The 72,089-nt window shown below is 42.6% G+C and overlaps 1 protein-coding gene across 2 annotated transcripts; it reads left to right on the top strand.

The window, feature by feature from the left end:
* The first annotated feature begins 14,668 nt into the window (after positions 1-14,668).
* LOC140740919 (tyrosine-protein phosphatase non-receptor type substrate 1-like) lies at positions 14,669-29,916 on the top strand. Of its 2 annotated transcripts, none has more exons than XM_073070554.1 (5): positions 14,669-14,875; positions 15,119-15,430; positions 16,254-16,559; positions 29,320-29,384; positions 29,635-29,916. In XM_073070554.1, the coding sequence occupies exons 1-5, from the start codon at positions 14,821-14,823 to the stop codon at positions 29,710-29,712; spliced, it is 816 nt and encodes a 271-aa protein (XP_072926655.1). In that variant the 5' UTR covers positions 14,669-14,820; the 3' UTR covers positions 29,713-29,916. The 2 variants fall into 2 exon arrangements, with proteins under 2 accessions (XP_072926655.1, XP_072926654.1); XM_073070553.1 differs by having other exon boundaries at positions 29,320-29,417.
* The last annotated feature ends 42,173 nt before the right edge of the window (positions 29,917-72,089 follow it).

Here is a 72,089-nt window from a genome sequence, read left to right as displayed (position 1 = left end):
GATTGAATTTTATTGAGGATGTGACTAAACGCATTGATGAATGTAGAGCAGTAGATGTAGTGTATATGGAAGGTGTTTGATATGGTACCCCATGCAAGGCTTATTGAGAAAGTAAGGAGGCATGGGATGCAAGGCGACCACGCTTTATGGATCCAGAACTTGCTTGCCCACAGAAGGCAAAGAGTGGTTATAGATGGGTCATATTCTGCATGGAGGTCGGTGACCAGTGGTGTGCCTCAGTGATCTGTTCTCGGACCCCTACTGTTTGTGATTTTTATAAATGACCTGGATGATGAAGTGGAGGGATGGGTTAGTAAGTTTGCTAATGACGCAAAGGTTGGAGGTGTTGTGGATAGTGTGGAGGGCTGTCAGAAGTTACTGCGGGTCAGTGATAGGATACAAAACTGGGCTGAGAACTGGCAGATGGAGTTCAACTGAGATAAGTGTGAAGTAATTTATTTTGGTGGGTCAAATTTGATGGCAGAATATAGTATTAATGGTAAGACTCTTGGCAGTTTGGAGGATCAGAGGGATCTTGGGGGCCGAGTCCAAAGGACTCTCAAAGCTGTTGCACAAGTTGACTCTGTGCTTGAAAGGCATATGGTGCATTGGCCTTCGTCAATCATGGGTTTGAGTCTTAAGAGCCAAGAGGTAATGTTGCAGCTATATAGGACCCTGGTCAAACCCCACTTGGAGTACTGTGCTCAGTTCTGGTCGCCTCACTACAGGAAGGATGTGGAAGCTATAGAAAGGGTGTAGAGGAGATTTACAAGGAAGTTGCCTGGATTGGGGAGTACGCCTTATGAGAATAGGTTGAGTGAACTCGGCCTCTTCTCCATGGAGCGATGGAGGATGAGGGATGACTTGATAGAGGTGTATAAGATGATGAGAGGCATTGATCGTGTGGATAGTCAGTGGCTTTTTCCCAGGGCTGAAATGGTTGCCACAAGAGGACACAGGTTTAAGGTGCTCTGGAGTAGGTACAGAGGAGATGTCAGGGTTAAGTTTTTTACATAGAGAGTTGAGTGTGTGGAATGGGCTGCCAGCGTCGGTGGTGGAGGTAGAATCGATAGTGTCTTTTAAGAGACTCCTGGATAGATGCATGGAACTTAATAAAATAGAGGACTATTGGTAACCCTAGATAATTTCTAAGCTAAGGACATGTTTGGCACAGCATTGTGAGCCGCAGGGCCTGTATTATGCTGTAGGTCTTCTATGTTTCTACATAATGATGGGAGGTAAAGAAATGGAGAACAATCTTGATAATTATTTTGGGTCAGTCTTCCCTGTGGAGTACACCAGCAATGTGTCAGAAATCGAGTATATTAAGGAGCAGAAGTGAGTGTAGTTGCTATGGCCAAAGAGGTGTGCACAGGAAGCTGGAAGATCTGAAGTTAGATAAGTAAACTGCAGCAGATGGACTACACCCCAGTGTTTTGAAAGAGGTACTGAAGAGTTAATCTGACTTCCGTGTTTGGGAAGATGTTGGAATTCATTACCAAACATAAGCTTCTGAAGTAATTGGAGGCAAGTGATGAAATAGTTTGAAGTCAGCATGATTCACTTAAGGGGAAATCTTGTCTGATAAATCTATTAGAATTATATGAGTACATAACAGTCAAGATGAACACATGGAAATCAGTGGATGTTTGCTTGGATTTAGAAGGACTTTGAAATGGTGCCACACATGAGGCTGCTAACAAAAATGGTATCACATTTCAGGGAAGATACTGGTATGAATACAAGGTTGGCTGACTCTCAGAATGCAATGAGCAGGAATAAAGAGGGAATTTTCTGTCTGGTTTCCAATGAGAAGTGATATTAGGCACCGTTCAGCATTGGTATTGCTTCTTTTCACATTATATGTCAATGATTTGTATGTCAGAATTGATGTCTTGGTGGTCAGGTTTTCATACAATACAAAAAATTATTGGTTGGGGCAGGAAGTGTTAAGGGAGCAGGGAGACTGCAGAAGGGGGTGGAATGATTAGGAGAATGGACAAAGAAGTGACAGTATCGTCAGGCACTTTGGTAGAAGATATAAAAGCGAGGACTATTTTCTAAACAGGGAGTGAATTTGGAAATCAGAGGTGCAAAGGGACTTGGCAGTCCTCGTGCAGGATTCCCTAAAGGTTGCTTTGGAGGTTGAGTTGGTGGTAAGGAAGGCAAGTGCGATGTTACCATTCATTTAGAGAGGAGTAGAATATATAAGAAAGGAACTAATGCTGGGGATTTATAAGGCATTGCTCATACGGCACTCACATTACCGTGAGAACACTTGGGCTCTTTGTGTAGGAACCTTGGCTTCTGCATCCTCTGCTGGTATTGGAGAGAGTCCAAAGGAGGTTCATGAAGCTGTTGCCAGAATGAAAGGGTTAACGCACTGTGTATTTGATGGCTGTGGGCCCATATTAACTAGAGTTTACAATAATGGTGGTTGAAAGAGGTGGGGGAGGAATCGCATGGAAACCTGTTGAATATCGAAAGGCCCAGATAGAGTGGACATGGAGAGTATACTTGCAATTGTCAAGGACCAGATGGCACAGCCTCAGAGTCAAGGACCAGATGGCACAGTCTCAGAGTACAGGACCAGACGGCAAGTCTCAGAGTACAGGACCAGACGGCAAGTCTCAGAGTACAGGACCAGATGGCAAGTCTCAGAGTACAGGCGCAGATGGCAAGTCTCAGAGTACAGGACCAGACGGCAAGTCTCAGAGTACAGGACCAGATGGCAAGTCTCAGAGTACAGGACCAGATGGCACAGTCTCAGAGTACAGGACCAGATGGCAAGTCTCAGAGTGCAGGACCAGATGGCACAGTCTAAGAGTACAGGACCAGATGGCAAGTCTCAGAGTGCAGGACCAGATGGCACAGTCTCAGAGTACAGGACCAGATGGCAAGTCTCAGAGTACAGGACCAGATGGCAAGTCTCAGAGTACAGGACCAGATGGCACAGTCTCAGAGTACAGAACCAGATGGCAAGTCTCAGAGTCAAGGACCAGATGGCACAGTCTCAGAGTCAAGGACCAGATGGCAAGTCTCAGAGTACAGGACCAGATGGCAAGTCTCAGAGTACAGGACCAGATGGCACAGTCTCAGAGTACAGGACCAGATGGCAAGTCTCAGAGTACAGGACCAGATGGCAAATCTCAGAGTACACGACCAGATGGCACAGTCTCAGAGTACAGGACCAGATGGCAAGTCTCAGAGTGCAGGACCAGATGGCACAGTCTAAGAGTACAGGACCAGATGGCACAGTCTCAGAGTACACGACCAGATGGCAAGTGCCAGAGTCAAGGACCAGATGGCACAGTCTCAGAGTCAAGGACCAGATGGCAAGTCTCAGAGTACAGAACCAGATGGCAAGTCTCAGAGTACAGGACCAGATGGCACAGTCTCAGAGTCAAGGACCAGATGGCAAGTCTCAGAGTACAGGACCAGATGGCACAGTCTCAGAGTACATGACCAGATGGCACAGTCTCAGAGTAGAGGACCAGATGGCACAGTCTCAGAGTACAGAACCAGATGGCAAGTCTCAGAGTACAGGACCAGATGGCAAGTCTCAGAGTACAGAACCAGATGGCACAGTCTCAGAGTACAGAACCAGATGGCAAGTCTCAGAGTACAGGACCAGATGGCAAGTGTCAGAGTCAAGGACCAGATGGCACAGTCTCAGAGTACACGACCAGATGGCAAGTGTCAGAGTCAAGGACCAGATGGCACAGTCTCAGAGTCAAGGACCAGATGGCAAGTCTCAGAGTACAGAACCAGATGGCAAGTCTCAGAGTACAGGACCAGATGGCACAGTCTCAGAGTCAAGGACCAGATGGCAAGTCTCAGAGTACAGGACCAGATGGCAAGTCTCAGAGTACAGGACCAGATGGCAAGTCTCAGAGTACAGAACCAGATGGCAAGTCTCAGAGTACAGGCGCAGATGGCACAGTCTCAGAGTACAGGACAAGATGGCAAATCTCAGAGTACAGGACCAGATGGCACAGTCTCAGAGTACAGGACCAGATGGCAAGTCTCAGAGTCAAGGACCAGATGGCAAGTCTCAGAGTCAAGGACCAGATGGCACAGTCTCAGAGTACAGAACCAGATGGCAAGTCTCAGAGTACAGAACCAGATGGCAAGTCTCAGAGTACAGGACCAGATGGCAAGTCTCAGAGTACAGAACCAGATGGCACAGTCTCAGAGTACACGACCAGATGGCAAGTGTCAGAGTCAAGGACCAAATGGCACAGTCTCAGAGTACAGGACCAGATGGCAAGTCTCAGAGTACAGGACCAGATGGCAAGTCTCAGAGTACAGGACCAGATGGCAAGTGTCAGAGTCAAGGACCAAATGGCACAGTCTCAGAGTACAGGACCAGATGGCAAGTCTCAGAGTACAGAACCAGATGGCACAGTCTCAGAGTACAGGACCAGATGGCACAGTCTCAGAGTACAGAACCAGATGGCACAGTCTCAGAGTACAGGACCAGATGGCAAGTCTCAGAGTACAGGACCAGATGGCAAGTCTCAGAGTCAAGGACCAGATGGCACAGTCTCAGAGTACAGGACCAGATGGCAAGTCTCAGAGTACAGAACCAGATGGCACAGTCTCAGAGTACAGGACCAGATGGCAAGTCTCAGAGTACAGAACCAGATGGCAAGTCTCAGAGTACAGGACCAGGTGGCAAGTCTCAGAGTACAGGACCAGGTGGCACAGTCTCAGAGTACAGGACCAGATGGCACAGTCTCAGAGTCAAGGACCAGATGGCAAGTCTCAGAGTACAGGACCAGATGGCAAGTCTCAGAGTACAGGACCAGATGGTAAATCTCAGAGTACAGGACCAGATGGCAAGTCTCAGAGTACAGAACCAGATGGCACAGTCTCAGAGTACAGAACCAGATGGCAAGTCTCAGAGTACAGGACCAGATGGCAAGTGTCAGAGTCAAGGACCAGATGGCACAGTCTCAGAGTATAGAACCAGATGGCAAGTCTCAGAGTACAGGACCAGATGGCAAGTCTCAGAGTACAGGACCAGATGGCACAGTCTCAGAGTACAGGACAAGATGGCAAATCTCAGAGTACACGACCAGATGGCACAGTCTCAGAGTACAGGACCAGATGGCAAGTCTCAGAGTACAGAACCAGATGGCACAGTCTCAGAGTCAAGGACCAGATGGCACAGTCTCAGAGTCAAGGACCAGATGGCACAGTCTCAGAGTACAGGACAAGATGGCAAATCTCAGAGTACACGACCAGATGGCACAGTCTCAGAGTACAGGACCAGATGGCAAGTCTCAGAGTACAGAACCAGATGGCACAGTCTCAGAGTACAGGACAAGATGGCAAATCTCAGAGTACACGACCAGATGGCACAGTCTCAGAGTACAGGACCAGATGGCAAGTCTCAGAGTACAGGACCAGATGGCACAGTCTCAGAGTACAGGACCAGATGGCACAGTCTCAGAGTACACGACCAGATGGCACAGTCTCAGAGTACAGGACCAGATGGCAAATCTCAGAGTACAGGACCAGATGGCACAGTCTCAGAGTACAGGACCAGATGGCAAGTCTCAGAGTAGAGGACCAGATGGCACAGTCTCAGAGTACAGGACCAGATGGCACAGTCTCAGAGTACAGGACCAGATGGCAAGTCTCAGAGTACAGGACCAGATGGCAAGTCTCAGAGTACAGGACCAGATGGCACAGTCTCAGAGTACACGACCAGATGGCACAGTCTCAGAGTACAGGACCAGATGGCAAGTCTCAGAGTACAGGACCAGATGGCACAGTCTCAGAGTACAGGACCAGATGGCAAGTCTCAGAGTCAAGGACCAGATGGCACAGTCTCAGAGTCAAGGACCAGATGGCACAGTCTCAGAGTACAGGACCAGATGGCAAGTCTCAGAGTACAGGACCAGATGGCACAGTCTCAGAGTACAGGACCAGATGGCAAGTCTCAGAGTACAGGAATGTTCCTTTAGAACAGATATGAGGAGGAACTTACTTTGCCAGAAGGTGGGGCAACTGTGGAATTCATTGCCACAGTCGGCTTATTTGGTACGTAACACTCTGCTCGATCAACTCACGTCCTTCTAGGGGAACTGCTGTCGGCCCTGCCAAACAGTGTGCTCACGTAGGCATAGATGCTGTGTAATGCACCCTGATACAAGTCCAAGATGTAAAATATCAGACAACACACAAGGTACAATTAAATGATTACACTTTATACTCTTTTTGGTGGTGTGGTTAGTAGAAACAAGTAAACAAAGGCGCCACTCAGTAAATTTATCAGTTTTGTGCACTAACTTAATTCGTTGGAGCTCACGCCTTCCGGGTCCATCCCCAAATGACCTCCAAACCTCCGACAACCTCTGAACCATTGAATACTGGTATCTGCTGCCCTGGAACCGCCAAATGCTCCGGCACTCGCTCTTCCTCGCCACTCACCTCCTTGAAAGCACTGCAAACCCTTTCTCGGTTCCCACCATACAAGATAGCATAACAGTCATCCATTGGTTAGTTCCCCATTATCTGTAATTATAACCCAAACAATGCAGCTACGAAGAACCATTACATCACCAGTTAACATTACAGAGAAGTCATTTCATTATAACACTAAAGAGAAGCCATTTTGTTAGCCTTACAGTTAATATTACTTAGAACCCTACAGGTATATTTAAAGTAGATGTTGATAGGTTTTTGATTATTGAAGGCATCAAATGTTACGGGGAGAACGTGATTGGCGAAGAGAGGAAAATAAATCAGCCATGATGGAAAGGCAGAGCAGACATGATGAGTGTACTGATGGTGATGCTGTATTGAACTGAATCTCTTTTGTCTGCTTATGATCTATATTCCTCCATTTCTTTATTATTCTTATTTCTCTCTAATAAACTTAGCTGCAATATAACTTCCAGTTGTTTATAATTAGTTCCCGACCAGTGATGGTAAACTTGATTAATACTTTCTTTACCAACCTGTCTACCTAATTTAGTGAGCTATGGACTTGGAGCCCAATGCTGTTAGCTGTCCTGTCAATAGCTGTATCCTTTTCCCTTACATTGAACTCGTAAAGTGCAATGCCTTACACCTGCTCAAATTAATGTTCATCTATCATTTCTCTGATTGTACCTGTAAATTAGCTATATTCTACTGTTATGACCTCAGCCCCCTCCTTTGGGAGAATCGCAAGAGAGAGAGAGCCTTACGGTCTGGAATGTGGGCTGGCCGCTCAGCAAGACAAAGCCTTGGACACAGCCATTGTCTTGGGAGGCACCTTTTGTGGAATAAGGACGTGGGCTACGTGCAAACCTTCAGGGCCTTGTGAGATAGGGAATGGGGAAAGATCACCTCACCCCCACCCCCCCCGATTGACATCTACAACCCTGCCAGTCCAGATAAAAAGGTGGGCTGCCGAGGCGGGGCCTCAGACGCACCAAGGAGACACACGAAGAAGACACGATAGTGCTTTCCGTCGGAGCGGGACGCCATTCTGAAGGAAGCCACGTGCGTTAGATTCCGGATCGGGAGTCTGTGGCTGGAATCATGGACAATCGCTTTTAACTAACAACCGGGAAGCCTGCTCTTCTGATTCCACGGCGGTGCTCCGTAAGGACCCGGGCAGGTGAAGCTGTTTAATGACATCTCTCTCTCTCTTTCTAACAAAAGTGCACCAACGCGACACCACAACCGACGGCAGCTGGTGGAACTGCAGTGATCTAAAAGACTTTTAGATATCCAGTAAACAATATATATCTACATTACCCCTAGACAACGATAGAGCTTATTTCTGATTGATTATTACTATACCTGTGCTTTAGATTGAGTTGTGACGACGTATATGATCTGAATGTTTTGTATTAACCATACGTTTGTGCCCCTTTATAAATAAAAACGTTTGAAAATAGTAGTATCAGGCTTCAGCGGACCCATCTATCTTTGCTGATAAGTCACCCGGTTACTGGGGAACGTAACACTACTATGTTATTTAATGGCCCTACAAGTTATATCAACTCTTGCGTTGTCTGCAAATGTACTAACCTATGCATCTACTTTTTCATCCAAATCATGTGCATATCTCAAACATAATAGTGACTCCAACACTGTGGAACACTAATAGTCAAGGACATCCAGACAGAATAACAGCCTTCCAACTACAACCCTCTGCCCGCTGTAGGTGAGTTAAACCTGAATCTAAAAATTAGCCTGCCCCAATTTCACACTTTAACCCCAAGTCCAGTCATATCCTTATTCATAGCTGTAGGTTAACCTTCAGAGTTATGATCACCGTTCCAAAAATATTCTCAAATCGCAACTCTAAGAAAAAGACCCATTTAATGTCTAGTTTGGCCCCTTCCGTTGAGTTATCTGCATGATGTGTCAAGAAACGTGGCTGAATACACCTCACAAACTCTGCTTTCTGCATTCAGAAACGCCCATGTCAAGCCACCTTCCTGATATCTTCTCACAGCCAAAGAAATATTAATTTATGTCCCTAATGAAAGAACCTCATATCAATTGGACATCTAGTTCTCAATCTGCCCTGCTGTAGAACTCACTCACTTGTGGTATCACTGGTCTGGTTGCTGTGATCTTTTTGCCTGAGAAGCTCTAGCTGCAAATGTATCCAAAACGGTGTACTTATTTGAGGTTGACCAGCTACAGAAGTTTCAGACACTACCTGCCTGCCCCAGTTGGTGGGCAATTATCTGTCTGACTTGACCTTTGGTGTAGGCACATCATTGAAACTGCTTTCAATAACACTCTCAGTTTTCTGTCTGGTCCTAAATGACGCCATCTACCGCTACAACCAATCCAAAGGGTCGGAGAAGAACAGCAGCATGCCTCACTTCCGGCACACGTAGTTATCATGGACAGTTGAACGCTTCCTCATCTCCCCCATCTCGCAGAAGTAGTAAACCACTCTACTGACAACCATCATTAACCCTTTTAACTACAGGTAGCCTTATATTTGGAGAAGGAAGTCTGAACATTAGAACAGGAGTGCTGCGGGAGCCATTTTGATTTTTTCTTCTCATTGGGGTTAAGAGAGGTGGGACTGCGCAGGCATGTGACGTCGGGCAGTGAAGCATGGGAGATTTAAAAGGAACACAGCTTTATACAGCAGGCAGCATCGTTTACGGGCAGCGCAGTGAGCCAGGAGCAGAGTGAAGACTTAAGGGCTTTGGCTCAACGAGCTTAGGCAGAAATGGGTGAGGCAAGGTAGGTTTAGTAATTGAGGAAAGGGGGAATTATGAGTGTGAGGGCAGCTTGTTGCTCTCGGTGTCGGATGTGGGAGATCCTGGAGTCTCCTAGCCTCCCGGACGTCCACATCTGCGCCAGGTGTGCTGAGCTGCAGCTCCTAAGGGACCGTGTTAGGAAACTGGAGATGCAGCTCGATGACCTTCATCTGGTCAGGGAGAGTGAGGAGTTGACAAAGAAGAGTTAAAGGCAGTCGGTCACACCAGGGCCACAGGAGCAGACAAGTGGGTCATGGTTAGGAGAGGGAAGGGGAAGAGTCAGGTACTAGAGAGTACCCCCGTGGCTGTACCCCTTGACAATAAATACTCCTGTTTGAGTACTGTTGGGGGGGACAGCCTACCTGGGGGAAGCAACAGTACAGAGCCTGGCCCTATAGCTCAGAGGGGTAGGGAAAGGAAGAGGAAAGCAGTAGTAATAGGGGACTCAATAGTTAAGGAGTCAGATAGGCGATACTATGGATGCAGTTAGGAGACCCGGATGGTAGTTTGCCTCCCTGGTGCCAGGGTCCAGGATGTTTCTGATCGCATCCAAGATATCCTGAAGTGGGAGGGTGAGGAGCTAGATGTCGTGGTACATATAGGTACCAATGACTGAGGTAGGAAAAGGGAAGAGGTCCTGAAAGGAGAATATAGGGAGTTAGAAAGAGAGTTGAGAAGAAGGACCGCAAAGGTAGTAATCTTGAGATTACTGCCTGTGCCACGTGACAGTGAGAGTAGGAATGGAATCAGGTGGAGGATAAATGCATGGCTGAGGGCTTGAAGCAAGGGGCAGGGATTCAAGTTTCTGGATCACTAGGACCTCTTTTGGGGCAGGTGTGGCCTGTACATAAAGGGCGGGTGAATCCTAGCAGGACCAATATCCTGGCGGGGAGATTTGCTAAGGCTACTGAGGAGACTTTAAACGAGAATGGTTGGATGGTGGGAATCAAATTGAAGAGACTAGGAGAGAGGAGGTTACTTCACAAATAGAGAAAGCTTGTAGACAGTGTGTGAGGGAGAAAAGGTAGGTGATAGAAAAGGGGAGCACTCAGACCAAAGATGTAGGGGAGGAGGAAGAAAAAGAAGATAGTAAAGTTGTTTGCACCATTAGGGATAAACAGAGAGTAAGAGGTGGAGAATTTCTTAAATGCATTTATTTTAGTGCTAGGAGCATTGTAAGAAAGGTGGATGAGCTTAAAGCATGGATTGATACCTGGAAATATGATGTTGTAGCTATTAGTGAAACATGTTTGCAGGAGGGGTATGATTGGCAACTAATTATTCCTGGATTTCATTGCTTCAGGTGTGATAGAATCGGAGGAGCAAGAGGAGGAGGTGTTGCATTGCTTGTCAGAGAAAATATTACAGGGGTGTTTTGGCAGGATAGATTAGAGGGCTCATCTAGAGAGGCTATTTGAATGGAATTGAGGAATGGGAAAGGTGTAGAAACACTTATAGGGCTGTATTATAGACCAGCTAATGGGGAGCGAGAATTGAAGGAGCAAATTTGTAAGGAGATAGCAGATATTTGCAGTAAGCACAAGGTTGTGATTGTGGGAGATTTTAATTTTCCACACATTGACTGGGAAGCCAATTCTGTAAAAGGGCTGGATGGTTTGGAGTTTGTAAAATGTGTGCAAGATAGTTTTTTTTGCAGCAATACATAGAGGTACCAACCAGAGAAGGGGCAGTGTTGGATCTCCTGTTAGGGAATGAGATAGGTCAGGTGATGGAGGTATGTGTTGGGGAGCACTTCGGGTCCAGTGATCACAATGCCATTAGTTTCAATATAACTATGGAGAAGGATAGGACTGGACCCAGGGTTGAGGTTTTTGATTGGAGAAAGGCTAACTTTGAGGAGATACAAAAGGATTTAGAAAAAGTGGATTGGGACAATTTGTTTTATGGGAAGGATGTAATAGAGAAATGGAGGTCATTTAAAGGTGAAATTTTGAGGGTACAGAATCTTTATGTTCCTGTTAGGTTGAAAGGAAAGGTTAAAAGTTTGAGAGAGCCATGGTTTTCATGGGTTATTGGAAACTTGGTTCAGAAAAAGAGAGAGATCTACAATAAATATAGGCAGCATGGAGTAAATGAGGTGCTTGAGGAATATAAAGAATGTAAAAAAAGTCTTAAGAAAGATATTAGAAAAGCTAAAAGAAGATATGAGGTTGTTATGGTAAGTGAGGCGAAAATAAATCCAAAGGGTTTCTACAGTTATATTAATAGCAAAAGGATAGTGAGGGATAAAATTGGTCCCTTAGAGAATTAGAGTGGAATGCTATGTATGGAGCCAGAAGAGATGGGGGAGATTTTGAACAATTTCTTCGGTATTCACTAAGGAGAAGGATATTGAATTGTGTAAGGTAAGGGAAACAAGTCGACTGTACTTCCTTAGAAGGTTGGCGTCATTCAATGTCTGCAGTGAGATGCTGAAGATGTTCTATAGGTCAGTTGTTGAGAGCGCCCTCTTCTTTGTGGTGGCGTGTTGGGGAGGAAGCATTAAGAAGAAGGACGCCTCACGTCTTAATAAGCTGATAAGGAAGGCGGGCTCTGTCGTGGGCAAAGTACTGGAGAGTTTAACATCGGTAGCTGAGCGAAGGGCGCTGAGTAGGCTACGGTCAATTATGGAAAACCCTGAACATCCTCTACATAGCACCATCCAGAGACAGAGAAGCAGTTTCAGCGACAGGTTACTGTCGATGCAATGCTCCTCAGACAGGATGAAGAGGTCAATACTCCCCAATGCCATTAGGCTTTACAATTCAACTGCCAGGACTTAAGAACTTTTTTTTAAAGCTATTATTAATGCTTTTTGAGTTAGTGATTTAGATGCATATCATATTATTACTGAGTTAAGTATTGTATGTAATGAGTTTTTGCTACAACAAGTGTATGGGACATTGGAAAAAATGTTGAATTTCCCCATGGGGATGAATAAAGTATCTATCTATCTATCTATCTATCTAAGTAGGGTAGTTATGGAAACTATGATGATTAAAGAAGAGGAAGTACTGTCACTGTTAAAGAATATAAAAGTGGATAAGTCTCCAGATCCTGACAGGATATTCCCTAGGACCTTGAGGGAAGTTAGTGTAGAAACAGCAGGGGCTCTGCAGAAATATTTCAAATGTCATTTAAAACGGGGATGGTGCCAGAGGATTGGCGTATTGCTCCTGTGGTTCCATTGTTTAAAAAGGGTTCTAAGAGTAAACCTAGCAATTATCAGCCTGTAAGTTTGACATCCGTGGTGGGTAAATTAATGGAAAGTTTTCTTAGAGATGGTATATATAATTATCTGGATAGACAGGATCTGATTAAGAACAGTCAACATGGATTTGTGTGTGGAAGGTCATGTTTGACAAAACTTATCGAATTTTTTGAAGAGGTTACTAGGAAAGTTGACGAGGGTAAAGCAATGGATGTAGTCTATATGGACTTCAGTAAGGCCTCTGACAAGGTTCCACATGGAAGGTTAAGTTAGGAAGCTCAATCGTTAGGTATTAATATTGAAGTAGAAAAATGGATTCAACAGTGGATGGATGGGAAATGCCAGAGAGTAGTGGTGGATAACTGTTTGTCAGCTTGGAGGCCGGTGACTAGTGGTGTGCCTCAGGGATCTGTATTGGGTCCAATGTTGTTTGTCATATACATTAATGATCTAGATGATGGGGTGGTAAATTGGATTAGTAAGTATGCAGATGATACTAAGATAGGTGGCGTTGTGGATAATGAAGTAGGTTTTCAAAGTTTGCAGAAAGATTTAGGCCAGTTAGAAGAGTAGGCTGAGCGATGGCAGATGGAATTTAATGCTGATAAGTGTGAGGTGCTACATTTTGGTAGGAATAATATGCAGTAGAGCAGAGTGATCTAGGGATAATGATGCATTGTTCCCTGAAGGTGGAATCTCATATGGATAGGGTGGTGAAGAAAGCTTTTGGTATGCTGGCCTTTATAAATCAGAGCATTGAGTATAGGAGTTGGGATGTAATGTTAAAATTGTACAAGGCATTGGTAAGGCCAAATTTGGAGTATTGTGTACAGTTCTGGTCACCGGATTTTAGGAAAGATGTCAACAAAATAGAGGAAGTACAGAGGAGATTTACAAGAATGTTACCTGGGTTTCAGCACCTAAGTTACAGAGAAAGGTTGAACAAGTTAGGTTTTTATTCTTTGGAGCATAGAAGGTTGAGGGGGGACTTGATAGAGGTAATTAAAATTATGAGAGGCATAGATAGAGTCGATGTGGATAGGCTTTTTCCATTGAGAGTAGGGGAGATTCAAACAAGAAGACATGAGTTGAAAGTTAGGGACCAAAAGTTTAAGGGTAACACGAAGGGGAACTTCTTTACTCAGAGAGTGGTAGCTGTGTGGAACGAACTTCCAGTAGAAGTGGTAGAGACAGGTTCAATATTGTCATTTTTTTAAAAACCGATAGGTATATGGACGGGAAAGAATGGAGGGTTATGGGGTGAGTGCAGGTTGGTGGGACAAGGTGAGAGTAAGCGTTCGGTACGGACTAGAAGGGCCGAGATGACTTGTTTCCGTGCTGTAATGGTTATATGGTTACAATCAGGTTTATTAGAGCTGACTTTTATGGTGTGAAATTGGCTGCCCTGGGGCAGCAGTACAGTGCAAAGACGTAAGGTTACTACAAATCACAAAGTAAATAAATGGCGCAAGTTGAACAATAGATTAGTATTTATCGTTTAATGGTCCGTTCACAATCTGGGAAAAAGCTGTTTCTGGCTCTTCATTTCCTGAGAAGGCATTTTGTTCTGGATGGTGGGGGTCGTAAGTAATTAATGCCACTTTCTTGAGACACTGCCTCTTAAAGATACCCTCGGTGATGGGGCAGCCCGTGAGTGTGATGGCGCTGTCTGTGTGCACAGTCCCGGTGTGTAATGCAACCTGTCGGAATGTTTTCCAACGCGCAAATCTGATATACCAAATCTCCTCAAACTTCAAACGAAGCAGAGACATTTTGGTGATTGTGTTAATTTGCTTCCCCCAAAATGTTGATTCCCAGGAACGTGACACGAGAGAAAGAAAAAGGAAAATATGTCCTTTCCCCCGCCTTACTTGATTTTGCTCGGCATCCTCAGCGAGTTAACTTCGATGTCAAAGCTGCCTTCTCAAATTGCCCGTTTAAAAAATGACGTGCAGCTTCGAGGCAATGGGGCGTAGTCAACAGATATATAAAAAGTGGAGAATAGCAAACAAACGAGATTTCCGGGAAAATCAAAAAAAAGAGTAGAGGCCAATGATCTTGTGAAATCTCAGGAAGCCCATTCACCGAAACCTTTTCCACTTGTTCTGATCTTACTTGTTATTTCCTGTCTCGCCGACAAAAACTGAGAAGTTGTGGAATTTGACCTTCTTGTCTCTTGACACAATGCAGCCCTTTATTTCCTGTCCTTGCTTCCGACCACAGCTAATCGGTCAAACCCTAGATTAAAGCGTATGCATTTCTCGGCAATGTCCTGCGGGCAATTGACGCGGTTAAATGTTAGTGTAATAAGATTATCGAAATGCATTGACGCCTACCCACCAGACCCTCACTTTCTGCTCTGTTGTCGACGCTGATATGTTTCTGAAGCGGTCATTTTGGACCATGTATTTACTTGCCATTGTGAATGCGGGTATACAGTAATTTTATTATTCCTTATTTAAGGTTCTTTACAAGCCCACAAGTGATACTTGTACCGCTCACGATATAGTGTTGATGAGATTGTTTTTTATCCTAGATTTACCAAACCTCAGTGAGGATGGTAAAACGGCCACAGCATAATATTTGAGCTATTCGAATTTTGAGTATTTCGGTCAGTCGTTAAAAAGCAATTGCTACCAATGACTAAATCAGAGTGTGCATCCTTTCTTGACAGCTGCTGTGGACGAGCCGGGCAAGGCGGCTCCGAATGCTGTTCGGAATATAGTGCTCAGCGGTACCAACTTCACTTGCCGATGCTCCTTCCGCTTCGATCTTAATCAGTCAACTATCAAAGTTTACTGGTGGAGAGATGGAAATGCGACTTTTCTAAAGGAAGATAGCAGAAAATTGTTCAGTATTAAGGCAGGAGGCGCCTACCTTCACCTCCTGAATGTCACCGTCTCGGACGCTGGAACATATTATTGCGCCATAAAACAAGCGGAACGAACGATCGAAGAGGGATATGGAGAGAAGCTTGTGGTATATGGTGAGCGGAGTTACAATTATAAACCAGGTCTTTAGTTGTGATCTAGTTTCACAAAGAATGCAGAGTAGAGTTGTGTAACACATTGCAATTTGATTTTGAAGAGCATTTACTCGAAAATGCAGGAGATTAAAACATGTTGTCAGAAGGTAAAATCAGCAACGACATTTAATGTGATATGTGTTACGGATAGCTGCCAATTAAATCGCGCCTTCAATTTGAAAACTGAACAACGAGGATAGGACACGGGTCGCTAAACCCTGTATTTTAAATATTTATACCTAATCCACATTAAAACTCTGTAACTGGCGGAAAAGACAAAACCACCGCCATCGTCAGACACAAACAAGAGAAAATCTGCAATACTAGAAACCAAAGAAGCGCACAAAATGGTGAAGGATCTCAATTGGCCAGGCAGCATCTATGGAAAAGAGATGAACGGTCTCGGCACGACACATCGACTGTCCTCTTTTCCATAGATGCTGTTTGGCCTGCTGAGTTCCTCTAACATTGTGTGTGTGTTGTCCGTTGTCAGTCAATATTTGGAAAACGATGGTGTTGGGACGGAAATATATTCTTGATGTAAAGCCAGTTATGTGCTCGAAAATTGCTGAAAACTGTGATTTGGACGCTTTAGTAATAGCAGAAACAGTCCGCGACTAAAAATACCCGATGGAATTCCATTATTATAATGAAAAACAGCTTTAAATTGGTTCGCAATTTACAATTTATTATAGAACTGTTATGCATCCAACCAATTGCCAATTGATTGGAAAATTTCAAAACGAAAAGGGTTTTGTTTTATTTTAATTTCCCCTTCTTTCAGCTGTCCCCTCTCCTCTGAAGATTGTATCTATGCGATCGGCAAAATCTTCATCTGCTTTCCTGACACTCCAATGCAGAACGGCTGCTTTTTATCCAAAAGAATTTACCCTCACCTGGCATAAAAATGGTACCAAGGTCCAACATGGAATCAAAAACAACCAATCCCTAACTGCAGGGGGTTTATACGAAGTGATCAGCTCTTTGGAAGAGTCACAGCCAGTCAGGGAAGACACAGTTTACACATGTCAAGTTCACCATATTTCGACACCAGTTCCAGCAACTGCCAACTACACTGTTTCTAAAGCAGGTAATGACTTTCTAATTGATGAAAATACGGTAAAATAAATTAAGCATATGTGTCAAAGATCGTGTGAGGCAAAAAAGTATACCTCTTTGGATACTCGAGGAAATCTGCAGATGCTGGAAATTCAAGCAACACACACAAAATGCTGGTGGAACGCAGCAGGCCAGGCAGTATCTATAGGGAGAAGCGCTGTCGACGTTTCGAGCCGAGTCCCATGGTCAACAGTGCTTCTCCCTATAGATGCTGCCTGGCCTGCTGTGTTCCACCGGCATCTTGTGTGTGCTCCTCTTTGGATGCTGCTGGGTTGGGGAGGGTGGACTCATGAGATCACGGCAGCAGCTGCCAGGCTGGTGGCACTGTGGTTCGCTCGACAGGGAAGGGTAAAGTCAGACAGTGCGGTAGTTAAGGCTCGTCTAGACTTCTGCGTAGTAGCCTACGCCGCAGCCTTCGTAAGCGGCCTGCGCTGCTGTGAGCTTTGAGAGCTGTGCGTTGGTGTGTCTGCGCCGCTCTGCAATTCACCGCCAAAACGCCGGCTGGCGGTGGGGTTTCTAATGGCGACTGAGCGCATCATGTTAGAGTTGGAGCTAATCGATGTTGAACGAGGGTTATTTTTATTTAAATTACTGCAACGCAGAAAAGAGAGAAGGCATCGGAGGAGATGGTGTGTACGACCATTGAACGGATTGAGGCAGAAGGAGGGTGAATTTTCTGTGCTTGTCCAGCCACTGAGAGACATAGACAAGGAAGTGCATTTCAAATATTGTCGGATGTCGGCAGGTAGATTTGACGATTTGGTTCATCGTTTCCATCCATTTATTTCGCATCAGTATACGCACAGTACGCCTATAGACTGGAGGAAATGCGATGCTACCAAGCGGACCAATCACAGTTGTCGCCGGGATGCGCAGTTACATTTTTGGAGAGGTGCGCGTCAGGCTGTGGGTGTAGGGTAGGGCGTACGGTGCAGTGTAGGTAACCGGTTACGCCATACCTACGGCGTTCGTTTGACGCAGAAGTATAAAAGAGCCTTCATAGGGGGTTCGATAGTTATGGGGACAGAAAGGAGATTCTTTGGCTGTGAAAAAAAAGCAGGATGCTGCGTTGTCTCCCGGGTGCTGGGGTCCATGATGTATTGGAGTTGGTGCAAGAACAGCCAAATGGCATATGGTGCATATTGGTACCAAAAGCATAGGCAGAAAAGGGAAAGAGGTTCTAGGCAGTGAATATATAGAGTTAGGAAATAGGCTGAAGTGAAGGACCATCGAGATTGTAATCTACGAATTGGAACCTTTTCTGGGGAAGGGGTGACGTGCAAAAGGGACGGGTTTCACTTGAAATGGAAGGGAACCAACATCCTAGCCGGGAGGTTCACTCTTGCTACTCAGATGAGTTTAATCTAGTTCTGTAGAAGGCAGTGAACTGGAGCTCCAGGTCAGTAAGTGAAAGATCGGACCAGAAGGTAGTTGTCAGGGAAAGTATTAAGAGGGGCAAAATCGAAATAACAGGTGTGAATGATCGGACAGTATTTTAACGCTATGAGTATGATGGGTAAGAGTGATGAGCAGAGCTTGGATCAGTGCAACTTAGTTGAGAGAGGGGCAGGGATGGACGATTAATCTGCCAAGTTTTCAAAGTTTTAGAAAAGACATCAGAGGAGGTAAAAGAGGGAGGGCTGTGTTGCACTACTGATCAGGGACAATATCACAACTGCATTCACATGAAGACGTAATAGAGGAATGAGACACTGAATCCATTTGCGTGGAACTCACAGACTGGAAGGGCGCAGTTACACAGGCTGGATTGTACTACCAATCCCATAATAGCCAGCAGGACAAATATGTAATCCGATAAGGAAATGTGCAAAAATAATAGGTTCGTGTCAACTTCCCTAATATAAGCTAGAACCTTCTGAGTGCAACAGGTTTAGATGAGGCTGGATTTGTTAAGTGTATCCAGGAAGATTTCTTTAATCAGTATGTGGACGAAGGAAGGGGAACTACTGAACCTGGTGTTGGGTAATGAGCCTGGTCAGGTGACTGACCTTCCAGTGGGTGAACAGTCAGGAAACAGTGACCTCAACTCCTTAACTTTCAGGATAGCTACAGATAAGTATAGCTATGGTCCTTTTGGGAGAATTTTAAATTGGAGTAGGGAAAATTGTGAGGGCATTAGGCAGGAACTAAAAATCATTAATTGGGAACACCTTTTCTCTGGTAAGTCCACATCAGACACAGATGGAGTTTCAAGATCAATTGTGACAGAGTACAGGAAAGGGATGTTCCTGTTAGAGGGAAGGACAGGGATGGAATGATCTGAGAAACTTGGATGTTCAAAGAGGTGGTGATTTTAGACAATAGGAAAATGGAAAAATATGTAAGTCTTCGGAAGTTAGAATTAAACAAAGAACACGAGCTGTATAAAGAAACTAGAAAAGAACTAAAGAACAGAATTAGGAAAGCCTAGATAAGCCATGAAAGGTTGTGGCAAGTATGATTAAGATGAAGCCCAAATCATTCTATGCATTCATCAAGCCCAAGAGGATGATTAGAGAGAAAGTTGGACCACTCTACGATAAAACAGGGATCACTTGCTTAGATGCAGGGTGTGTGAGTGAGGTACTTAATGAGTACTTTGTTTCAGTATTTACCAAGGAAAAGGATATGCAGGACCAGGAGATCAGTTAGCTGACTGATAAGTTTGGGTGTTTGGTGGTCAAGGAAGAGGGAGTGTTGGGCCTCCTTATGAGCATTAAAGTCTCCTGGGCATAATGGGATTTGTCCCAAGGTTATGGAAGGGGGCAAGAGACAAGATTACTGGGCCCTTGACCAGCATCTTTGTGTCCTCTCTAACTACAAGAGGGGTTCCAGATGACTGGCGAATGGCTAATGTTGTACTTCTTCTGAAGAAGGGAACAAGGAAAAATCATGGAAACTATAGACTGAGTTTCACATCAGATGTAGGGAAATTGCTGGAGAAAATTCTTACGGTTAGACTATGAGCATTTGGAAACCCATGACCTAATTAGGGAGAGGCAGCATGGCTCTGTGCGTGTCAGGTCGTGCCTTACCAATGACTGAGTTTCTTGACAAGGTGATGAGAGAGATTAGTGAGGATAGGACAGATGATGTTGTCTACATGGATTTTGTTAAGATATTTGACAGTTCCAGATGGGAAGCTAAACCCGAAGATTAAGATATATGGGGTTCACAGTGCATTGGTTGTTTGGATTCAGAACAGGCTTTGTGCACAAAAGACAGAGGATGGTGGGTGAAGGGACTTATTTGATCTGAAGGTCTACTTTTAGAGAAATTCCACAGAAATCTGTACTGGGACCACTGATGTTTGTGATGTACTGTATATAAATAACCTGTATATGGATGAACATGTACATGGGTGGGTTAGTAAATTTGTTGATGATACCAAGGTTGCTGGAGCTGTAGCTAGTGTAGAAAACTGGCAAAGAATTCAATACGATTTTTATCAGTGGCAGATATGGGCAGATAACTGGAAGATGGAGTTTAACCCAGATACATGTGAGGTGTTGCACCTCCGTAGGGCAAATGCAAGGAAACAGCACACTGTTAAGGGCAAGATCCTTAAAAGTGCTGCTGAGCAGAGAGATCTTAGGATCAATAAGGTAGTTAGGAAGGCTTATGGAATGAGAAAACATGAGGAAATCTGCAGATGCTGGAAATTCAAACAACACACACAAAATGCTGGTGGAACACAGCAAGTCAGGCAGCATCTATAAGGAGAAGCACTGTCGCAGTTTCGGGCCGAGACCCTTCGTCAGGACTAACTGAAAGGAGAGATACTAAGAGATTTGAAAGTAGTGGGGGGAGGGGGAAATGCGAAATGATGGGAGAAGACCGGAGGGGGTGGGATGAAGCTAAGAGCTGGAAAGGTGATTGGCGAAAGTGATACAGAGCTGGAGAAGGGAAAGGATCATGGAACGGGAGGCCTCGGGAGAAAGAAGGGGGGGGAAACACAAGAGGGAGATGGAGAACAGGCAGAGTGATGGGCAGAGAGAGAGAAAAAAAAACAACTAAATATGTCAGGGATGGGGTAAGAAGGGGAGGAGGGGCATTAACAGAAATTAGAGAAGTCAATGTTCATGCCATCAGGTTGGGTGGCCTCCAACCTGGAGGTACAACATCCTGCTGTCTTCCACCAGCATTCTGTGTGTGAGGCTTATGGAATGCTTGCTTTTATTAGTTGAAGCATTGTGTTCAAGAATCAGGAAGTAACATTGCAGCTTTATAAAACTCTGGTTAGGCCTGTATTTCATACAGTCCAACCATAGGAAGGATGTCGATACTTTGGAGATGACGTATTAGAAGTTTGCCAGAATGCAGCCTCATTTAGAGGGCAAGTGCCATCATGAGAGGCTGGATAAACTTGGGTTTTTTTTTTCTCTAGAGCATCAGAGGCTGAAGGGAAATCTGCCAGAGGTTTACAAGATTATGAGAGGCAAAGATAGAGTGGACAGAGTGTATCTGTTTTCCAGTGATCAAAAGACTAATACCAGAGGGTATGCATTGAACGTGAGAGTGGGTAGATTCAAGGGGCCTGAAGGTATCTTTATTTACTCTGAGAGTGGTAGGTTCCTGGAATGCACCGCCTGGTATGGTGGTAGAGGCAAATACATTAGAGGCTTTTAAGAAGTGATTAGATAGGCACGTGGATATAAGGAAGATGAATGGATAAGGACATTGTGTAGGTAGGAGGGATAAGTGATAGGTTGTTTTGTATTAGCTTTTTATCTGGTTCGGTACAACATTGTGGGCCGAATGGCCTGTCCTGCGTTGTGCTGTTCTATGTTCTATACGGAGGTTTATAAACAGAGACCTTTCATCGGGACTCAACGGGAAGAGGGCATAAGCCAACTTATGAAAATTGACGGGCGGGTGGTGGGGGCCTGTTGTAAGCTGGCAGGTGATAGTTGAGACTAAGTGAGAGCGAAGGTGGGTGGGTAAGAACCTGGGATGTGATAGTTGGAAGAAGCAAAGGGTTGAAGAAGATAGAATCTAACAGGAGTGGACAGTGAACCTTGGAAAAAGGGAAGAGGGTGCTAGAGGGAGATGGTGGGCAGGTAAGGCGAAGGGATGAGAGGGAAACCAAAATGTGGAATAGACGAGGACAAAAGGAAAGAAGGGGGAGAAATTAGCTGGTTTGAAAAATCGATGTTCATACCATCAAGTTGGAGGCTATCTAGATGAAATATGAGGTGTTGCTCCTCCAATGTGACATGCCTTCATCATTGCAGTAAAGGAGGTTCAGAGATGTCAGAATATAAACCAGAAGTCCAATTGAAGTAAGAAGTCAGCAGGAGATCCTACTTTTTGCATTGGACATATTGAAGGTGCTCAACAATTGGTCTCCCAATCTGTGTTGGGTCTCACCACAGGTTAAGTGTTGCCTCACCTGGAAGGTCTGATTTGGGCGTGTAGTGGCAGGTATAGCATTTGTAATGCTTGCGGGAATGGTGTCATGAAAGAAATGAATGGACAGGGAACATCTGCACCACTAACTGCACATCCGCTCACGTCCAATTGCCTTGTCTGTATACTAGGGATATTCTCATTGTCCGTATCTACTGCCCCACAACACTCAGTGTCCAGCACATCATCCTCCATAGCATCTGACTGGAAGGGAACAGAAGCAGGGATGACAGCAGAGCAGCAATTGCTGGAGTATCTAGGAGCAATTTGTAAGAGGCAGGACAGCTACAACCCATCAAAGAAGTATTCTAAAGGCAGGATGACACAATTGAGACTGATAAGAGAGATCAAAGCCAACATAAATGCCAAAGAGAGGGTATATAATACAGCAAAATTTAGTAGAACATTAGAGGATTGGAAAGCTTTTAATTACCAACAGAATGCAACTACAGAAGTAATAAAGAAAGAAAGGATGGTATATGAATGTAAGCTAGCCAACAATATGAAAGCAGATACAAAGGTTTCCTCAGACATAAGTATGTAAATGAGCGGTGAGAGTAGATATTGGACGACTGGAAAATAACCCTGGAGAGGTAGTAATGGGGTCAAGAAAATCATGGGCGATCTAGATAAATATTTTGCATCAGTATTCTCTGGGGAAGACACCAGCAGTGTGCTGGAAGTTTGTTAGGGGCAGACATGAGTGAAGTGAGAAGGTGTTTGTGTAACTGAAAGGTGGGAAGTTAGATAAGTTACCTGGACCAGCTGATGTACACCCCTGCTCTCAGAAAGAGGTGCCCAAGAAGACCGTAGAGGCTTTGCTAATGATATTTCAAGAATCAATAGATTCTGGCATAATTCCGGAGGACTAGAAAATTGCAAATGCCACTCCACACTTCAATAAGGGAAAGAGGCAGAAGAAAAGAAATTATAGGCCATTTAATCTGACCTCAGTGCTGATACGATGCTGGAGTCGATTTTTTAAGGGTGTGCTTCTAGAGTACGTAAATGGAAGCACCTGATAACATTAGCCACAGTCAGCATGGTTCTCTCAAGGGAAAATTTTGCATGACTCATCTATTGGTATTCCTTAAAGAAATAACAAGCAGAATAGACAAAGGAGAATCTTTGCATGTTGTGTACTTGGATTTTCAGAAGGCCTTTGTCAAGGTGCCACACATGAGGCTGATTAACAAATTAGGAACCTACAGAATTACAGGAAAGATACTAGCATGGATAAAGCATTGACTGATTGTCAGGAAGCAAAGAGTGGGAATAAAAGTGGATGAGTCTGTGGCATTATTAGAGATTGGTCAGTATGACGTTGTGGACATTACTGAGTCGTGGCTGAAGGAAGGCCATCGTTGGGAGCTTAGCATCTAAAGATATATTTTGTATCAAAATGACAGGCAGGATGGCATAGACGGTGATGTGGATCTGTTGGTAAGATATGGAATTATATCTTTAGAAAGAGGTGACATAGGGTCAGTGAATATTGGATCTTTGTGGATGTAGTTACGAAATTGCAATGGTAAAAATCGTTATGAGAATCATATATAGCCTCAGAATAGTAGTAAAGATGTGGGGCTGAGATTGTAAAGGGAGCTGAAAAAGGCATGAAACAAGGGTAATAGCGCAATTTTAATAGGGGATTTCAATATACAAGGGGATTGGGAAAATCAGGTAGGTCTCAGATCGCAAGAGCGGGAAATACCTGAATGTTTACCAGATGGATTTTTAGGGCAGCTTCTCTTTGAGTCTACTCCCGGAAAGGCTATCTGAGATTGGGTGTTATGGAATAACCTAGATCTTGTGAGGGAGCTTAACGTAAACAAACCTTAGGAGGCAGTGATCGTAATATGTTTGATTTCATACTGCAATTGGAGAGGGAGAACTGTACTCACTGAAATCCAGAAGTATGAAACACGGAAACACAGAAAACCTACAGTACAATACAGGCCTTTCAGCCCGCAAAGCTGTGCTAAGCATGTCCATACCATAGAACTACCTAGGCTTACCCTTAGCCCTAAGCTTTCCCTAAGCTCCAGATATCCTTCCAGGAGTCTCTTAAAACACCCTATCTTTTCCACCTCTGCCACCGCTGCTGGCAACCTATTCCACACACTCACCACTCTCTGCGTAAAAAAAAAACTTACCCCTGACATCTCCTCTGTGGCTACTTCCAAGCACCTTAAATCTATGCCCTCTCATGCTAGTGGGGTGTGTCAGGAATGGACAGGAGGAGGAGTATAGGAAACTGATACAGGACTTTGTGATATGGTGCAACTCAAACTACCTGCGTCTCAATATCACCAAGACCAAGGAGATGGTGGTGGACTTTAGGAGATCTAGGCCTCATATGGAGCCAGTGATCATTAATGGAGAATGTGTGGAGCAGGTGAAGACCTACAAGTATCTGGGAGTACAGTTAGATGAGAAGCTAGACTGGACTGCCAACACAGATGCCTTGTGCAGGAAGGCACAGAGGCGACTGTACTTCCTTAGAAGGTTGGCGTCATTCAATGTCTGTAGTGAGATGCTGAAGATGTTCTATAGGTCAGTTGTGGAGAGCGCCCTCTTCTTTGTAGTGGCGTGTTGGGGAGGAAGCATTAAGAAGAGGGACGCCTCACGTCTTAATAAGCTGGTAAGGAAGGCGGGCTCTGTCGTGGGCAAAGTACTGGAGAGTTTAACATCGGTAGCTGAGCGAAGGGCGCTGAGTAGGCTACGGTCAATTATGGAAAACTCTGAACATCCTCTACATAGCACCATCCAGAGACAGAGAAGCAGTTTCAGCGACAGGTTACTATCGATGCAATGCTCCTCAGACAGGATGAAGAGGTCAATACTCCCCAATGCCATTAGGCTTTACAATTCAACCGCCAGGACTTAAGAACTTTTTAAAAGCTATTATTAATGCTTTTTGAGATAGTGATTTAGATGCATATCATATTTTTTACTGAGTTAAGTATTGTATGTAATTAGTTTTGCTACAACAAGTGTATGGGACATTGGAAAAAAGTTGAATTTCCCCATGGGGATGAATAAAGTATCTATCTATCTATCTATCTATCTATCTATCTATCTATCTATCTATCTATCTATCTATCTATCTATCTATCTATCGATCTATCTATTTCAGCCCTGGGAAAAAGCTTGTGACTATCCACACAATCAATGCCTCTCATCATCTTGTACACCTCCATCAGGTTGCTTCTCAGCTCCCGCCACTCCAAGGAAAAAAGGCTGAGTTCACTCAACCTATTCTCATAAGGCATGCTCCACAGTCCAGGCAACATCCTTGTAAATCTCCTCTGTACCCTTTCAATGGTTTCCACGTCCTTCTGATAGTGAAGCAACCAGAACTGAACACAGTACTGCAAGTGGGATCTGACCAGGGTCCTATATAGCTGCAACATTACCTCTCGGTTCTTAAATTCAATTCCACAATTGATGAAGGCCAATGCACCGTATGATCTTGGGGTCCAAATCCATCTAACTCAAAGCTACTATGCTGGTTGACTCTGTGATTAAGAAGACATATGAGCAGAGAGGTTTATGGTCCTAGCGCAGGTTGATGGGAGTAGGCGGTTTAAATGTTTCGGTATGGACTAGATAGGCTGAAGGGCCTGTTTCTATTCTGTACTTTTCTATGTTTCTATGGTTCTAATCCAGCTTTAAGAATTCTCTCTGTCCGCCATTCTCTGGATGAGGAAGGTGTCCCTGAAATTCCTTTTAAATGTCTTTCCTCTTGTCTGAAACCTACGTCCTCTGTTCAAATCCATCTGCAAATTCTCAGCAAATAATTTGAACTGCAGATAGCGTCATGGATGCAGAAAAGGAGGAAGTCCTGGGGGGGTTTGTCTATGAAGTCTCTTTGAGTGGAAGTTAGGAATAGGAAGCAGGGCCCTGAGTATTAAGAATAGCACTGAGGCATTTGGTCCAAACTTCAGTCATAAGTGATGTGTGAGGCTACATCCCAAGATTTCCACAATAACTGAAGCTCGTCAGCAGCCAGAGACACAAGAGATTCCAACATTGAAAACTGATCTAAAATGTCGAACAACCCTTCTGCCTCGACAGATGCTGCAGTCTTTAGCTGATCCCATCCATTCTGCATAATGTCAAGAAATATACTGGGTAAAACAGAGACCTTCAGGTCAGATAACATCACAGCTGTAACACTGAAGACCTGTGCTGCAAAACTAGGTACATCATTAGTTAAGCCATTCTGGTGCAGTGACAGCACTGGCATCTACCCAGCAGTGTCTGGCGTTCAAATTATTTGCTGAGAAATTGCAGATGGATTTGACCATGCGTTCGCCCCAGATAAGTGTGAAATGGTTCATTTTGATAGGTCAAATATGATGGCAGAATATAGTATTAATTGTAAGACTCTTGGCAGTGTGGAGGATCAGCGGGATCTTGGGGTCCAAGTCTATCTATGTACTTATTCAAACTTTTCTCAAGCGTTGAGATGTAGCTGGCATGCACCACCTGTGCTGGCAGCTCCTTCCACACTCTCACGACCCTGTGAATGAAGGTTTCACCTCAAGTTCTCCTTAAACTTCTCATTGCTGAAAATACTTATGTAAGTGAACAGTTGAATCTCTTAGGAATATATGTGCGCTGTGATGAATATGAAAGAGTGCCCACTGGTCACAATGGTCCATTTACACCGAATTTTGTGTTGCCACGTAGCAAGTGGAATATCCTGATTATCCCGTTTACATAAAATATTGTAAATACAATTTAGCCAAATCCTGCTACTCAGTGTGATGAAAGGTATCATTAACAGAGTTACCAAATGGTCCTTGCACTCTAATAACCTGCTCGTTTGTGCCTAGTTTTGCCAGGAACTCTCTGATTCAGATCTTAATGTAGCATTTGTACAACCTTTGGTCAAAATTTCGAATTCCAAAGGCGAAGTATGAGTGACTAGTGATGAAGGTTCTCCAGTGGTTAGAATCGTTCGTTGCACTAGGCAAGGTATACAAAACATAGTACAGCACAGAAACTGGCCCTTCGGCCCACAGCATTGTGCCGAATCCCCTAAAGAGTAAATCAAAAACCCCCACAAGCTAATTCCTCCTACCTGCACAATGCTATATCCGTCCATCTTCATATGTCTTTCTAAACATCCTTAAAAGCCTCTAATGTAGTTGACTCAACCACCATACTTGGCAGTGCATTCCAGGAATTCACCACTCTCTGAGTAAAAAAGGTACACCTTACATTCACTTTGAATCCACCCTCTCTCACCTTCAATGGATGACCTCTGATATTAGACGTTTCTACCTTGGGAAAGATACTTACTGTCTACTCTCACTATGCTTCCCATAGTCTTACAAACCCCTATCAGACCGCCCCTCAGCCTCCGCCGTTCAAAAAAAGACAACCAGGTTCGTCCAGCCTCTCGTGATAGCACTGCCCTCTAAACCAGGCAGCGTCCTGAAAGCCTCTTCTGCTCCCTGGCCAAAGCCTCAACATTCTTCCTATAGTGGGCTGACCAGAACTGCATGAAATACTCCAGAGGTGGCCTTGCCAAAGTTTTATAAAATTGCAACATAATCTCTTGAATTTTGAATTCAGTACCTCGACTAATAAAAGGAGGCATTCCATATGCCTTCTTAACCGCCCTATCGCCCTGTGTAGCCACTTTCACGGAGCTAGATAATTGGATCCCCAAGATCGTTCTGCTCAGCCACACTGGTGCGGATCTTTCCCTTTACAATGTACTGTCTGGTTGCGATTGTTCTACCAAAGTGCCATTTATCTACCTATAACTGCAACTGACTCATTCTTGGCCAATCCCCTACGCTATCCACAACTCGACCAATCTTGGTATCTTTGTAAACTTATTAATCAACCCATCCACACTTTTATTCACGTCATTTCTACACATCACAAACCGTAGAAGAATTCGCACAGATCCCTATGGAACACCACTATTACAGACCTGCAGCTCGAAAAAAATCCCTTCGGCCACTGCCCTCTATTTTTAATGCGCAGGCTAGTTCAGAATCCAAACAACCAATTTGCCGTGGACCCCATGTATCTTAATTTTAGCCTCCCTTGAGGGCTTTGGAGCTCAGTCATCCCAGCCCCATGACATCAGAGAGGAAGTTCTTCAGGGCAGACTAGCAGTCGCATCACTGTCCCAGCAGCCAATGATCACACTTCCATCACATGATATGAAGTGGACATACTGAAGTTAAAATTATATTCAATTCTATTTACACTTCCTCAGCATCTGCAGTCAGCTGGAACTAAACGGGGCTGGTGTGATAAAGGACTTGCGCTATAAATGTGTCATTCAATGACAAGGGAGAAATCAGCTATTCTTACCATTCCATATCAGGCATGCAGTCACTGGTGGTTCAAACTTACCATTCAATGTTCTAGTTCAAATATGATGCCTTCTCTCTCTCTCTCTCTCTCTCTCTCTCTCTCTCTCTCTCTCTCTCTCTCTCTCTCTCTCTCTCTCTCTCTCTCTCTCTCTCTCTCTCTCTCTCTCTGACTCTCACTCTTTTTCTCTCTCGTTCCCTCTGTCTGTCTCTTTCCCTCTCACACACACACTCTCTCTTTGTTCTGTGTTTGTATGTGTGGGCGTGTCTGTGTGTGTGTGTGTGTGTATATATGTGTGTGTGTGTGAGTGTGTGTGTGTATGTGTGTGTGAGTGTGAGTGTGTGTGTGTATGTGTGTGCGTGTCTCTGTGTGTGTGTGTGTCTGTGTGTGTGTGTCTGTGTGTGTGTGTGTGTGTGTGTGTGAGTGTGTGTGTATGTGTGTGCGTGTCTCTGTGTGTGTGTGTGTGTGTGTGTGAGTGTGTGTGTGTATGTGTGTGCGTGTGTATGTGTGTGTGTGTGCGTGTCTGTGTGTGTGTGTGTGTGTGTGTGTGTGTGTGTGTGTCTGTGTGCGCGCGCGCTGGTTTATGCGTGGTTCTGAATCTTGCGACATTCCAAAGGCGACTTTGGTGATGCAGCAATTTATTTTCTAATGTAAACTAAAACACGTGTGTCCTCCAGCACCGCACTGGGTCACAGTGTACACCATTTATAAAATGTACTTCAGTCGTTCATTGAAACAGCTGTACATTCCCAGTGACCCTGCTTTCCATTCCTCTATATTTCATTTCAGGAGCAGCTGGAGGGGAGGCAATTAAATGCTGGTCTTTCGGACGATCGCCAAATCGTGAAAGAAAGGAATAAAAAAAAATAGATCGGGGCGGAGGGTTGTGCCAGGTCCTGCTTCATCGGAACAGATCTCGTGTGTTTGTTCGTTCTCGGTGTCACTCTTCCTAATACCGATCTCCTGTTCATTTCCAGCCGAGTTCTCCGTTATTGCCGTTGATTGGATCGTGCGTGGTTCCCTGGGTGCGCTCGTATTTCAAGTATGGGCTACTATTATTTATTTTGCTTACAAGGTATGACTTATCCGAAGTTCCAGATCAATCGTTTTTTAACGGTTCATCCGAACAAACAATTTCAAGTGAAAGAAAGTATCAGCCACACGGCAGGAAACTCCCGAGGTGTTAAAGTGATAAAGGGATGGTGACAGACAACATCTTACTGGAACAGAGAGGCTTCATATACCATTTAAATGACAATGTGTTCAAACATCTGTTTCTCGTTTAAATTCAGATGGAAAAGCACATGAATTCAGCCGCCTTGCAGCTGAAGTATATTGAGTCGTGGACGAAGATACGGGTTCCAGTCTGAGAATTTCATAGATGCTACTTTGTTTGTCTTCAGAGAGCTATGGTACACGGGTTTAACATTCGTAAAGATGTCGGCATTACTGTACTTATAATGTGGAGCGGACGAGGTTGTTGCTCTGGTGAGGACTGAAAGTGCCTTTATTCACACTGTTTAATTCTCTGATGATTTCACGCATTGGCAAACCATTTCCAATAAATGCGGATAAGAGGGGCTCACTTTGGTTCTTTTCTTTTTGCGGAGAAATAACGCGCTTTCAATATGTCCAGATTTATAAAAGAGCTGGTTATAAAGGGAGCATGGCGGTGCAGAGCTCGAGGTCTTACAAAGATTACCCCTTTGTTGGACATTGAGAGGATCTGTATTTACTGACAAGTACGTTTATTGCTTCAACCAAAAGCAGGTGTGTTCACTAACTAACTACAGTATGCACACTCACCACATTTCCCTGACCCTTCACCATCCCTCAAAGAATAGAAACGGTACCCTGGCGAAAAGGTCTACTCCAGCCAGATGTTCCTCGTGGTCCAGGTCTAACCTTCACACGTCCGCCCTGGGATCCTCCACAACCACGATGGTTCGTCTCTGGAGACTTTCCCTGCCTGTGCTCCCAAAACCATCCATTCTTATTCATTCCCATATGAGATCAATCTCTGATGTTTTATTTTCGTTTGCTCAACGTCTTCTGGCTGACCCATTGGTTGGAGCCCAGGGCTGCCAAGCAGTATTGTTTTATGCCCTTTGCATTCAACTTCGTCCTGCAGGTGGCTTCTATTGTTATACCCAACTCTGACAGGTTCAAAGCAGTCAAATCGGTCACCCATGCACTGACCCAGATGAAAACACCTGCCACTTTACACAATAAACAGCCTGAGAATATCTGAGAATGGCCTCAGGTTTAGCAGAAACTCCTGTCCATGTTCAATTGTTCTGATGAAATTAAGAGGAAGTTAATGAATACATTGCTTCAGTGTTCACTACGGAAAAGGATCTTGGCAACTGTAGGGATGACCTGCAGTGGACTGAAAAGCTTGAGCATGTAGATATTAAATAAGAGGTTGTGCTGGAGCTTTTGGAAAGCATCAAGTTGGATAAGTCACCGGGACTGGACGGGATATACCCCAGGCTACTGTGGGAAGCAAGGGAGGAGATTGCTGAGTACCTGGCAATGATCTTTGCATCATCAATGAGGACGGGAGAGGTTCCGGAGGATTGGAAGGTTGTGGATGTTGTTCCTTTATTCAAGAAAGGGAGTAGAGATAGACCAGGAAATTACAGACCAGTGAGTCTTACCTCAGTGGTTGGTAGGTTGATGGAGAAGATCCTGAGAGGCGGGATTTATGAACTTTTGGAGAGGCATAATATGATATGTGTCAAAGGCAGGTCATGCCTGACGAGCCTCATTGAATTTTTTGAGAATGTGACTAAACACATTGATGAAGGTAGAGCTGTAGATATAGTGGATATGGATTTTAACAAGGCATTTGATAAGGCACCCCATGCAATGTTTATTGAGAAAGTAAGGAGGCATGGGATCCAAGGGGACATTGCTTTGTGGATCAAGAACTGGCTTGCCCACAGAAGGAAAAGAGTGGTTGTAGTCCAGTCATATTCTGCATGGAGGCCAGTGACCAGTGGTGTGTCTCAGGGATCTGTTCTGGGACCCCTACTCTTTGTGTTTTTATAAATGACCTGGATGAGGAAGTGGAGGGATAGTTTAGTAAATTTGCTGATGACACAAATGTTGGGGGTGTTATGGACAGTATGGAGGCTGTCAGAGGTTACAGCAGGACATTGATAGGATGCTAGGCTGAGAAGTGGCAGATGGAGTTCAACCCAGATAAGAGTGAGGTGTTTTATATTGGTAGGTCAAATATGATGGCAGAATATAGTATTAATGGTCAGACTCTTGGCAGTGTGGAGGATCAGAGGGATCTTGGGGTCTGAGTCCATTGGACACTCAAAGCTGCTACGAAGGTTGAATCTATGGTTAAGAAGGCATACGGTGCTTTGGCCATCATCAATCGTGGGACTGAGTTTGAGCTGAGAGGTAATTTTGCAGCTAAATAGAACCCTGGTCAGACCCCACGTGGAGTACTGTGCTCAATTCTGGTTGCCTCACTACAGGAAGGATGTGGAAAACACAGAAAGAGTGCAGAGGAGTTTTACAAGGATGTTGCCTGGATTGGGGAGCATGTTTTATGAGAATAGGTTGTGTGAATTAAGCCTTTTCAGAGTTGCTGAGCATTTGCAATATATTCCGATTTTATTTCAGATTTCCAGCACCTGCAACTTGTTTCATTGATCTGCAGGAATCCTTCTCAATCTTTCCCTCTCCACGTTATCTTTCTCGGGCTATCTTGTCATTCGCTCCCCACTCTCTCTTGGATATTATAACTGTTGGCACAAAGGGTCTTTAACGAGGCTACATTGTTTTTTTTGTAATTTATTTTTATTAAAGTTCATCGTCAAACAAACATTTCCATAAGATGTATTTCAGACATTGTACATATATATCATATAATCATATATATCACAAATCTCCACATAATATTTATCTTAGGTATACACTTATAGAAAAGAGAGGAAAGAAGGAACAAGTGAAAGGGGAAAACTATGTACAAGTAGGGAGTGATTTTTTTTTACAACATATTCATTGATTTGTGAGAATAAAATCAGGCCTATGAGGCATTATGTAGTTAAACCATTTTTCCCAGTATGAATCAAATTGTTCCACCTTATGATTAACGAATACTGTTATCTTCTCCATTTTGTAAATGTCGATTGTAATTTCCATCCAAGCGTTTAAAGTTGGGCTCTCCTGTGATAACCATTAACTAGTAAGAGTCTTTTTACCAGCCACCAACAGTATATTCATTAAATATTTATCTCTTTTCAACCATTCTTGAGGTATATATCCAAAATATATGGTCTTACTCTCTAAGGGTATTTCACATTTAAAGATGTCTTTTAGGGAATTGTGTATCCCATTCCAATAGTCTTTGTAATGGGGCATTCCCAGAAAATATGATAATGATTTGCATTTTGATTTCCACCATTTCTCCAGCAAACAGGGAGGTTACTATCATAATGGGGTTTGAGGGTCGGCACAACATTGTGGGCCGAAGGACCTGTAATGCGCTGTATTATTCTATGTTCTATGTTTTTCCACATTTTAAGAGTCCATTTCATCCATGGGTTATCAATAGTATTTATGTACCTTTGCAGGTTGTTATCAGCCAAAATTGCCTGTATGGGGATGGGAAGTATCCCCTCCTCAATGTTTTTCCATTGAGGGTCATATGATGGGTTGCACCAACACATCACAGCTCTCAACTGTGCTGCAAAATAATAATCTCTAAGAGAAGGTAGGCCCCATTCTCCCTTTTCCTTGGCTAATTGCAAAGCTTTGAGACAAACTCCAGGCCTTTTACCTTGCCAGATATATCTTGATAACATTTTGTTCCATTCATTGAATTGATTTTGATTCATCTCTATTGGTAGGGTCTGAAAGAGATATAACAGTCTGGGCAGTATATTCATTTTAATAGACTCAATCCTTGAACTGAGACTGAAAAAAGGAATCAGGCTCCATCTTGCCACATCTTCCTTAATTTTTTTATATAAAGGCTGATAATTACATTCTGATAATTTTGCCAAACCTTTTGGCATAATGATTTCCAAATATTTGAAAGATTCTGTGTGCCATGCCCAGGGATATCTACTTTCAATTTCTCTTGGTGGGCTATAGTTATATGAAAGTAACTGTGTTTTATCTATGTTGATCTTGTATATGATAATTGACCATATTGTTCAAAGAGTTGCATCAATTTAGGTAAAGAGTATGTTGGTTGCCCTAGATAGATCAAAATGTCATCCACGTAACAAGCCAATTTATGCTCTGTCCCTTTAATAGTAATTCCCCTGATATCTTCATTTTTTCTGATGTATTGAGATAATGGCTCAAGATATAACGCAAAGAGTAGCAGTGACCATGCACAACCCTGACTTGTGCCCCTTTCTAGGGTAAAACTACTGGATAAATATCCATTGATTGTAATCGTAGCCGTAGGGTTGTCATATAGTGTCTGTATAGTTTTAATAATTGTGCCATGGAAACTAAATCTATGTAAAACTCCATAAAGAAAATTCCAATTAACTGAATCAAATGCCTTTTCAGCATCCACGCTTATCACTATTGCTTTGATTTTACTTTTTTTGTATATGATCCATAATGTGAAGTGTCCTTCGTATATTGTCTTGAGTCTGGCGTTGTTGTATAAAACTGAGGCTTCAATGTTAACGAACAAATGTTCTTAAATTCCATCTCATCGATTCACATGAAGCCTGATAGTTGTCGGACAATACATCACAGAGATGGGCCATTCAGCTCAAACTGAGTACATCAGTGCAATTTCCCTGCCTTGACAATCCAACTACTTCTCAAAATGGGCAGCACAGAAGCACAATGGTTTACACTGTACCAGTGACCCCGATTCGATTTCTGCCGCTGCCTGTGAGGAGTTTCTTTGTTCTCCCGGTAACCACATGGGTTTTCTCCGGGTGTGCCAGTGTCCAGAGAAGGCCTCGTGATTGGGCTGTGGTTAATTAGTTTGTTGCTCAAAGAGCCCTGAGGACCTACTCAGTGCTGCAGATCAATAATAAAAGTGTTACTTACATGTATTTCTTTCTGATTATTCATTTAATTGCCTTTGTTTCCTTACAGTTGACTGTAAGTTGACTGTAAGTTGACTGCAACTTTCATTTACATGCCTATTTGAAGTATATAGGTTACCGTAAACAACCCAGAGATTCATTTTCTTGTGGGCATACTCAACAAAGTTACAGAATAATAACTAACAGAATCAATGAAAGATCACCAAACTAGGACATTCAACCAATGTGCAGACAACAGCAAACTGCAAAGGCAAAGGAAGAAACAATAATAATACGTAGATAGCAAATAAATATCGAGAACATGAGATGAAGAGTCCTTGAAAGTGAATCAATTGCGTATGGGAATGTTTCAGTGATGAGGCAAGTGAATTTATACCCTTTGGTTCAACAGCCTGATAGTTGAGGGACAGTAATTGTTTCTTAACCTGATAATGTGAGGCTTTTGTACCTTCTTCCTAATGATAGTAGCAAGAAGAGAGCATGTTCTGGGTTGTGGCTGGGCCTTCCTGCGACATTGTTTCATGTAGATATGCTGAATGGTTGGAAGGGCTTTATCCATGATGGACTGAGCCGTATCCATTACTTTTTCTAGGATTGTTCACTCAAGGGCTTTGGTGCTTCCATACCAGGCTGTGATGCAGCCAGTCAATATACTCGTCACTACACACTTATAGAAGTGTGTCAGAGTTCCAGATGTCATGCCAAATCTCCGCAATCTCCAAAGAAGTAGAGGCGCTATCATGCTTTTGTCGTAAGTGCACCTAATTTTGGGCCCCAGGACAGGTCCTCAGACATAATAATATCTAGGAATTTAAAGTTGCTGACCCTCCCTGCCTCTGATCCATCGATGAGGGCAGGTTCATGGACCTCTGGTTTCCTTCTGTCAAAGTCTATAATCAGCTCCGTGATCTGGCTGACATTGAATGAGAGGTTGTTGTTAAGACACCACTCAGCCAGATGTTCAATCTTCTACCTTGGATTTGTCCTACAACAGTGGTGTCATCAGCAAGCTTGAATATGTCACTGGAGCTGTACTTAGCCACACAAACATGAGAGTAAAGTGAGTCCAGCAGGGGACTAAGCCCATAGCCTTGTGGTGCACCCGTGCTGATGGAGATCGCGGAGGAAATGTTGTTGCTAATGCAAACTGACTGGGGTCTACAAGTGAGGAAATTCAGGATCTAATTGCACAAGGAGGTGCTGAGGCCCAAGTCTTGGAGCTAATTGATTAGTTTTGTGGGGATGGTAGTATTAAATGCTGAGCTATACTTGATAAAGAGCATCCTAATGTATGCATCCTTGCTGTCCAAATGTTCCAGGGTTGAGTGAAGAGCCAATGAGATGGTATCTGCTTTAGAACTATTGCTCCAGTAGACATATTGAAGCCCAGCTAAGGCTCTTTTCAGGCAGGATTTGCTATATTTCATCACCAATCTCTCAAAACACTTCATCACTGTGGATGTAAGTGCCACCGGGCCGTAGCCATTAGGGTCGGTCACCACACTCTTCTTAGGCACCGGTATAATTTAAGTCTGCTTGGAGCGGTGGGGGGGGGGGGGGGCGCTGTACCACACACTGCTGAAGCGACTCAATGAACGCCCCAGCTCGTTGATCAGCACGCCTCTTTACTGCTCGGAAGGTACCCCACGTGGGCCGAATGCTTTTCGTGGGTTCGCCCTCCTGAAGGCTGCTCACACGTCGGCTTCAGAGACTGAAATCACAGGATCATCCGGGGATGTTGAAGTCCGTGATGTTTCTTCCAGGTTCTGGTGGTGAAAGCGAGCATACAAGGCATTGAGCTAATCGGGAAGTGAAGCCCTGCTCTCTCCTATGTCGCGTGATTCAGCTTTTTAATAGGTGATAGTATTCAAGTCCTGCCACTAATAACGTCTGTTCCAACCATTGGTGTATTCATTCCGATCTCTAGATGAGTTCTTGAATACGGCGCAGTGCACTGACTCGAAGCAATCCCATAGCCGCTCCTCTGCCTCCGGAGATGTGTTTTCCCAATCTCTGAAGCTTTACTCTTTAGCCTCTGCCTGTATGACAGCCATGTGATCAGGTTTCTCGAAGTGCCGTTCGGGCATGGGACAGCCCGATCTTAGGATAACAGAGGTTAAGTATGCTGGGACCTCGGCTGCTAAAAGCGGAATGCTGATAGTAATTGGGCCGGATTCTCTTCAAATGTCTGGTTGAAGTGGTTTGAAATGCGTCGGGATGAAGTGTTTCTATTTGGAGACGGCAACATGCTGTACCGTAAACGCTTCATTATAGTCGGCCACTGGTGGTATGTAACACATTGCGGTCAGGAGCACGCAGAACAGTGGCCTGCTGCGTTCCTCCAGCGTTTTGTGTCAGTGGCTATATTTGCGTAGTTCATTGAAAATGGAGTGTGGTTAAAAAAGATAAGAAGTTCAAGGCCTCATAGATAGCACTACAGAGTAAAAAAGATACTGCCTGGCTTTATATCAAACTGACTCTACCACATTTGAGGTGGCCGCAGTTCTGGGCGTCACCAATAAGTGAGATTATAAAGCCATGCAGTATCTTTTTATTGTTTTTGTACTCTGCATTGCTCTCTATAAGGCCTTGAACTTCGTATATTTTAGCCACGCTCTACTTTCAACGATTATGAATATGTAGCCACTGTTACTTCGCCTTCTCTAGAACTGTGATTTTTATTTTAGGTTGTCTAAAGTCGAGCTTCCATCCCTTAACAACTTTTAGCTTTGCCTTTCATCAGCCACTTTCCCTCCATTTCCACGAACTGTTCCGCATTCGCCTTCGTGCGGAGAACATTCCGTGAGCGTCCTCTCACCGGAACTGGAAACACAAGAATCAGGAGCGATGCGGGCAGCGTCCTCCGGGCTCCGGGCCACTGCCGCTCTTCATTACAAGCATGTATAAGGGGTTGTCAAATCTTAAAACACATTCAACTTCATACATTAAAACAAACTGGGAGAAGGAAGGAGGAATAATCATATCTGAGGAAGAATGGACAACAATGTCAAGGTATCAATGGAAGTGTACCAGTTAACAGAAATGGAGGGAGTTTGGGTGGAAAAACTTGATATTTTATTACATTCTTTCAGAAATCCCATTATGATAGTAACCTCCCTGTTTGCTGGAGAAATTGTGGAAATCAAAATGCAAATCATTATCATATTTTTTGGGACTGCCCTGTTATCAAAAACTATTGGAGAGGGATACACAATGCCCTACAAGACATCTTTAAATGTGAAATACCCTTAGAGAGTCAGACCATATATTTTGGATATATACCTCAAGAGTGGTTGAAAAGAGATAAATATTTAATGAATCTACTGTTGGTGGCTGGTAAAAAGACTCTTACTAGGAAATGGTTATCACAGGAGAGCCCAACTTTAAATACATGGATAGAAATTACAATGGACATTTACGAAATGGAGAAGATAACAGTATCTGTTAATCATAAGCTGGAACAATTTGATTCATACTGGGAAAAATGGTTTAACTACATTGTTACGTACCCGTGACACGTGACAGTGGTACCCTTGTCACGTGACTGGGGTTGAAGTTATACTGGACTTGAGGTAATGGTCTTGTGATGGTGGAGTGATGTCATTTTCCCGCCAGTAGAGGTCATGTGACAGGTTTTTTTTACAGGGTATAAAAGGAAGACCCACCCTGTCAGGTGGGGCAGTTCGTGGCGGGATTTGCCAAGCTGACTTCATGTCCCTGCGTGATTTAATGTGATGACGCAGTTTAGTTGAAAAATGAAGTTTTATAAAATGCCTAAAGTTTAAAAGGTCATTGCCAGCGGTTTCTTTGCTGGTGGAGAGTGAAGAAAAGTTTGGAAGATAAAAATCGAGGAGAATCGATTTTCGACGGTGGATTGGTTACGACCTTATGTGATCCTCATTCGGAAGGATTCCGTTGACTATTCTTGCTGTTAATCCCTGGGATGACCAGAAAGGATTTGAGAATAGTGTGGAAGGAAGGTCAGTGCCTTTAAGCCGTTATATTTTATAAAATTCTTCGTGGGAAAGTTCGACGCCGGGGAATCGAAGGACATCGACGTGGAAGAGAATTTAAATCGTTTTAAAAAGTCTCTCCTTTTAAAAGGACTGTGAGCTTTTGAACTTTCGGCATACCGCTTTAAAGAACTTTTTTTTCAATACCGCTTTAAGAACTGTTTGATCTGCAACGCTATTAAGAACTGTTTAAACAGCCGCACAGCTGTTGTTTTCCGGTCACGTTTGAGTTTGTTTACTTTTGAGGGGGTTTGTTTTCAGTGTTTAATAAAAGTGTTATTTGTTATGGAAACCCTTGCCTAACTCATATATATTTATTGTTGCCTGAATACGTAACAACATAATGCCTCATAGACCTGATTTTATTCTCACAAATCAATGAATGTTGTAAAAAAAAAAGATCACTCCCTATTTGTACATAGTTCTTTCCTTTTGCTTGTGTTACGTAACCTCGTAACCAGGTAACTTACCAGCAAAGATAGCGGGATCAGCTGAGTCGGATGCTACTATTTTCAAACGTTTTATTCAAAAAGGGGCACAAACGTATGGTTAATACAAAACATTCAGATCATATACATCATCAAAACTCAATCTAAAACACCGGTGTAATAATAATCAATCAGAAATAAGCTCTATAGTTGTCTAGGGGGTAATACTGAGTCCAATTGAAATATAAAGAGTCACTCAGAAGTCTGCAGGCTTTTCCCTTTTGGGAACCGCTGGGGTTTCACGTTGTGGAGAGAGAGAGATGGTTGAGAAAGGATAAACACTTGCCCGTTGTCTTTACAGAGCAAATCCTTGGAATCAGGGGAGCAGGCTTCCCCGTTGTTAGTTAAAAGCGATCTTCCAAGGTTCTAGCCACAGATTCAAAATTCGGAATCTAACGCACGTGGCTTCCTTCAAAATGGCTTCCCGCTCCCACGGGAATCGGTATCATGCTTCCTTGGTGTCTCCTTGGTGCGTCTGAGGGTTGTCCCCCCCTCAGACCCTCCTTTATACTTCTTCACGGGATCGCAGGTGTCAATCAGGTTGCAGGTGATGCGATCTCTCTCTCAACCAGCCCACTTTGCCCGAGGGCTTTTCACGTGGTCTCCATGAGACAATAGTCAATGTCGCCTTTATTCTGTTTCTCGGGAGAACGTGGTCTTCCGCACGTCTCCCTCTCTCTCTCCCATTTCCTGTGTCTATTCAGCACGTCTCTCCCCCTCTTGGGTCAGTTGACCCCCCCCCTTGACTAGGGCTCTTGCGATTCTCACAAAGGAGGGGGCCGAGGTCATAACACTTGTTTTTTCTTTCCACTCTTTTCTATAAGTGTATACCTCAGATAAATACTTTGTGGAGATTTGTGACATATGATTATATGATATATATGTACAATGTCTGAAATACATCTTATGGAAATGTTTGTTTGATGATAAACTTCAATAAAAAAATAAATTACAAAAAAAAGAAAGGCAGAGAGGGGCTGGATCTGAGTTCACGCAGCCGTGAGAATATGAAAGGCAACTTTAGTGTAATATGTGTTATTTCCGAGACCAGAAGACCATAGGATAGAAGAGACATTCGGTCCTTCGAGTCTGCTGCACCGTTCAATCCTCGCAGATAATTTCTTCAAAGGCATTCTCCATCCTTCGCCCCATAACGTTTAACTCCCCTTCATTCAGGGACCTATCAATCTTTGCCTTGATACACCCAAATGACAGCCTCCAAAGCTTTCTGAGACAAGTAATTGCATAGGCTCATTATGTTCTGACTGAAAAACGAGAAACTACCTCATGATAGTTGTTATGGGACACCCCTTTATTCTGAGGTGGTGCTCTTGAATTTTGACTCTCTTATAGAACATGCAATCGTACACCACAGGTACAGGCCAATGGGTCCACAGTGTTATGCTGAACCAGCTAAAAAGCTGATCAATAACACTCAAACTAATCCCTCTTACCTACACCACATCCATATCCCTCCATCTTCCCTACATCCATGTGCTTAACCAAACATCTCTTAAAAGCATCTAATGCATTTTTCTCTACCACCAGGCCAGGCATCAAATTCCAGGCATGCACCACTCTTTAATTTTAAAAAAACTTATGCCTCATATCCCCCTTGAACCTATTCCTTCTCACCTTCAATGCATGCCCTCTGATATTAAACATTAGCCCTGGGAAACAGATACTCTCTGTCCATGTTATCTATGCTTCTTATAATCTTGCAAACCTCCATCAGATCTCCCCTCAGCCTCCACTGCTCTAGAGAAAACAACCCAAGTTTATCCACATCTCATGAAGCACATGTCCTCTAAAGCAGGCAGCATCCTGGTGAACATCTTCTGCATCCTCTCCAAAACCTCAACATCGTTCCTATAGTGGGGTGACAGAACTGTACACAATACTCCAGATGTGAATGAACAGAAGTTTTATAAAGCTGCTTGATAACCTCCTGAGATTTGAACTCAATGCCTCTACTAATAAAAGTAACCATTCCATAAGCCTTAACCATCTATTGACCTGTGTAGCCACTTTCAAGGAGCTATGAACTTGGATCCCAAGATCTCTCTGCTCAGCAACACTGTGAAGGATCTTGCCCTTAACAGTGTACTGGCCCCTTGCATTTGCCCAACCAAGGTGCAACACCTCACATTTATCTGTGTTAAATTCCATCTGCCATTTCTCCTTCCATATCTGAAACTGATCTATATCACGTTGTATCCTTTGCCAGTCTTCTATGCTATCAATAATGCCACCAATCTGGGTGTCATCGCCAAAGATACTGACCCACCCATCTACATTTTCATTCAGGTCATTTATGTATGTCACAAACAGCAGAGGCTCCAGCACAAGTGCCTGTGTAACTCCACTAATTGCAACCTTCCAGCTCGAATAAATCCCTTCAACACCCACCCCTCTGTCTTCTATACGAAATCCAGTTCTGAATCCAAACAGGCAATTCACCATGCACTTCAATCTTCTGGATCTGCTTCCCATCAGGGACTTTGTCAAACACCTTACTAAAATCCATGTAGACAACATCAACTACCCTACTCTCATCAATCTTTCTGGTCACTGTGTAAGAAAACTCAACCATATTGGTAAGGAACAGCGTGCAACGCACAAAACCATGGATTTCCAAATGCTCACACATCCTGTCCAGCAATTTCCCTGCAAATGACGTGAGTCTAGCTTGTCTATAGATCCCACGATTTCCCTTGTTCCCTTTTACAGTATTAGCCACTTACCTGTCTTCTGGGACATCACCTGTGGCTAGAGAAAATACAAAGGTACTGGTCAAAGGCCCAGCAATCTTACCTCTTGCCTCACTCAATATCCCATAAGGCTCTGGAGATATCCACCTTAAAACTCATTAGGTGGTCTAACTCTTCCTCTTCCTTGACCTCTAATGCCCTGACGTATTTATACACTCAGAAAATATTTCCCCTTTATCGTAGAGTGGTCCCACCCCCTTCCCTAGTTATCCTCGAGCTCTTGATATATGCATAGAATACACCGGGATTCGCATCTTAACCTTTGTGCCAAAGACTTATCACGGCTCCTCCTGGTTTTCCTAATTCCCTTCTTTAATTCTTTTCTTGCTTCTTCATACTTCTCTGTGCTTCATTTGATCCTAACTTCTGAAACTTTGCATACTTTTCTTTTTTCTTCTTGACTAAGTTCTTTATCTCTCTGGACATTTAAAGTTCTCTTCTCTTTCCTTCTCCATCCCTCCTTCTAACAGGAATGTACCTTTCCTGTACTCTGTGCAATTGATCTTTAAACACCCTCCATATATCTGATATAGACTTGGCAGAGAAAAGGTATTCCCAATTAATGCTTCTTAGTTCCTCCCTAGTGCCTTTGTAATTTGCCCTTCTCCAAGTTAAAACTCTCCAGAAGGACCATATCTATCCTTATCGATAGCTATCCTGAAAGTTACGGAGTTCTGATCACTGTTCCCTAACTGTTCACCCCCTGGAAGGTCAGTCACCTGGCCAGGCTCATTACCCAACACCAAGTCCAGTATAGCACTTCCTCTTGTTGGACTGTCCACATAAACCTTCCTGGATAGACTTAACAAATTCAGCCCATCTAAATTTCTTACACTAGGAGATTTATATTAGAGAAGTTGAAATTCCCCATGACAGCAGTCTTATTATGTTTACACATTTCCTTAATATGATTAAATATCTTTTCCTCAATGTCTGGGTGGTTATTCGGGGGTCTGTAGTACAATCCCATCAGTGTGATTGCACCCTTTCTATTCCTGAGTTCCACACAAATAGACTCAGTTTCTGACCCTTCCATTATGTCTCCATTGAGTGCAGCTGTGATATTGTGCGTGATTATAAGTTCATCTCCATCACCTCTTTCACTTCCAATTATACCTGTTATTTCAATTTTGCCATTCATTACTTATCCTGACATTTATCTTCTGGTCCCATTCTTCCCTTACTGGCATTACCTCTAATGGAAACATCCTCCATACATCCAATCTATCCAGGCTTTTCCAAATCCAATAGGTTTCATTGAACTCCCCTCACTTCTTTGTAACCTCTATCAAGTATGTTCACAGCCTCAAGTGTTAAGCTTTCCTTTCAGGGGATCACTCTTGCTCCATCTTTGGAACTTTTTTCCAAACAGTGGGGATATCATGATGACTAGGAAATCGGTGCAGCTATCAGTTATCATGCTGGGATCATAAAATTGCAAGATCTTTCAAATAGACATCTTAATGAAAGTTGAAGGCAATTGAATGAAAAAAAGGAATGCAAAGAACATTTAAAAAGCATGTCAATAAGTACTTGAATTGCCAAGGCATCGAATGGGGACAAATGGTATAAATGTACTTTTTGAAGCATGACCCTGTGCCCCTGAACAGCCTGACTCTGTGATGTACAACTTTACATCACATCCATTTGCGATCTCCCCCATCTCGTTTGGCTCACACAAATACCACCCTGATCTTCCAGAGGACCAGTTTTGTAAATGAATACGGGAAATAAAGTTGATCCTTGATCCTCATGTCATTGTATAGGGACCTATTCAATTGCACTGGACAACAGATTTTTTCAGAAGTGTTGCTCCCTCAGAATTTTTTTGTTTATGATAGACTGCTTGAAGATGAATATAAATATAATTTCAGACTACTTGTATCACGTAGGAATTTGGAGAAACAACAAATTAACTTTTATTGAATATAATGTGTTTAATTGCATAATGGTGCTGATGCTTTGTAATAGTTCAACTAAGTTAAAAATATTTTGTTGATGATTTCCATTCATACTCAGTGTCTGAGGCTTCTCGCTTAAGTGTCCAACAATAATTTTCCAGCATTGATGGATTCCAGTTGCCCTGGTATCTTTTCCCCATGACCACATTGTCCTGGTGAAACCTTTCACCATGCTCGTCACTAACAGCAGCAAGATTTACAGGGAAGAAGTCTAAATGGGAATGCAGAAAATGAATCCTTAGTGACTGATGCCTTCCTTAATTTTGACCTCAGTTATTCTGGGAAGCATCTGTCTCAAATATCAAAATCGTTCATAGAAATTTTTGTGCCTGGTGTTAGCAAATTCCATTCTTTAGCCCTGAACCCAATAATTATTACTAAAACCTGTCCTTCCATGCCGCCTAAGCATGCCCAAGCATACCTGGACAAGATAGGAAACTTTCCAGCTTACATTGCAGGCAACATTTGAACAGACTTGAATTATGAATTGAAATAATGAACATATGTTTATTTTAAAAAATGGTGTGTGATTGGGAAATTTCACGGAGATTTTCGTGATCAGTAGCCCAAAGTTCATAAGATACACCTAAAGGTATTCAGGAAGCAAAATCTTTGTTGTCCAGTGTTGTTTTTAAAATCCAGAGTAGAAACTTTCCTTGAGCCTGGTGGTACATGTTTCAAGGTTTTGTATCTTCTGTGTAATGGAAGAGGAGAGAGGAAAAAATGTCCAGGTGGTTGGGGTCTTTGTTTCTGCTTTACCAAGTTGGTCAGAAGTATTGACAGAGCCCATGGAGGGGAGGTGGCTGATGAAGAAAGAGTGGAGCAGTGTGCTAGGCAGAAATCCTTGACGTGGGCCAGTGTTGATTGTCAGTGAGGAAGAGAAGTTAGTTCTGATCCATATGGACTGTGGATTTCCCAGTGAGAAAGTCAAGGATCCATTTGCAGAGAGAGGTACTGAGGCCCAGGTTTTGGAGCCTATTGGTTAGAACTGAGGGATGATTATGTTCAGTGCTGCTCCCTCTGTAAATCAAAGATTCTAATCTCTCTGCCATTTAGTGTATACATTTACCCAGTACTATGTGATCCAAAATAAATTATTTCACACTTTTCCATCTGCCACTGCTCTGCCCAACATTTCAGCTGATCTAGGTCTCTCTATCTCCCTTGGTAACCATTTTTACTATGTGCAATTCCAGCAATCTTCAAGACATGAAAAAAATTTCTTATAAGACTAGAGTCATCCTTGCTCAAGTCATTTATGTATACTGCAAGCAAAAGAGGCCCTGTTATCAATCCTTGCATTTCACTGCAGGCTGCAGATGTTCTTTCAGGAACGCAAACCTCACTACAATTTACGTGCTGTCACCGAGCCAGTTTTGGATCCAGTTTGCCAGACCACCCGGGATCATATGTGTGCAAATTTTCTGGACCTGTCTGAAGTCTTGCTAAGACCCACATAGACATGTAGACAGCCTTATTAACATCAAATTTCTTCACAACATCCTCTAAAAGCTCTATCAAATTAGCGGGATTTCCTGTGCATAAAATCATGTTGATCCCTTGATCGGTCCCTGGCATTCCAAGTGATCATAAATCTTATTCCAGTGATTTTGTTTTCAGTAGTTTCTCTATGGCTGATGTAAGGTTCACCTGCCTGTAATTTTCTTACTTAATCCTGACATCCTTCAGCCATCCAGTACCAAATCAATGACTAAACATGAGACACAAGCCTCCCTTTGAGCCCAAACAAACTGCTCCCTTGGCTCCACACCACCCTGGGATAGATTTCATCAGGTCATGGGGATTTGTCTAGTTAACTTACATCAATATCTTTCACATATCTTTGTTGCTGACACTCATGTAGCAGGCTATCAGTGTACACCTCTCTAACTCCCTATCCTCCTCATCCTTCTTGCTGGTGGATACTGATAGAAAGTATTCGCTCAGGAAATGACACATTATGCCCTGTTTCTACTCAAAGACTTCCCTTTTTGTGCCTGAGTGGACCTGCTCTTCCCTTATCTACCCTTTTGCTTCTAAAATATGTATTGAAGTTTTTTAATGCTTTTTAATTCTGTTTGCCAGGGGCATTTCATGTCCCCACTTTTTGCTTTCCTAACAGCCTTTTTAAGATTTCTCATACATCATATGATGAGTACTTTATAAATCTCAAAGTACTGACTTGATAACAATATTCTGTACTGGACATTCCCTTCTGGTGTAGAAAGGTACATAGAATGCAAGAGCCAGGGAAGCTATTGAATGCAACATTTCTGGCAAGTCTGAAATGTAATCTTGGTGTTCTCAAAAGAACAAAAGCATGGCCATATAAGCTGGGACACTCATGGGAGACTGGTGGTGCATTTGTGTGTATATGTATGTATACACATGTATACATATGTACATGTGTGTATGCGTGGATGCTGGTATGTGCGTGTGTACATAAGAGTGTATGGTGCAAACAGTATATGTGTGTGTGCATACACGTGTGAGTGTGTGTATGTATGTACACATGTCTACATATGTGTATGCATGGATGCATGTATGTGTGTACATAAGGGTGCACAATGCAAGCAGTGTATATGTGTGCATACACATGTGTACATGTGTGTATGCGTTTTGTACATGAGATTGCATGGTGCAAGCAGAGCATGTGAGAGAGAGAGGGGATGTTCATGATGCCTCTTTTTTAAAAAAAAATTTAATTCAATTTTTAAAATAGTTACATAGAATGAATAGAATAATAGAATAATATGATATCAACCCTCCCCCCTTAACATACCTATCTAAAAAAAAGGGAAAAAAAGAAAGAAAGAAGAGAGAAAGACTGCCTGGATATCGGAAGATCCCCACATGCTCCATGGAATTCAAAATAACTTTAATATATGTATTTGTTTCTTTCTCCAGAGGACCAATAACTTTATCTTCGGAGCACCTATATATATAATCCTATCTTTTGTAAATAAGTGCACCAAATTCTCAGAAACGTGTCATATTTATTCCTTAAATTATAAGTAATTTTTTCAAGTGGAATGCAGCTAAAAATTTCATTATTCCAATGATCCATACTTAAGTATGAATCTTAAGTATTAGTAGGGGGTATTTTGTTATCTTTTTCTTTATAATCTATCTTTCTTCTGTCTTTTTTTCTTTGCCTGGATGACTGAGGGGGGAGACACATAGCAACATGGAGAATTTTAAAGAGATTCCCCAAGGTACTATGAGAGCTCAGATATTATGTACTGTTATAGATTGGAGTAACCTTGTTAAAAATAATGACTAATTTACTGAATTTTTAAAGTTTTAATGTTAATGGGCTTAATGGACCGGTGGTGAAAAGAAAAATAATTTTAATATACATTAAGAAAATGAAAGTAGATATAGCCTTTTTGCAGGAAACACATTTAACAGAGATAGAACATCAGAAATTAAAGAGAGATTGGGTCAGAAATGTTATTGCAGCTTCATTTAATTCAAAGGTGAGGGGAGTTGCAATTTTGGTTAATAAACACTTACCAATTAAAATACAAAATGTATTAATTGATTTTGCGGGGAGATATGTGATTATACATTGTCAAATCTTTTCAGAATTATGGACTTTTATGAATATTTATGCACCAAATGAAAATGATGCAAAATTTATACAAGAAGCCTTTTTGAATTTGGGTGACGTACATGATAAAATATTAATAGGTGGAGACTTCAACTTTTGTCTAGACCCAGTTTTAGATAGATCAACTAAGGCTGTTACAAAATCGAAAGTAGTAAGATTAACTTTATCATTGATGAAATATTTAAATTTGACTGATATATGGAGAAGAATTAATCCAAGAGAAAGAGATTATTCATTTTATTCAAATAGACATGATGCTGCTCTAACTCGGCTGTTGTAGGGCCACAGGGCGATGGAATCTGTTCTGGTCAGTGAGGAATATGACAGTAGCAGAAACGGAAATGTCTCAGTTCTCAGTGAGACAGGGAGGTAGCACAGTAGTTATTGACCATAATCTGTGCAAGGCTTCCTGCTAAGGCAAGACAAGCACATTGCTTCCCTCACCTCCATTAGCATGAGTTTGGGAATATTTTCACTCTGTTTCCCCTAATAAGTCAGGCCTTCAGGAAAACTGTAAGTCACCTTTGGTCAGAGTCTCATTCAGCCAGGTGCTTAGTCCATCCAACTAAAACACATGTGACTTCTGCCTGCACATGTAAATCATATGAAGACCACATCCCTATTGGTCCAGTTCTACCAATAAGACCATAAGACATTGGAGCAGAAATAGGCAAACAAAATAATTACTGACTACATCCACCATTTCTTTGTCCCCCAGTGTTCCCTTAAAATCAACTTTGGCCAACTTCCCTCTCATGCCTCTGTAGTTCCCTTTACATCACTGATACATCACCTTCTTCGTCTCAAACTCTTTCATATTGTGATCACTGCCTCCTAAGGATTCCTTTGTCTTCATCTCCCTAATTAAATCTGATTCATTATACACCAGTTAATCCAGAATTGCCTTTTTGCTACTGGGCTCAACCACAAGCTGTTCTAAAAAGCCATCTCGTAGGCATTCTCTCGCTGAGCGAAAATGGCGTGAAGATGAAAATCTACATTGATATGATCTTGCTGCTTGTTGACTACCTGAACTGAACTTTTTCTGGAGCTGTTGTACTTTATTCTGTTAATACTTTACCTTGTGTTACCTCAGCGCACTGTGTAATGATTTGATCTGTATGAATGGTATGCTACACAAATTTTCACAGTACTTTGGTGTGTGTGGCAACACTAAACCAAATCCTTTTCACAGTTCCCTCGAAGCTGCACGGGTGCACATCATGCAGTAACTGCAATGCTCCCACTCACATGGTCTTTGTTCCTGTGCAGCAGGAACTGACTGGTGTCGCATAGGCAACCTTTCACTCAACATTAGTAAGACAAAAGAGCTGATTGTGAACTTCAGGAAAGGGAAGATGAGGGAACATGAACCAATCCTCATAGAAGGATCAGAAATGGGGAGAGTGAGCAATTTTAAGTTCCTGGATGTCAAGATCTCTGAGGATCTAACCTGGTCCCAACATATCAATTCAGCTATAAAGAAGGCAAGACAGTGGCTATATTTCAATAGGAGGTTGAGGAGGTGTAGTTTGTCACCCAAGATGTCCACAGATTTCTATAGTTGTACCATGGAGAACATTCTGACAGGCTGCATCACTGTCTGGTAGTCTGCACAGGATTGAAAGAACCTACAGAAAGTTGTAAAATTAGTCAGCTCCATCTTGGGTACTAGCCTCCAGAGTATCCAAAACATCTTCGAGGAGAGGTGCTTCAGGAAGCAGTGTGCATCATTAAAAGCCACCATTACCCAGGACATACCCTCTTCTCATTGTTACCATCAGGAAGGAGATACAGAAGCCTAAAGGCACTCACTCAATGATTCAGGAACAGCTTCTTCCCCTCTGCCATCTTATTCCTAAATGGACATTGAACCCATGAACACTTTCTCACTGTTTTTTTAAAATATGATTTGTGTTTTTACATAATTTTAAATGTATCTATTTAATATGCATATATACTTACTGTAATTGATTTACTTATATATTTTATATTATCATATATTGCATTGTACTGTTGATGTTAAGATAACAAATTGTACAGCAGATACAGTGATAATATACCTGATTCTGATTCTGATTCTGATTTTTAAATATAATATTTTATTGAAGTAAGCGCAGCACAATTTTCAGGCCATGTAAAATTCCCTGCTTAGAGCAATTATTGGTTCACAACGCTGTAAAAACAATAGAGGAACTGTTTGTCCTGTTCCAGATGTAAAGTGTAGAATTTGCATGGTGATATATAAAAATTAAATGTATCAAATTCACAGACGTTGCATCCGGGGTTTGATCCTGTTTTGATCTGTGGAAGATGCCAGTTCAGTGGATGCTGTAAGGTCTGTGTTTGCAGACTCGAAAAAATAAATGAAATCTCCAGTAAGGAAGCTCAGACTCCACCTTCCTTTCAGGTTAAGACATAACAGACAACATGCTAATTCAGGAAATGAACACCACACTCACCAGAGAATGAGAGAGAGAGAGGCAGAGGAAGGGAAAGGGGAGAAAAGATAAATAAAAAGAAAGTGGATAAAGAGAAAGTGGATAGAGAAAGGAGAGGAAAAAGAAACAGAAAGAGAAAAGGAGAGTGAGGGGAAAGAGCGAGGAGAGATGGTGAAGAGAGAAGAGAAAGGAGAGAGAGAGATAGAGAGAGAGAGAGAGAAAGTTTATCCCATCGATGGTGTCTGCTGCCCCCTGGTGGTTGGATAAGTAACAGCACCAGTATCTGCAAAACAGTGTTGTATATTTTTGACAAATAAATGGCACAACATGAACCTATGATGCTTGTTTGGTATTTATTCCTTTATTTAAAAATGATTTTGTTATGAATCCTACAATCCTACAAAATTGCTTTCATCGCAAGGCCCATGTGCTGTTGCCACAGTCTGCGGTATGACCTGTAACTCCCAGTATGTTTGCTGATGCTGTCTGCTGGTGAGGGAAGGGTTCACGTGCAAATAGGGCGGAACAATGATATAGATCATAAAGTAGTGAACTGTGATTAATGGAAATTGTAGGTAAGAAGGTGTTTGGAGAATTAGTACAGCGGATGAAGAGAAAAAAGACTGCGGCAACAGCTAGAGCACAAACAGCAGCAATAGTAAGAAGGAGAAAGTCCCAAGGTAGGACAATAAGAAAATGCCAAAGTTGACAAGATGGTTAGCTAAAAATTAACATGCTGGAAAACCGTGATCAAGTCATAAAACATAGAGTATAGAGCATAGAACGTTAGAACACAGTACAGGCTATTAGGGCCCACAATGTTGTGTGGTTTGGAAACAGAATCTGGAGATATGTGTTGTGATATTTAAAAAGGAAACAGGTCAACATTTAACCAAACCCTACACTAGATCTGTGAGTGATTACTTTATAAAGTTCCAAGGTAATGAGGAGAAAAGAGAGGATAAACTGAGATATGCTTCGGCAATATGAAGCAGAGTAACAATTATTACATTCTTCTTTACACTTGGAAAACAATTGTAATTCCCGATTCTTGAAATGTCACTATCAAGTTGCCCTGTACACTCTGCAATGTTCACTGCCAGAAATCTAGGTTAACAGGTAGAATTAATTATAGAGTTCTCAGATAACAGCGGGAAAGATATCTGTTTGATGGGAAACTAAGAGAAGAATGGCTGGTATTTGTTAGAAGCAGAGGACTCTTGAGACTGACACCCGTTTCTTACAGGGTACCCCGGAGTAGGCAAGCACAGACCGGTCAAGATAAATAGATCATGCAGTACAGACCAAGATCCATCAACCCAACTGGTCCGTGCCAATCAGGATGCTCACTCCATGCTAGTTCTATTTGCCGGTGTATGGCCCATAACCTTCTAAACTTCTCCTAACTATGTACTTTTCAACTGATTTTTAAAAGTTATTATTGTACCTGTTTCAACTACTTCCTCCAGCAGCTGATTCCACATCAATACTACCCTTGTGGGAAAACATTGTCTCTCAAGTTCATCTTAAACCTTTCCCTCTCAAGTTAAACATATGCCCTCTAGTTCTTGATACAACTCTGGGGAAAAAAGACTGAGTGTGTTCACTGTATCTCTGCCATCATGATTTCATACACCTCTGTTGAATCACCTCCCACTTGCCCACACTCTCAAAGAATGAAGTCCTGGTCCATTTAACTTGTCTCTATAACTCAGTCTCTTAAGTCCTGACAGCATCCTTACAAACCTTTTCTGCACTTTTTGCAGTTTAAAAGCATCTTTTCCATAGCAGGATGAGCAAACCTGAACACAATACTCAGTGCAGGCTCAACGAATCGACAGCAGATGCCATCTCGACTCTTCACTCAACCGTGGAACATCTGGAGAGTGAACATATATATCAAGATGCTCTTTATTGACTACAGTTCTGCATTTAATGCTATCACCCTCTCAAAATAAATCAATGTAGATCCAAGATCTTGTCCTCAATATCTCCTTCTACAACTAGATCCTCAATTTATTCATGATCAGACCTCAGTCAGTTCAAATTGGGAACAACATCTCCTCTGCAATCACCATCAGCACAGGTGTACCACAAAGCTGTGTGTTGGGCCACCTTCTGACTGTGAGGCTAAGTACAGCTCCAATGCCATACCTAGGTTTAATGACTACACCACCACTGTTGGCTGAATCAAAAGTGGTGAAGAACTAACATTTTCAATCTGGCTGAGTGGCGCCACAACATCTCACTCAACGTCAACAGAGAGCTGATTATTGACTACAGGAGGAGGTAACCAGAGGTCCATGAGCCAGTCCTCATCAGAGGATCAGAGGCTGTAAGTGTCAGCAAATTCCTCATTTCAGAGGATCTATCTTGGTGTGAGGGTCACTAGTGAACAATAGCAAACTCAAATGCAGAAATCACACAGGCCTGGGGAATTCGAACAAAACTAAAGATTTATTATGGAAATGAACCAGGAGAAAGAATAGAGCACAGGAAATTATCCAGGATCGTGATGAACTGAGATCACTCATGATGCACCGAAGATCTGAGTCTGAGTTTCACCAGGCAAGGAACCACACTGACCGAGCTAAGAGGGGTTGGCATGTCCCCCGAAACACACTTTGGAGCACAAAGAAAGTCAGGACCAATCAAACAACATAAGTGCCCAGACAAAGTAATAATTCCCAAAGTCAACAACTACAATGCAAGGCATCGAAAACATCATGCTAATTAAATTGCCCCAAATTGAATAAAAGTGATAGTTTGCCTGAGCTCTAGTTAGCTTCACTGGTTAATTTCCATAATAAATCTTTAGTTTTGCTTGAATTGCAGAAGTCTCCATCAATCCTGCATTTGAGTTGGCTATTGACCATCATGGTGAGCTAAACAACCCACAGGATACGGAATGAGACACTTGGAAAACGAAGTGGAATACCAGAGCTCATCCAGAGGCATAAAAAGTAAATATTCCAACAAACACTGCGTACCCATGAGGTGAACATAGGGAAAAATACTCCGTTTTTAAAAGATGAGTACTGCTGATTATGACACATGGGACCGGCACATCACTTCCATTACAAAGAAAGCATGGCAGTGGCTTCTGCTTTCTTAGAAGCTTGTGGAGGCTTGGTATATCATCTAAACCTTTGACATACTTCTATAAATGTGCAGTGGAGCGTATATTGACTGGTTGCAGTAATACCCTTGAAGGGACAATCCTACTAAAAGCAGTGGGTACAGCTGTTCATCAAAGGTAAAACCCCTCCCCACATTCAGCACACCTACACCGAGTGCTGTCACAGGAAAGCAACATCCGTCAACAAGGACCCTTCCACCCATGTATGCTGTAATTGGGAAGAAGGTACAGGAGCCTCAGGTCCCAAGCCACCAGGTTCAGGAACAGTTATTACATCCATCAGGCTCTTGAATCAGAGGGGGTAACATCACTCAGCCTCACTCACCCCAACACTGAATTGATTCACAACCTATGGACTCACTTACAAGGACTCTACAACTCATGTTCGCAATATTTTCTGCTTATTTATTTATTGATATTATTTTGTTTTAGTTTTTTTTGCATTTTGCAATTTGCTGTTTTTTATACTCTGGTTGTTTGTCTTTGTTGGGTGCAGTTTTTCATTGATTCTATCATGTTTCTTTGTATTTACTCTGAATGCACACAAGAAAATGAATTTCAGGGTAATATATGGTGATATATAAAGTTACTTCAAATCTTTGAATTTTGAACAGTGTCCCGTACAACATATCATGATGTTCCAACTTTTATATTTGAAAGTCAGTGAGCCAAATGTCTTTCTCATCACCAGCGCTGTAACTAGAATACTAGAGCACAGTACAGGCCCTTCAGCCTTCGATGTTGTGCCGACCCATATATGCCTTAAAAAAAGTACAAACCCACACTACCACGGAACTCTCTATTTTCCTTTCATTCATGTGCCTGTCCAAGAGGCTCTTAAATACCCCTAATGTTTTAGCTTCCACCACCATCCCTGGCAAGTCATTCCAGGCACCCACAACCCTCTGTGTAAAAAACATACCTCTGATATCTCCCCTCAACTTCCCTCCCTTAACTTTGTACATAATGCCCTCAGGTGTTTGCTATTCATACCCTAAGAAACAGGTACTGACTATCCACCCTATCTATGCCTCTCATAATCTTGTAGACCTCTATCAAGTCCCCTCTCATCCTTCTACGCTCCAAAGAAAAAAGTCCCAGCTCTGCTAACCTTGCCTCATAAGACTTGTTTTCCAATCCAGGCAACATCCTGGTAAATCTCCTCTGCATCCTCTCCATAGCTTCCACATCCTTCCTATAATGAGGTGACCAGAATTGAACACAATACTCTAAGTGCCGTCTCACCAGAGATTTGTGGAGTTGCAACATGACCTCTCCACTTTTGAATTCAATCTCCCTATTAATAAAGTCTTGTATCCCATAGGCCTTCTTATATACCCTATCAACCTGCACAGCGACCTTGAGGGATGTATGGATTTGAACCCCAAGGTCCCTCTGTTCATCCACACTCTTAAGTAACTGACCATTAATCCTGTACTCAGTCTTCTGGTTTGTCCTTCCAAAATGCATCACCTCACACTTATCTGGATTGAACTCCATCTGCCACTTTTCTACCCAACTCTGCATCCTGTCTATATTCCCTTGTAACCTTCGACAACCTACAGCTCCATCCACAACTCCTCCAATCTTCGTGTCATCCGCAAACTTACTCACCCATCCTTCTGCCTCTTCATCCAGGTCATTTATAACAATCACAAATAGCAGGGGTCCCAGGACAGATCCCTGCGGCACTCCACTAGTCACCAACCTCCAGGCAGAATACTTTCCTTCCACTACTACCCTCTGCTTTCTTCCTGTAAGCTAATTTTTTATCCAAACAGCCAAGGTTCCACTGATCCCATTCCTCATGGCTTTCTGGATGAGTCTCTCATGGGGGACCTTGTCAAATGCTTTGCTAAAATCCATGTAGACCACATCTACTGCCCTACCCTCATCAATTTCTTTTGTTACCTCTTCAAAAAACTCAATTAGGCTTGTGAGGCATGACTTTCCCTTCACAAAGCCATGTTTACTATCCTTGAGTAGACTGTACTTCTCCAAATGCTCGTGGATCCTATCCTTAAGAATCCTTTCCAATAGTTTGCAGACCACCAACGTAAGACTCACCACTCTATAGTTCCCAGGATTCTCCCTATTATCTTTTTTAAACAAGGGAACTATACTTGCCATTCTCCAATCCTCTGACACCTCCCCTGTAGCCAAAGAGGATTCAAAGATCATAGCAACTGCTCCAGCGATCTCTCACTTCTCACAGCAACCTGGGGTATATCATGTCCGGCTCCACGGACATCAGTCTTGCTGTTTTTAAGAAGATCCAACACTTCTTCTTCCTTAACCTCCACATTGTCCAGCACACAGGCCTGTCCTATTTCGACCTCACCCTGATCAAGATCCTTTTCACTTGTGAATACTGAAGCAAAGTATTCATTTAGGACCTCCCCAACCTCCTCCGCCTCCAGGCACATGTTGCCCTCTTTATCCTTTAGCGGCCCCACCTTCATTCATGTCATCCTTCTGTTCTTCACATACGCTGTGATTCCAATTTCAGTAAATCATGTACTTGTACTCCAAGCTCCCTATGTTCTACAAAAGTCTTCAGGGTCCTGACATTCACTGAGACTCTCCTATCTGGATTTGATTTTCCAAAATGTAGCGATTTGCACTTAAGCAAAATAAATTCATTTTACCACTCCACAGCCTGCTGACTCACCTGATCAAGATACCTATGCAACTTTTGATTATTTTCTTCATTATCCATCTTACCATCTATTTTAGTGTCATCTAAAAAGTTACCAACCATAGTTTGGACATTCTTATCCAAATTGTTGTTATAGATGACAATAGTGGACCCAGCACCAACCTGAGGCACACCACTAGTCGCAAGCCTAGGTCTGAGAAACAATCTTCCACCATTACCCTGTGCTTTCTACCATTAATCCAATTATGTATACAGTTATCCAGCCCTCCTTCCAGGGCAACCAATCATGTGGAATCTTATCAAAGGCAGTATTGAAGTCGATATATATCATGCCTACTTCCCTACCCTCATCAACTTTCTTTATTAGCTCTCTAAAATTCTCCGTGAAGTTTATATGACATCATCTCCCAGGCACAAAGCCATGCTGAATACCTCTACTGAAAGCCCATCTTTCCAGATGTACACATCTCATTGCATATAATCCTCTCCTCTTCACTCATTGCATCAATAAGATGAGCTCCAGACTTGTCACTCAGAGGAACTGATTTTTAAATACTGATGCCCATTTCGAGGACAGTGGTGATCACTTCCATCATTAGCCTTTCACCACTTATTTGAGATTTTCCACTCTTTGGAAATGTTATAAGAAGTATTGGGACCACTATCAAGGTCATTTTTAGGCTCCTTGGCATATGTGCCAAGCATGCAACACTTTTCAAATGCTCCTTTCATCTTCTGGAACTGAGTAAAACTGTAAGTAACCTTTTCAGGGTGTTTTTTACAGGTGTTCCTGCAATCTTGATGGTTTCATGGCTTCATTAGACAGTACAGTATTACAAAGGGGTGCCGCTGATCTGATGGGAGTGGAATAAAACCATACTCCATGTATTGATGCACTTTCTGTGGTTTCTGTTTCTTAGCAGGATTAAAATTCAAGGCTTCACTACCTTCAGACTCATAGAGATCGTGCTCTATGTATTTATCCATCATTAATGGGGATAAATTAAGATAAAAAATTAACACAAACTGGGAATGCCTATGAGATATTGATGACAGAAACAAGTTGATGGATGGAACAATGCTAGCAGCACGCAATAGAACGGCGAAGCAAAGACGAAGATGATCACAGCAGCGGAAATTATGTTGACTAAGATTCTGTTTGGAATATGTTAGTCAGGATAAGGCTGGCGTTCAGCAAGCTACCTTTATACTATTCCAGTTAGTGCAATTGACTAAGCACATAAAGTCTTATAATCTCCAAAGATGTTTCTTGGCTGCACATATGAAGCCAAGGTCGCTTTGACCACCTCAAGAGCAATCTCAGGTTCACCGATTGACTCCACTTCACCATTTGTTTCCAGCCAGCACTGAATCATTATACGACCTGTTTTCCATAGATCTGTAGATAAAATTGAGAGAGTGTACTTAACATATCAAATGTTAAATTGCATGAGTTTGTTTCGTGCCTTGAGACAAGAGGAACTGTTGGGCACCCTGGTTGCTAATTTATGAATCCCCAATAATGTCTGTTTGGTCGCTAAGGTCGCACGGAATTGCCAGTTTCAGACACGTTGTGATGGTGAGTGCTCAGCACCTGCGGAGCTGTGATTCTTCCTGTGTTCCTGTGTCTCATCCTTTGTGATGGTGAGTGCTCAGCACCTGCTCAGCACCTGCTCAGCACCTGCGGAGCTGTGATTCTTCCTGTGTTCCTGTGTCTCATCCTTTGTGATGGTGAGTGCTCAGCACCTGCGGAGCTGTGATTCTTCCTGTGTTCCTGTGTCTCATCCTTTGTGATGGTGAGTGCTCAGCACCTGCGGAGCTGTGATTCTTCCTGTGTTCCTGTGTCTCATCCTTTGTGATGGTGAGTGCTCAGCACCTGCTCAGCACCTGCGGAGCTGTGATTCTTCCTGTGTTCCTGTGTCTCATCCTTTGTGATGGTGAGTGCTCAGCACCTGCGGAGCTGTGATTCTTCCTGTGTTCCTGTGTCTCATCCTTTGTTTTTGGAAGTGCCTGCTCTACTAAATTGTCTCAAGGTAGGGTGTCACTTACTGCCCCCCCAAAGAATCTTAAATGCCCCTTGATGACTTCTTTTTCCCTTAATGCCTCCTTAGGACATGTAACTGCACCCTTGGAGAGCAGTACTGCCCATTTAGAATCATTCTCCCAACCTTTTCAACCTTTCCCTCTAACTCAGGTCCTCACGTCCCAGCAAAACCTTGTTAATATTCTCTGCACTATTTCAACCTTTCCTGTATGTAGGTGACCAGAACTGCACATAATTCTCATTTCAACACAACTTCCCAACTCCCGTACTCAACCCATGAAGTTTGCTCAAGTATGATGTTTAATTAAGTTAAGTATTTTCAGTGTCTATGCATCATCCCTTAAATGCCAGTCACACCTGCCTCCACTACCACTACTGACAGTATATTCCAGGCATCAACAGTCTACGTGAGGAACACATGCCTTCCATATCTCTGTTAAGCATTCCCCCTCTCACTGTAAGTGCTTGTCCTCCAGTGATTCACTACACTCTGAAGACCTCCTCCTAAAAAGAGGTCAGAGAGTGTTATCTGTCATTTCCTCAATGAAATACACACTGCAGCTCCAATGTTCATTCAGACCTGCCACTGAAATGTGCTGCAACTATTCGGAGTGTATAAGATTACAGGTCTGGTAATCTAAAACTATGCATTATAAGCTGGAGGTAGCAGGGACACTCATAAAATCTGAAGCAGTTGAACAGGTCAGGCACACGAAAGAAAAGAAATAGTCAATGTTTCGGGCTGAGACGCACTTTGTTATGAGCTTCTCCAGTATTTTGTGAAAGTTGCTCAAAACAAGGGCACTATGGTAGCATAGCAGTTAGTGCCATGCAATGACAGCATGGGGCACTATGGAGTTTGGAATTCAATTCTAGCACTATTCTGTAAGGATTCTCTGCGTGTCCTCCCTGTGGATTACATGGGTTTTCCCTGGGTGCTCTGGTTTCCTCCCACAGTCCAAAGACATACCAAGTAGGTTAATTGGTCATTGTAAATTGTCTTGTGATTAGGTCAGGGTTAATTGGGGTTGGATCTTTAAGGTTATTATAGCTGGGGTTGGTAGTGGGGATAAACTCCCACTAACTATTTGATGCTCTGAATAGATTCTGACAACCAAGTCCAACTGCTAGCCTTCATGCATGGCTTAGCTACTAAGCTCAGCAGAACCATTCCTACTGAAGACATTTGCAGAATATCTTATGATATGGATTATAACTGGCAAGGTACTTGCACAGTATGTTCCATGCTGGTAACTCACAGCGATGAGAGAAATAAAGTCTTAACCTGTAATGTCAGTTCCTGGGTTGGATGTTCACCTATTCTAAAATTAGGTATAGAGTCATTTTAATATTTCTGATCCACACCTCATGTAATACCCAATAAGTGTGAATAACATGAGAGAAATTATTGAAATTCAGAATGATGAACCAGCAAAAATGCTTTTCAAAAATGTCAACTTTTGTGGTAGGTGTCATACGAATTTTCCTGATCTTTGGAGAAGAGCCAGACTGCTCCTCATTGCAGTTTCATCCTCCTACCTTGCTGAAAGAGGCTTCAGTGGAGTGAGCCACATACTCAAAAAAAGCAGAAACTGCTTGGACATTGTTCCGTGTGGGCACTTAAGGCTTTTGCTGTCACAACTTGAAACAGATATCAAAGCTGTTGTACAGCACAGTACTGTGAAAGCTCAGTTGAAAGACAAATAAATGTTTAAAGCAGAATATTTAAGGAGAACCTGAGGGGGAACTTCTTCACTCAGAGGGTGGTGAGAGTGAGGAACAAGCTGTCAGCAGAGGTGGTGGATACCAGTTCAATCGCCACATTTAAAAGAAATGTGAATGTACTTGGACGGGAGTGGTAAAGAAGGCTATGGTCCAGGTGTGATTGGATTGATGGACTAGATAGGCTGAGGGACCTGCTGTAGTGCTCTATGATTCTATGACCCAACCACTCCAGAAGCAGAACCATATACTCAAATGACGACAAGATCAAGTCAGAAACTAGGAATTCTGCAGTGCACAGCTTTGCTTTCTTAGGAGATTAAGGAGATGCATGTTGTCACCAAACATTACAGATGTATTCTTGAAAGCATGGCAATTCGAATGCACAGGAACTTATGAAAGGTGCAGAGAGTGTTGGACTTCAGAAATATCCCTCCCCACCACTGGTGGTATCTATAGGAGGTAATAAAGGCAATGTCTGTCATCCCTACTCTCTCAGCCATGCAGTCTTCTACAACTACCACCAGCTAGGAGGTCCCACACCAACAGTTTCAAAAACAACTATTTCTCTTCAATTATTTTGTTTTGTGAACCAACAGGGAAAACCTAAATCATTATACCTTAGCAAAACTATGACCACTTTGATCAGTTTGCAGTAAAATGGATGTTATTCTGTTCTTATTATGTTCTTTCTTGCAAAAATTGTGCATAATTTATGCTTAATATATGTTTGCTTTTCGTGTAAATGCTGCTTCTATGCTGTTGCTTGGACTTCCAGTATCTGCAGATCTTCTCTGGTTTCTGCTTATATGTTGCTATTTGCCTGTGCTGATGGTGCAGGTAAGTTTTGCATTACACCTGTACACAAACGTGTTTGTGTATATAGAGTCAACTTTGAGTTTGCTTGTGATGATGCTGCAGGTAAGTTTTGCATTACACCTGTACACAAACGTATTTGTGCATATAGAATCAGCTTTGAGTTTGACCTTCTAATTCCCAAATCAAAACCAGTTGACTCCCAACAAGGCTCCAGACAAGAGTGTTATGGAACACTCTCTACCAGCCTAGATCAGCACAGCTTCACCACTCCAGGAGCTGAACACCATCCCGGACATTGCAGCCCATTTGACAGATACCCCATTCACAACCACTCACTCACTCGCTCCACCACCAACACACAGTGGCAGCAACTTGTACCATCTACAGGATGCACTGGGGCACTCACTAAGACCCCAAACTGATCACCCCTACCAGCTGGAAGGACAGGCGCAGCTAAACCACGGGCAACAGCTGGAAGTTGTCCTCCAAGTCACACACCATCACCGTGTCAAAACCCTGGAACTCCCTCCCTAACAGCACTGTGGATACATCTATACCTCGAGGGCTGCAGTGATTCAAGAAGCAACTCATTACTACCTTATCAAGAGCATCTGGGGACAGGCAATTAAATGCTGGTTCAGCATGTGCAGCCCACGCCTTTTGAAAAACATAGATAAGAGAATGTATGCGATTTAAGGGAAATTAACCTGCAGTTAAAGCAAGGTCACAAGGAGGGTGATGATACGTCCAATATAGATTGCAGAATAATTTCAATGGGAAAGGAAAGATGTGGTGGTACAATTACAGTGAGACTGTCTGGGATATAGCGTACATGTTGCTCTGTTCTTCCCACTGAAAGGAGCATACAATTCTGATGGAAGAAATGGAACCAAGGTTGATTTCTAGGACGGCCTTGTTCATACTGTGAGGATAAATTAAACTGGCTCTTTAGTTCCTTGTATTTCAAAGGTGAAACATGTACAAGAATTATGGGGCTAAGCAGCTTGTTGAGGTACCGTTGGTATTTCCTTTGGTTGGTGTCTCCAGAACTAAGAGTAATCATCTTGAGATAAAGATAGGAATAAGAAGGACTTTCTTCACCCAGTGGGGAGTGGATCTTTGGAATTTCCCACGTCAGAGGGCTGTGGAAGTTCCATCACTACGCGGGTACTCAGAACAGATTTTAGGATATTAATCAACTTGAGGGTTAGTTTAGGGAAGTGATCCTTTGAACTTTCAATGTTATTCCACCTGAAGTTCATTACTGATCCTCTTCTTGACCTAATACAGTTTGCTTATAGAGCAAATTGTTCAGTTGAGGAAGCAGTTAACTTGTGCCTCAATTGTATTCTTCATTTTTGGACTCCCCAACACCTATGTGAGAATCTTGTTTGTGGATTTTAGCTCTGGTTCAACACTATTGTTCTGGAGTTGTTCCACAGCGAGCTAATGCAGCTATCATACACTGTCAGTGGATTACACCCTTCCTGACAGGAAGAAGCAGTATACAAGGCTAGGTTCCTACTTGTGTGCTCCAATGTGTAGAAGCACAGGCTCTCCCCAGGGCTGTGTTCCTTCACACCTCCTATTTTCACGTTATTCGAATGACTGTACCTCCACAGACAAACTATTAAAATTCCAAAGTTAGTGATGACACGACTGTAGTTGGTCTCATTGACCTGCTATCAAAGAGAGGTAGCCCATCTTGCACCATGGTGTGCTTGTAACAACTTGGAGTTTAATACTATCTAAAAAGTGGACCCTAATCACCAGGAAAGCTCAGAAGAAATCTTCCTACGCCACTCAGGAAACTTAACATCTCAGCCACGTCCTGATGAGTTTGTACTCAACCATCATTGAGAGTGTTGTGACCATCTCTGTTACCGTTTGGTTTTCTGCTCTCTCCTCCCTCTCCAAGTCCAGGTGACAGCGAGTGGTCCACTCAGTGGAGAAGATCATTGACTGTCATCGCCAAAGTGAAGAAAAGAGCTGAAAAAATTACTACTGATTCCTCCCACCCTAGCAATCATCTATTCACCAAATTGGCATCAAGGTGATGCTTCAAGGCTACACGGCATCTCCAAAGCTGCTTTCCGGCAGCTATCTAGCTTCTCAACCAAACTCACCCTAAATGTCCCTGCACAACATCTGTTGAACGATCTTTCCTGCTGCCCTTGTTCTGTCGATAATGATTGAGTCTGTTCATATGTTTGCATTTATTTAAGTTTGATTATTGATATTAGCACATCTGACCATTCTGCTAATTGGTGATTTCTCATGGCTGGTTGTACTATTGTCTTGTAAATTGTTGGTTTCTGTCCTCTTGGCTGTTTTGTGCTTGGACTGACTGAACCACAATGCCACAATCTATTCTTGTATGTTACACATACTAGCAATAAAGTGATATGGATTCTGATACTGAGGTATTGTGAGTATTTTCCATAGTAGCACACATCAAGAATCAAATCCCTATTCCGCCTTCCAGTTTGAATGCTCGGCCCCTTCTGTGTTTCCATCGTTCTGTGTTTCCCACAAGCTAGGCACTAAGGTGTGGTGTAGAACAAAGGGATCTGGGAATACAGATCTATAGTTCAGTGTAAGTGGCATTACAGGTAGACAGGATTGTAAGGAATGTTCTTGGCACACTGGCCTTCATAAATCAGAGTATTGAGTACAGGAGATGGGATGTTATGGTGAAGTTGGTATAAGACATTACTGAGGCCTAATCTGGATTATTGTGTTCAGTCTTGATCACCTATTGATTGATAGATGATGCAATATCCACAGATATCCTTACACATGTAAAGTAAAAGGATGCTTATGTGAGAATGCTGTTCTTGGACTACAGTTCAGTATTTAACATGAAAATTCCCTCTAGGCTTGACAAGAAACTCAGAGACCTCGGCCTTCACCCTGCACTTCCTGTCAGACCACTGGCAGGTGGTAAGAGTGAGCTCCCTCTCCTCTGCCCCTCTGAACCTCAACACAAGAGCCCCACAAGACTGTGTTCTTTCTTTTGGATTTTGATAAATTTTATTTTTGTAATTTATTTTTTCTTGAAGTTCATCATCAAACAAATATTTCCATAAGATGTATTTCAGACATTGTACATATATATCATATAGTCATATATGCCACGAATCTCCACATAATATTTATCACTTATAGAAAAGAGAGGAAAGAAAGAACATGAAAGGAGAAAACTATGTACAAGTAGGGAGTGATCTTTTTTTTACAACATATTCATTGATTTGTGAGAATAAAATCAGGCCTGTGAGGTGTTATGTAGTTAAACCATTTTTCCCAGTATGAATCAAATTGTTCCAGTTTATGATTAACAGCTGCTGTTATCTTCTCCATTTTGTAAATATCTATTGTAATTTCCATCCATCTATTTAAAGTTGGGCTTTCCTGTGATAACCATTAACTAGTAAGAGTCTTTTTACCAGCCATCAGCAGTATATTCATTAAATATTTATCTCTTTTCAACCATTCTTGAGGTATATATCCAAAATATATGGTCTTACTCTCTAAGGGTATTTCACATTTAAAGATGTCTTGTAGGGCATTCTGTATCCCCCTCCAATAGTTTTTGTAACAGGGCATTCCCAGAAAATATGACAATGGTTTGCATTTTGATTTCCACCATTTCTCCAGCAAACAGGGAGGTTACTATCATAATGGGATTTCTGAGAAGGTGTAATAAAATATCTTATCAAGTTTGTCCATCCGAACTCCCTCTATTTCTGTGAACTGGTACACTTCCATTGATACCTCCATATTATTGTCCATTCTTCCTCAGATATAATTATCCCTCCTTACTTCTCCCATTTTGTTTTAATGTATGAAGTCGAATGTGTTTTAAGATTTGGCAACCCCTTATACATGCTTGAAATGATTCTACTACCACTATCTGAATTATATGCTTTTCTAAATAGCTCCATCAGATATGCTCTTGCCTTGGTTATATTTTTAACCATCCTTTTAACATATTGTCACATCTGTAAATACCGATAAAAGTCTTCTTTTTCTATATAGTGCCTGTATAGTTTTAATAATTGTGTCATGGAAACTAAATCTATGTAAAACTCTGTGAAGAAAATTCCAATTAATCAAATCAAATGCCTTTTCAGTGTCCACGCTTACCACTATTGCTTCGATTTTATTTTTGTATATGATCCATAATGTGAAGTGTCCTTCGTATATTGTCTTGTGTTTGGCGTTGTTGTATAAAACCTGTCTGATCGTTACGTATCAGTATGGGTAGAAACTTTTCTAATCGTTTGGCCATGATGGAGGTAAATAATCTATAATCCACATTAAGAATGGATATTGGTCTAAATGACCCACATTCCATTTTATCCTTGCCTTCTTTCAGTATAGCTGAGATTATCGCTTCCTTCCAACTGGGTGGCATTTGTGCTTTTTTTAGAGCCCAGTTCAGTGTGGGGAGTAAGACAGAAATTAACTCATTTTTAAATTCTTTGTACCACTCTGCCGTATACCCATCTGATCCTGGTGACTTGCTTAATTTAAGCCTACTAATTGCAGCTTTTAATTCAACTTCAGTTATGTCAGCAGTCATCCTTCTATTTTGTTCTTCGCTTAAAGTGGGTAACTCTAGAGAATTCAAGAAGGTGTCAATTTGGGTTATGCTTCCCCCTGGAACTTCAAAATATAGAGTTTTGTAAAACACTTCAAAAGCTTCTTAAATTTCACCTAGCTTATTTTTTTATCATTCTTGTTCTTGGCCCCTAATTCTATGAATTGTATTTTTTGCTATTTTTTTCAGTTTCTGTGTCAGTATTTTCATAGGCTTAGATCCACTTTGATCATGTCTCTGTTTCAGAAACATTAATTTTTTCCTGATTTCTTGCGTAGCCAAACTATTAATTTCATTCCTAATTTTTTTAAATTTCCTCTAATGTATCCTGTACCAAATTCAGTTTGTGTTTTTTCTAGTTCCTTCAGCCTATTTTGTAAATCCTCTAATGTTTTATTCATTTTTTTCTTAAACGAAGATATCACTATAATTTTCCCTCTTAAAACAGCCTTCAGATTATCCCTTAGAAAGGGAGGCGAGACCTCTCCATTATCATTGAATTCTAAGTAAAGACCAATTTCTTTTTTAATTTGCTCCTTAAAGTAGGGATCATTGAATATACTTGAATTTAGTTTCCAAATAGTATTCTTTGGTTGTAGGTCAAAATCAACAGATAAGTATATAGGTGCATGGTCATTTACATCTATTGTCCCAATTCCACAGGTGTTTATTTTGTCTTTGTCTTTTCTAAATCTTATGAAATAGTCCATTCTTGTATATACAGAATAGGGAGCAGAATAATGTGTAATCCCTTCTGTTGGAGAAGAGGTCCCTCCATATATCAATTAGACCAATATCCTCAAAAAGTGTATTAACTTTCCTATGTAAGGATTTTCTTTCATAGGTTTTTCTACTCGAAGAGTCTAACTTTGGTTGTAATTGTAAATTTAAATCTCCCCCACATATCAGGAGACCTTCTATTTCTGTTACCATAACATTAGTAATTTTCTGAAAGAAACTAATATCACTTCCTGGGGGTGCATATATATTCAATACAGTAACTGAATTTCCATCTATATTCCCCCTTACCTGAATATATCTGCGCTCCTTATCTCCCATTTCGAATACTTTTTCAAAATTTAGCTTGCTTGAGATAAGAATATCAACTCCTCTCTTATGTCCTGATTTATATGAGGAGAAAAAAAATTGATGAAGACCATTCTCTTTAGTCTTTCATGCTCATTATCACTTAAATGAGTTTCCTGTCAATATATATTACATGGGCTTGATCTTTTTTGATTTTGGATAGAATTTTACTGTGTTTGATTGGATTTAACCACCCATTGACATTAAAAGAAATGAATTTTACTTTGTCCTTAGCAATATGTGTTTATCTGTCAATATATCATTGAAATTAGCAGAATAAAACTTAATCGATCTACTCCCTAAACAAATAAGAACCAAGAAACACAAATAATAAAAAAAGGCAATGAAGGCGTGATTCCAAGGCTGAGGATTCTAGTAGATGACCCTGGGTTGAGCTAGAGGAAACGTCTAGCTGTGGGGGATAGCCCTTCCTCCCTGTGAGGGCCCCCATTGCAGTACCCATAAAAGTAAGTGAACAAATCTATGCCCATTACACAGAAAAGACCTCCCTCTGTATTCCTCCCATATATATATTCTCATTTAGGTGGGGAAAATGGAGTGAATTAATTAATAAAAAAGAATAACTGAGTAATATAAAAACCACATTATAATAAGTATTTCTTGAGATAGGTATAGCACTATCTATTTTTGCTTCCATTTAGCTTATCAAAACTTTTAAAGTTAGCCAAACCTTATGGCTCTTCTGGAGGGGGTGAGGGCTGTCTTTGGAAAATTCACAGTCTCTTCCTGATATACTTCTCTTGCCCTCCTCCTGTCCCCTGCTTTCTTGATTCTCTCACTATTTCCCAAGCAGAGCAGATAACTGCTCAGCCAGACTTTCCCACTTTCCCTCGGTTTGATCACGCTGACGGGCAACCCTCTGGCCGTCATGTCTATAGTCACCTCTTCCACTATCTGATACAGCTGGATCCCATCTTCATAAAACACTCCCAGTTTAGCAAGGTACGGAGGTTGGAATCTAATCTTTCCTTGCTTTAATATTTGCTTTACTTCAGGACTTTACTTCTTTACGTTTCTGCAGGACCGCTGGGGGGTAATCTTGATTGAAATATATTAATTTCCCATCCAAAAACACCCTCTTCTTTCCCCAGGCCCTTCGTCCAATCTCCATCTTGGTATTGTATCGAAGGAATCTAATTACTATTGAGTGTGGCTTATCTCCTCTGCCTCCAGTAGACCTCAGGACGAGCTCACAATGCACCCTCTCAATTTCAAGCTCCATAGTTGAAGGAATCTTCAGCACGTCCTGCAGTAACTTTCCTACAAACTCCATCACAGACAAACCCTCCGCTCCTTCGGGAACATTGTATATCCTGATATTTTTCTGGCGTGGTCTTCCCCTCCTGGTCTAGCAGTTTACTTTCTTGTTGATTTAATATTTTATCATCTTACTTAGTATCTGTTCCACGTTTTGCACAAGATCTTCCACCTTCTCAATTCGTGTCTCTGCCACCGCTATTTTTTGATTGACGTTGGTGAGCTCTGACTTTATATCATTTAGTTGCTGTTTTATATCTTTCTGGAACTCCCGTATCTCTTCCAGAATTCTTATCATATTTGCCGCTTCGCCTGAACGAGGCCCATCGTCAGCCTTGTTACCACGCGTTTGGGTAGGAGAGATGCCCACTGCACCCCTCTCGTCCCCAGGCTCCACAGTGACGCTTTTTTAATCTCCATTCTTTTTCCCCATTCTTGCCCCCTTATCAATTCAGATATTTTCAAAAGATCTTGTATTTGATGGATTAATGGGGCATAATATGTGTTTTTCTGGAGGAGCTATTGATTTAAGCTGCCATTCTAGACGATGATGTCACTGCAACCCGGGGCTGGGTTCTAAGACGCCCTCATTTACTCTCTGTATACCCACGGCTGTGCCACCACCCACAGTCCAGTCTGCTGATTAAATTTGCCGATTGGCCTTATCTCAAATAATAACAAGGCAGCCTACAGAAAGGGAGTCATCACCCTGACATAGTAGTGTCAAGAGAACGACTTATCCCTCAATGTCGCAAAAACAAAGGAGCTGGTTGTGGACTACAGGGGAAATGGAGTCAGGCAAATCCCTATTGACATCGATGGATCTGGGGTTGAGAGGGTGAACAGCTTTAAGTTCCTTGGTATACACATCACCGAGGATCTGACTGGTCTGTACATACTAGCTGTGGGTGAAAAAAGCACAACAGCGCCTCTTTCACCTCAGGTGGCTGAAGAAGATTGGCATGAGGTCCCAAATCCTCACGACTTTCTACAGGGGCACAATTGAGAGCATCCTGACTGGCTACATCAGTGCCTGATATGGGAACTGTACTTCCCTCAATCTGAGGACCCTACAGAGAGTGGTGTGGACAGCCCAATACATCTGTATATGTGAACTTCCCACTATCATGACATTTACTCAGACAGTTGCATAAAAAGGGTCCAAATGATCATTGGGACCCGAGTTACCCCAACCACAAACTGTTCCAGCTGCTACCATTTGGGAAACATACTGTAGCATAAAAGCCAGGACCAACAGGCTCCAGGACAGCTTCTTCCACCAGACCATCAGACTGATTAATTCATAATCACAACTTTATTTCTATGTTATATTGACTGTTCTGTTGTACTGTTGTATAGTAATTACAAATTACTATAAATTGCACATTGCACATTTAGACAGAGGTGTAATATAAAGATTTTTGCTCCTCATGGATGTGAAGGATGTAAGAAATAAAGTCAATTCAATTTAATTCAATACAGAAAGGATGTAAATAAGGTTAAGGTCCAGTACAGGTCAGTGGGAGATGGTAGTTTAACTGGTCTGGCTTTCTGTGATTTACTTTTCTATGACTCTATGACTTCAGAAAAGATTCATAAGGATACTGCGAGGACTAGAAGGCTTGTTTATAGGAGAAGCTGGATAGGTCCAGACTGGTTTCTTTAGAGTGAAAGAGACTGAGAGCTAACCTGATAGGGGTTTATAAACTGAGTGGAGCAGGTCAGTTCTTTTTCCCCAGGGTAGGGAAGTCCATTCCAACACACCAGCCCAATGGCACATCCTAAATGTCAGGTTGATGTCGCTGATTTCCTCACACACTCGTGATATCAATGTTTGAGCAAACTTCTTCAATTGAAATGTGACTAACAAGACAAGTTCTCAAAGTTTACAGAGATCTGCTCTCAGCTACTTCTAGTTGATTCTCTTGTTGTATCAGTGTTCTGTTGGAGGTCAGAGTTGATTTCAAAGCTGAGAAGAGCTGATATACTTTACTTTCAGAAACTATCTGCATGAATCCATGAACACACAGTCTCATTTCATCAATACGCCCTTGCACCCTATCATTCACTGCATATGTTAATCCCCTTATTAGATCTCATGGTACTGTTCCATCTGCCATTTATCTCCCCTATTTACCAGCTGATCAATATTATTCTGCAATGTAAGACCTTCCTTTCTCACTATCAACAACAACACCAATAATTATGTACACTGCAAGTTTCTTATCATAAGCTCCTTAATTTGTATCTGAATCATTAAAGTGATCTGTCAAAGGCAGAGTTGGAGAACTCTGGAGAAAATGGAATTCTAATTGGAGTTAGTTTATTATTGTCACATTAACGAAGATACTGTATAGTTTAAAACCTTTCTTGTACACTGTTCATACAGATAAATTCACTACACAGTGCATTGAAGTAGTACGAAGCAATTCAGCACAGAATGCAGAATGAAGAAGAACACTTCCAAAGAAAGTGCAGTGCAGGTAGACAATAAGGTGCAAGATCAAAACAAGGCAGACAGAAAGGTCAAGAGTCCATCTTATTGTACTAGGGAACCATCCAATAATCTTATAACAATGGGGTGAGATGTCCCTGAGCCTGATGATCCGTGCTTTCAAGTTTTTGAGTTTTCGGCTTAATAGTGGGGCTGAGAAGAGAGAATGCCCTGGGTGGGTGATTACACTGGCTGCTTTGTCATGGCAATGAGAAGTGTAGACAGAGTCCACGGCAGAACCTCTCACACCAGGGTGGCAAGTCGAACGGACTCAACCAGCCTGATCCCTCACTACGCACCTCTCCCAGCCCCTGAGCACTTTCTCCTGTAACCACAGTAGGTGCAGCACCTGTCCCTGTGCCATCCAGGGACTTGCCTGGTTCTTACTGGTGAAACATAGATACACCTGCAAACTTGTCTACTGTGCCCAATGTTCTCTATATGAACCTCCCCTACGTCAGTGAGACCAAGCATCGGCTGGGTGATTTGTGCTTGATTCTCTGAGCTCCTAGCTGCAGGCCCTGTCAGCTCCCCTTCCTATTCCCGCACCAATCTGTCTCTGCACTGCCAGGATGAGGCCAAAATCACCCTAGAGAAGCAAATATTCATGTGGGAGGATTACAACCTAGGCATATGAACCTTGAGTTTTTCCATTTCACTTAATACACTGCCACATTTCCTTTTCCTCTCCCACTGGTCCACCCATTTTCCCTCTCTCTATCTGTCCCTCCTCACCTTTTTCATTGACACTCACAACAACCCCCACCCCAACCGGCATTACTCAGATTTGTTTGTGTACTAATCTACCCTGGGGTTCTTCCCCACTGGCTTAACCTTCCTATACGTTCCCTTCATCTGATTCCATCCCTCCCCTACCTGGTTCTAGTTATCACCTTCTGGACTCTTGTCTACCTTCCCCACCCAGCTCCAACAAACCATTGCTTCTTTTTCCTTACCTGTTTAAGCGCCTGCCCTTTTAAACTGGCTATCTTTCCACAAGACTCTCTGAAGATGTTTGGCACACTGGCCGTCATCAGTCAGGCACTCAATAGAGAAGTTGTGATGATATGTTGCTGACGTACAAGACATTGGCGAAGGAACCTATGGAATATTGTGTTTAGATTTCAAAACCTTGATATAGGAAAGGTGCCATTAAGCTGGAAAGAGTGCATAGGAAATTTATGAGGATTGTGCAGACGTGAAGGACTGAAATATGGTAAGAGGTTGAGCAGGTTGGGACGGATAACATGAGAGCATAGGAGAATGAGGGGTGATCATACAGAGGTGGATAAAGTCATGAGGAATATATCTCGGGTGAATGTGCACAGTTGGGAAATGTTTCAAGACAAGTACAGCAAGAACGAGAGGGTGCAGGTTTAAGGTGAGAGGGGAGAAATTTAACAGGAAGCTGAGACAAACTTTTTTCTCAGAGATTCTCCATATATAGAATGAGCTGTCAGAGGAAGTTACTGAGACGGGGACAGTAATAACATTTAAAACGCACCTGGACAGGTAGATGAAGAGAAAATGTTTAGAGAGATATTGGGCAGGAGCAGGCAAAGGGTTTAGCTTAGATGGGAATCATGTTCAGCCTGGACTAGTTGGATGGGAGGTTCCATTTCCATGCTGTTCGACCCTCTCAGTCCTGATACAGGGTCTTAACTCAAGTATTGATCATCCCCTGTGTTCACAGATGCTGCCGGATCCCCTGTGTCCACAGATGCTGCCGGATCCCTGTGTTCACAGATGCTGCCGGATCCCCTCTGTCCACAGATGCTGCCGGATCCCCTGTGTCCACAGATGCTGCCGGATCCCTGTGTTCACAGATGCTGCCGGATCCCTGTGTCCACAGATGCTGCCGGATCCCTGTGTTCACAGATGCTGCCGGATCCCCTGTGTCCACAGATGCTGCCGGATCACCTGTGACCACAGATGCTGCCGGATCCCCTGTGTACACAGATGCTGCCGGATCCCCTGTGTCCACAGATGCTGCCGGATCCCTGTGTTCACAGATGCTGCCGGATCCCCTGTGTCCACAGATGCTGCCGGATCCCTGTGTCCACAGATGCTGCCGGATCCCTGTGTTCACAGATGCTGCCGGATCCCCTGTGTCCACAGATGCTGCCGGATCCCTGTGTTCACAGATGCTGCCGGATCCCCTCTGTCCACAGATGCTGCCGGATCCCCTGTGTCCACAGATGCTGCCGGATCCCTGTGTTCACAGATGCTGCCGGATCCCTGTGTCCACAGATGCTGCCGGATCCCTGTGTTCACAGATGCTGCCGGATCCCCTGTGTCCACAGATGCTGCCGGATCACCTGTGACCACAGATGCTGCCGGATCCCCTGTGTACACAGATGCTGCCGGATCCCCTGTGTCCACAGATGCTGCCGGATCCCTGTGTTCACAGATGCTGCCGGATCCCCTGTGTCCACAGATGCTGCCGGATCCCTGTGTTCACAGATGCTGCCGGATCACCTGTATCCACAGATGCTGCCGGATCCCCTGTGTTCACAGATGCTGCCGGATCCCTGTGTTCACAGATGCTGCCGGATCCCCTGTGTTCACAGAT

Source organism: Hemitrygon akajei, chromosome 17 (assembly GCF_048418815.1).
Source record: "Hemitrygon akajei chromosome 17, sHemAka1.3, whole genome shotgun sequence".
Lineage (NCBI taxonomy): Eukaryota > Metazoa > Chordata > Chondrichthyes > Myliobatiformes > Dasyatidae > Hemitrygon > Hemitrygon akajei.
This window is presented reverse-complemented; position numbering and strand designations above follow the sequence as displayed.

Coding starts and splice junctions, on each gene's coding strand:
- LOC140740919 (XM_073070553.1), top strand. CDS start 14,821: ATGTTTCTGAAGCGGTCATTTTGGACCATGTATTTACTTGCCATTGTG. Junction 14,876..15,118: donor ACTTGCCATTGTGAATGCGG/GTATACAGTAAT, acceptor CTTTCTTGACAG/CTGCTGTGGACGAGCCGGGC. Junction 15,431..16,253: donor AGAGAAGCTTGTGGTATATG/GTGAGCGGAGTT, acceptor CCCTTCTTTCAG/CTGTCCCCTCTCCTCTGAAG.